The sequence below is a fragment of the Salvelinus fontinalis genome, chromosome 9 (assembly GCF_029448725.1).
Source record: "Salvelinus fontinalis isolate EN_2023a chromosome 9, ASM2944872v1, whole genome shotgun sequence".
In the NCBI taxonomy this organism is placed as follows: Eukaryota; Metazoa; Chordata; class Actinopteri; order Salmoniformes; family Salmonidae; genus Salvelinus; species Salvelinus fontinalis.
The window spans coordinates 11,295,807-11,366,993 of NC_074673.1; the positions used below are offsets into that span (position 1 = coordinate 11,295,807).

At 43.7% G+C, this 71,187-nt stretch overlaps 3 protein-coding genes across 6 annotated transcripts; 1 reads left to right on the forward strand and 2 right to left on the reverse strand.

Moving 5' to 3' along the window:
• Positions 1-10,998: 10,998 nt before the first annotated feature.
• On the forward strand, positions 10,999-45,902 carry LOC129862051 (cytoskeleton-associated protein 5-like). 3 transcript variants are annotated; one of them, XM_055933378.1, is made up of 44 exons: positions 10,999-11,140; positions 12,533-12,628; positions 13,176-13,369; positions 14,081-14,287; positions 14,429-14,600; positions 14,860-14,992; positions 15,464-15,564; positions 15,712-15,825; positions 15,949-16,053; positions 16,160-16,249; positions 16,674-16,838; positions 17,092-17,220; positions 20,561-20,725; positions 21,082-21,180; positions 21,419-21,529; positions 21,999-22,091; positions 22,311-22,496; positions 23,431-23,525; positions 23,699-23,882; positions 27,633-27,775; positions 27,973-28,147; positions 28,311-28,424; positions 28,651-28,779; positions 28,991-29,185; positions 30,342-30,474; positions 32,550-32,650; positions 33,441-33,563; positions 34,041-34,193; positions 34,927-35,130; positions 37,115-37,250; positions 37,593-37,786; positions 38,413-38,609; positions 39,122-39,145; positions 39,486-39,659; positions 40,759-40,879; positions 41,338-41,517; positions 41,750-41,937; positions 42,122-42,197; positions 42,819-43,007; positions 43,464-43,592; positions 43,708-43,791; positions 43,979-44,141; positions 44,450-44,574; positions 44,794-45,902. In XM_055933378.1, exons 2-44 carry the CDS (start codon positions 12,572-12,574, stop codon positions 45,046-45,048), a joined length of 6,105 nt encoding a protein of 2,034 aa, XP_055789353.1. In that variant the 5' UTR covers positions 10,999-11,140; positions 12,533-12,571; the 3' UTR covers positions 45,049-45,902. The 3 variants fall into 3 exon arrangements, with proteins under 3 accessions (XP_055789353.1, XP_055789355.1, XP_055789354.1); XM_055933379.1 differs by lacking the exon at positions 10,999-11,140 and adding an exon at positions 11,162-11,289; XM_055933380.1 differs by lacking the exon at positions 39,122-39,145.
• Positions 45,903-47,807: 1,905 nt separating this feature from the next.
• On the reverse strand, positions 47,808-57,787 carry LOC129862052 (sodium- and chloride-dependent glycine transporter 2-like). The gene is made up of 15 exons (XM_055933381.1): positions 57,560-57,787; positions 56,229-56,669; positions 55,621-55,765; positions 55,033-55,164; positions 54,729-54,902; positions 54,198-54,348; positions 53,902-54,034; positions 53,463-53,701; positions 53,153-53,277; positions 52,946-53,058; positions 51,849-51,980; positions 51,463-51,562; positions 51,147-51,247; positions 50,484-50,651; positions 47,808-49,581 (listed from the first exon to the last, which is right to left on the reverse strand). Exons 1-15 carry the CDS (start codon positions 57,560-57,562, stop codon positions 49,423-49,425), a joined length of 2,316 nt encoding a protein of 771 aa, XP_055789356.1. The 5' UTR covers positions 57,563-57,787; the 3' UTR covers positions 47,808-49,422.
• Positions 57,788-64,145: 6,358 nt separating this feature from the next.
• Positions 64,146-70,453, reverse strand: LOC129862055 (aurora kinase B-like). Of its 2 annotated transcripts, none has more exons than XM_055933387.1 (9): positions 70,349-70,453; positions 70,069-70,107; positions 66,904-66,955; positions 66,716-66,764; positions 66,378-66,566; positions 65,979-66,117; positions 65,571-65,719; positions 65,071-65,245; positions 64,146-64,872 (listed from the first exon to the last, which is right to left on the reverse strand). In XM_055933387.1, the coding sequence occupies exons 1-9, from the start codon at positions 70,355-70,357 to the stop codon at positions 64,699-64,701; spliced, it is 975 nt and encodes a 324-aa protein (XP_055789362.1). In that variant the 5' UTR covers positions 70,358-70,453; the 3' UTR covers positions 64,146-64,698. The 2 variants fall into 2 exon arrangements, with proteins under 2 accessions (XP_055789362.1, XP_055789361.1); XM_055933386.1 differs by having other exon boundaries at positions 66,904-66,988.
• Positions 70,454-71,187: the final 734 nt, after the last annotated feature.

A 71,187-nucleotide genomic window follows, 5' to 3' on the forward strand; every position in this document is an offset into this window, starting at 1 on the left:
TAGACTAGGCATATACTTGATGTTGTTTAGATATCGGAAAGTATTCAGACCCCTTGACTTTTTCCACATTTTGTTACATTACGCCCTTATTCTAAAATGGATTAAATAAATAAAAAATACTCACAATACCCAGAGCAAAAACCAAGCCATGAGGTCAAAGGAATTGTCTGTTGAACTCCGAGACAGGATTGTGTTGAGGCACAGATCTGGGGAAGGGTACCATAAACTTTCTGCAGCATTGAAGGTCCCCAAGAGCATAGTGGCTTCCATCATTCTTAAATGGAAGAAGTTTGGAACCACCAAGACTCTTCCTAGAACTGGCCGCTCTGCCAAACAGCAATCGGGGGAGAAGGGCTTTGGTCAGGGAGGTGACCAAGAACCCGATGATCACTCTGACAAAACTCCAGAGTTCCTCTATGGAGATGGGAGAAACTTCCAGAAGGACAACCATCTCTGCAGCACTCCACCAATCAGGCCTTTATGGTAGAGTGGCAAGACGGAAGCCACTCCTCAGTAAAAGGCACATGACAGCCCGCTTGTAGTTTGCCAAAAGGCACCTAAAGACTCTCAGTCCATGAGAAACAAGATTCTCTGGTCTGATGCAACCAAGATTGAACTCTTTGGCCTGAATGCCAAGCGTCACATCTGGAGGAAACCTGGCACCATCCCTACGGTGAAGCATAGTGGTAGCAACATCATGCTGTGGGGGATGTTTTTCAGCGGCAAGGACTGGGAGACTAGTCAGGATTGAGGCAAAGATGAACGGAGCAAAGTACAGAGAGATCCTTGATGAAAACCCGCTCCAGAGCGCTCAGGACCTCAGACTGGTGCGAAGGTTCACCTTCCAACAGGACAACGACTCTAAGCACACAGCCAAGACAACACAGGAGTGGCTTCGGTACAAGTCTCTGAATGTCCCTGAGTGGCCCAGCCAGAGGCCGGACTTGAACCCGATCGAACATCTCTGGAGAGACCTGAAAATAGCTGTGCAGCAACGCTCCCATCCAACCTGACAGAGCTTGAGAGGATCTGCAGAGAAGAATGGGAGAAACTCCCCAAATACAGGTGTGCCAAGCTTGTAGCGTCATACCCAAGAAGACTCAAGGCTATAATCGCTGCCTAAGGTGCTGTAACAAAGTACTGAGTAAAGGGTCTGAATACTTACGTAAATGTCATATTTCAGGTTTTTATTTTTAATAAATTGGCAGAAAATTCTAAAAACCTGTTTTTGTTTTGTCATTATGGGGTATTGTGTGTAGATTGATGAGGGGGGAAAAGCAATGTAATATATTTTAGAATAAGGCTGTAACGTAACTATGAGGAAAAAGTAAAGGGTTCTGAATACACTGTATATTATTGTGATGAGTCAGTGTGAATGTGCTCGTTGAGATGCTGCCTCTGCCGGAGAGGCACTGTCCAACTGGTGGTGCTGGTAGCATATGCTGTGCTCTCCGGTAACTCTCTGTGGTCCTGAATCAATAGTTAGAGTGCTCGGAGTCTGTTTTAATGCACATCTTGGGGTCACCACAGGTTAACATCAGTATTCCGGGGGCTTCTCCCTATAGTTAGCCTACAACATGTCCAAGTTGAAGAGCATTACGGTTGTATTTTCCATTAGGCTATTTTAATCTTCCTGCTTCTGAAATCATTTTAGCAAGGATGCTATTATAACTTGTGCAAACCGATGGTGAAATGAAATTTGCTAACTAACTTTAACTTGCGTTTGACCATGCTGTTTAGGTCATGTACCTGTTTGTTGCATGCAATATTTTCTTTTTGGACTTAAACGGGATAGATGTTGCTCTCTGTTTTTAACTGTGATGAAACACAAACATATGTGGTTGAATTTATTCTGCTTAGTAGTGTAAAGTACCTAAAGTAAAAATTGTTTTTTGGGGTATCTGTACTTTACTTTACTATTAATATTTTTTGACAACTTTTACTTCACTACATTCCTAAAGAAAGTATGTACTTTTTACTCCATACATTTTCCTTGACACCCAAAGTACTAGTTACATTTTGAATGCTTAGCAGGACAGGAAAATTGTCAGATACACACACTTAACAAGAGAAAATCCTTGGTCATCACTACTGCCTCTGATCTGGCGGACTAACTAAACACATGTTTAGTTTGTAAATGATGTCTGAGAGTTGGAGCGTGCCTTTGGCTATCCGTAAATGTAAAAATAAATAGAAAATGTGGTTTGTCTGCTTTCCTTAATATAAGGAATTTGAAATTGTTAGTATGTTTTAGCAATTACATTTTCTTTTGAAACTTAAGTATATTTCAAACTAAATAATTTTTGACTTCTACTTAAGTTGTATTTTACTGGGTGACTTTCACTTTTCCTTGACCAAAAAGATCATTAAGGACATCAACCACCCAAGCCACTGCCTGTTCACCACGTTATCATCCAGAAGGCGAGGTCAGTACAGGTGCATAAAAGCTGGGACCGAGAGACTGAAAAACAGCTTCTATCTCAATGCCATCAGACTGCTAAACAGCCATCACTAGCACATCAGACTGCCTATGGATATTGATTAGTAATCACTGGCCACTTTTAGAAATGGATCCCTAGCCACTTTAATAATGTTTCTGTATCTAGCGTTACTCATCTCATATGTATAAACTGCACTCCACACTATTCTACGTTATCTTAGTCACTTTTAAATTCTGTTTACATATTGCTTCACCCATTTCATATGTATATACTGTATTGTATTCTATACTACACCACTGACTGTTAAACAGCCATCTCCAGCACATCAGAGGCTGCTGTCTATAGACATAGATTAGGAATCACTGGCCACTTTAAGGAAATTAAACACTAGCCATTTTAATAATGTCTTTGTATCTTGCATTACTCATCTCATATGTATAAACTGTACTCTAAACTATTCTACGCTATCTTAGTCACTTTAATTTTGTGTAAATATTGCCTCACTCATCTCATGTGTACTGTATATACTGTACTCTATACTATGCCACTGTATCTTAGTCCAATGCCGCTCTGACATATATGTATATATATTCTTTATCCATTCCTTACTTATATTTACTTGTATTTTGGGTATATGTTGTGAAACTGTTAGATATCACTTGTTAGATATTACTGCACTGTCGGAGCTAGAAGCACAAGAATTTCGCTACACCTGCAATAACATCTGCTAAACATGTGTACGTGACCAATATTTTTTTTTACATTTTATAAAATGGATTTTAAAACCTGTCAAACTGATTTTGCACAGGACCAATCTTTCCACTGTTTTGGTGTTATTGCGTTTTCTCCCAGGTCCCTAATCGAAACAGACAAATGTAATGGTGTTAAATATAAATGCAATGTAAAGTTTTGGTCCCATGTTTAATGAGCTGAAATAAAAGATACCAGAAAGGCTTATTTCGAAAAGCTTATTTCTCTCAAATTTTGTGCACAAATTTGTTTACATCCCTGTTAGTGAGCATTTATGCTTTACCAAGATAATCCATCCACCTGACAGGTGTGGCATATCAAGAAGCTGATTAAACAGCATGATTCTTACTCAGGTGCACCTTGTGCTGGGGAAAATAACAGGCCATTCTAAATTGTGTAGTTTTGTCACACAACACAATGCCCACAGATGTCTCAAGTTTTGAGGGAGAGTGCAATTGGCATGCTGACTGCAATAATATCCACCAGAGCGGTTGCCAGAGAATTGAATGTTCATTTCTCTACGATAAGCCGCCTCCAACGTCCTTTTAGAGAGTTTGACAGTACGTTCAACCGGCCTCTCAACCGCAGACCACGCGTATGGCATCGTGTGGGCGACTGGTTTGCAAGTGCCCCATGGTGGAGGTGGGGTTATGGTATGGAAAGACATAAGCTACTGACAACGACCACAATTGCATTTTATCAATGGCAATTTGAATGCACAGAGATACCGTGACAAGATCCTGGGGCCCATTTGTCATGTCATTCATATGCAATCATCACCTCATGTTTTAGTATGATAATAGATGGCCCCATGTCGCAAGGATCTGTACACAATTCCTGGAAGTTGAAAATGTCCCAGTTCTTCAATGGCCTGCATTGACATTTCACCCATTGAGCATGTTTGAGATGCTCTAGATCGACATGTACGACAGTGTGTTCCAGTACCCACCAATATCCAGCTACTTTATACAGCCATTGAAGAGGAGTGGGACAACATTCCACAAGCCACAATCAACAGACTGATCAACTCTATGCAAAGGAGATGTGTTGCGCTGCATGAGGCAAATGGTGGACACTACAGGTAATGACTGGTTTTCTGATCCACGCCCTTACCTTTTTAGAAGGTACACTAGATATACAAAAGTATGTGGACACCAAGTAAAATTAAAGGATTCGGCTATTTCAGCCACACCCGTTGCTGACAGGTGTATCAAATTGAGCACACCGCCATGCAGTCTCCATAGACAAACACTGGCAGTAGAATGGCCTTACTGAAGAGCTCAGTGACTTTCAATGTGGCAACGTCATAGGATGCCACCTTTCCAACAAGTCAGATCATAAAAATGTCTGCCCTACTAGAGCTGTCACGGTCAACTGTAAGTACTGTTATTGTGAAGTGGAAACGTCTAGGAGCAACAACGGCTCAGCCGCTAAGTGGTAGGCCACACAAGCTGACAGAATGAGACCACCAAGTGCTGAAGCACGTAGTGCATAAAAATCATCTGTCCTAGCTTCCCGAGTGGCGCAGTGGTCTAAGCCACTGCATCGCAGTGCTAGCTGTGCCACTAGAGATCCTGGTTCACAGCCAGCCGTAACCGGGAGACCCATGGGGCGGCGCACAATTGGCCCAGCGTCGTTCGGGTTAGGGGAGGGTTTGACCGGCAGGGATGTTCTTGTCCCATCACGCACTAGTGACTCCTGTGGCGGGCCGGGCGCAATGCACGCTGGCACGGTCGTCAGGTGTAGGTGTTTCCTCCAACACATCAGTGCGGCTGGCTTCCAGGTTAAGCGGGCATTGTGTCAAGAAGCGGTGCATGGTTGGGTTGTGTTTCGGCGGACGCACGGCTCTCGACCTTCGCCTCTCCCGAGTCCATGGATACCACGAAATTGGGTAGAAAAAGGGGTAAAAAAATAAATATAATAATAACTAAAGAAATGTAAAAAATAAGATCTAAAAATAAGGAACAACGAATAAAATAAAGATCAAAAAATGTCATTCATATAAAAATAAATAAACAAAAAATAATTATCTGTCCTTGATTGCAACACTCACTACTGAGTTCCAAACTGCCTCTGGGAGCAACGTCAGCACAAGAACTGTTCCTCAGGAGCATCATGAAATGGGTTTCCATGGCCAAGCAGCTGCACACAAGCCTAAGTACAACATGCGCAATGCCAAGCGTTGGCTGGAGTGGTGTAAAGCTTGCCGCCATTGGACTCTGGAGCAGTGGAAATGCGTTATCTGGAGTGATGAATCACGCCATTCCAGTGAAGGGAAATCTTAATACTACAGCACAATGACATTCTAGACAATTCTGTGCTTCCAACTTTGTGACAACAGTTTGGGGGAAGGCCCTTTCATGTTTCAACATGACAATGCCCCTGTGCACAAAGTAAGGTCCATACGGAAATGTATTGTCGAGGTGTGGAAGAACTTGCCTGGCCTGCACAGAACCCTGAGCTAAACTCCATCGAACAACTTCGGGATGAACTGTAACACCGACTCCAAGCCAGGCATAATTGCCCAACATCAGTGCCCGACCTCACTAATGCTCTTGTGGCTGAATGGAAGCTAGTCCCTGCAGCAATGTTCCAACATCTAGTGGAAAGCCTTTACAGAAGAGTGGAGGCTGTTAAAGCAGCAAAGGGGGGGACCAACTCCATATTAATGCCCATGATTTTGGAATGAGATGTTCAACGAGCAGGTGTTCACATACTTTTAGTCATGTAGTGTATCTGTGACCAACAGATGCATATCTGCATTCCCAGTCATGTGAAATCCACTGATTAGGTCCTAATGAATTTATTTAAATGTAATGATTTCCTTATAGGAACTGTAACTCAGCAACATCTTTGAAATTGTTGCATGTTTGTTCAGTATTGTCACGACTCCGACCGAGGCAGGCTCTCCTTCCCGTTCGGGTGGCGCTCGGCGCTCGTCGTCACCGGCCTATTAGCTGCCACTGATCTTTTCCTCCCCCTCCTTATGTGTTCATTGGTTACACCTGTTTTGTGTTTGTTCATAATTAGTTGGGCTTTATCTGTCAGCCGGCCCTCCCGTTTCTTTGTGCGGGATTGTTTTATTGTAAGCTTGGTGTTTGTTAGTCTGACGTTACGTGTTGGTGTACATTTTCTGAACTGTTTTCGTTCCCCGTGTCTGGGGCAGTTTATTTGGAGCACCCAGTGTCAAGTGGGGTGGCCGTTGTTTGTCCGTGGTTCATTAAATGAACGTTATCATTGAATCCTCTGTCTTCCTGCGCCTGACTTCGCACTCCGACACCCAGTCCTTACAAGTATATACATTAATGGGTGCAATTAAGAAAACGGTTCCAATAGGATTCTGATAGAGGTGATTACAAAATCCTATAGAATTGCTAAAATCATATAGGGTCCAACAGTATTACTTTTTATTTCCAATAGGAAAAAATGGGTCTAATAGGATTCCAATAGGATTCTGATACAGGTGACACAAAATCCTATAGGACTGCGAGAATCCTACAGGAGATTTTAAATCCTCGCAAAGATCCTATGTGATTGGTTTTTGGAAACTACAGTACATCTGATGAGCCAATCTGTTCTTTCTGCAAAAAAAGTCCCATCTGTCTCTAAAAACACGCTCTCTGCGGAATGCAGCCTGTGCTAAATCTTCCAACAGGGCAAGATCAGCCATCTCTCATTCGAATTTTCCCATTATATTAGTATTTTATAGTATTTCAACAATGGTTTCACTTTCACACATGCCTCTAATTTAACACATTACTGTACTTTATGTGGATTATCTGAGGACGTGGAAACCGGCCAGTATATTTTACAATAGTTATCTTTTGTTTATTTTTAGTCCCATCCAGCTCCACTTAACCCCTCCAATCTATCTCTGAACACCATCCATATATTTTTCAACTGTGCTGTGTTGTTTCACTAATGTTCTGAACCTTTCTATTTTCATAGATTCTACATATTGTACATTTAAAAAAAAAAATTGCTGAGAGTATTATTATATTATTGATCGATTGACTATGACTTTTTAAATCACCCAGCAGTGCTATTTGCAGAAAGGGACATAACTTGGCAGGTTGTCTGGGGGTCCTCCCATTTTTGGGGGCATCTGAAGCACATTTCCTACATTTCTACACAATCTAATATGACCTTTGGCCCTTCTAGCCTTCTCTATTTAGAACAACAAAAAGTAAGCAAAAATGCCCACAGTCATCAAGCTAGGTAAGAGAATATTAAATATGTTGAAGTGATTGATAAGACTGAACTTGATCCATGATCATTCAATAATCAATATTGTGTTGCACCTTAAACCAATAGCCTGACAAATGAACAACTCTTACAAATAAAGTACAAGGACATCCTCTATATCAAATTTCAGCAAGGCAACCCAGCCAACCCAAGCCGCCTACACACCCGACCCCCACCAGTCTAGTCAATAACTCAACTCTCTCCCGAACCCAAGCCGCCTACACACCCGACCCCCACCAGTCTAGTCAATAACTCAACTCTCTCCCCAACCCAAGCCGCCTACACACCCGACCCCCACCAGTCTAGTCAATAACTCAACTCTCTCCCCAACCCAAGCCGCCTACACACCCGACCCCCACCAGTCTAGTCAATAACTCAACTCTCTCCCCAACCCAAGCCGCCTACACACCCGACCCCCACCAGTCTAGTCAATAACTCAACTCTCTCCCCAACCCAAGCCGCCTACACACCCGACCCCCACCAGTCTAGTCAATAACTCAACTCTCTCCCCAACCCAAGCCGCCTACACACCCGACCCCCACCAGTCTAGTCAATAACTCAACTCTCTCCCCAACCCAAGCCGCCTACACACCCGACCCCCACCAGTCTAGTCAATAACTCAACTCTCTCCCCAACCCAAGCCGCCTACACACCCGACCCCCACCAGTCTAGTCAATAACTCAACTCTCTCCCGAACCCAAGCCGCCTACACACCCGACCCCCACCAGTCTAGTCAATAACTCAACTCTCTCCCCAACCCAAGCCGCCTACACACCCGACCCCCACCAGTCTAGTCAATAACTCAACTCTCTCCCCAACCCAAGCCGCCTACACACCCGACCCCCACCAGTCTAGTCAATAACTCAACTCTCTCCCCAACCCAAGCCGCCTACACACCCGACCCCCACCAGTCTAGTCAATAACTCAACTCTCTCCCCAACCCAAGCCGCCTACACACCCGACCCCCACCAGTCTAGTCAATAACTCAACTCTCTCCCCAACACAACTGCCTTCCCATCTTTTTTTATGTCTCAAGGGAAAGGTTTGGAAAACAAAAGTTGAATGAAAACACACGTACACCTACACATTAACACACAGAAACAGTACACCTTCCATATAATTTATACCATAGGCCTAATAGTACTGTGGAGCTATTTTTACTTGCACACAATATAGCTGGGTCTCCCTGTCCTGCCCCTAGGGGTCCACTGCCCTGCAGCGCCTCAACCCAACACACCCCACTCAGCTTTAGGATCTTAGTGAAACATGTATTATTGGTTTCAGGTGTGTTAGGCCAAGGCCAGAGTGACAACAGTACAGCAGAGCCCCAGGGACAGGACTGAGCAACCCAGCAGCTAGGGATTGCCTAAATAGGAATCTTCCCTGACGTGGGCATGTTTTCAATACAGTCTCCTTTTGTCGTACAGTGTTCCATATAAGGCATCCAGACCTTATGAAAGTTTCACAGTTTACTCTTAATCTTAAAACGAATCTGGTGATACTGTACATAACTTGAAATTTCTTACATACATTGTGGGAGGATAACCAACCTTCCAGTTAATGGCAATGCCTTTATTAGCCATTATAAATGCTAGGTTACACAGTTTCTTCTGATAACAATCTCCAGTATCAACATTTCCAAGCAAACAAAAACAGGGAGAAGTGTGTGTGAGAGAGATGCTGAGATAAAATAACATACTCTTTGCCAGAATTCAGCCAACCTTCACAAGACCACAACATATGCAAATATCTTCCCCTTTACACCTCCAGCAAAATAATACCATTTCGGAGTGCATGATATTGAGTTTCATTGGCATATACAGTAGTGTGTTCTCTGGATGGTCTTAAACTGCCGTGATTTATGTCTGAGATGATATGAACATGACTGGGCATTCTAACATATCTGTATCCATTCATCATCATCAATAGCGTCTCCCAGGTCTTTCTCACATTTTTGTTTTATATGTTTTGTGTCATCGGGAAAAGCCTCTATCAACTCTTGATACAGTTTTGAAATCAACTTTAGAGGTTTGTCAGACTGCCTTAAAATAGCATCTGGCTTGTCCAGTGTTTGCAGGAAAAAATTCAACTCACCTCTGTCACAGACCGGTCTTCCCTGGCTGTCTAACCCTACTGGGACCCCTGTCACCATTTGAACCTGCTAAGACATGATGAGCATAGTGTTGTGTACTGACTGCACTAGAGGGCTGCATTCGCACAGGATGCCTGCGAGACCTGCGGGTCCCGGCAGAGATCATTGCGGCGTGGTCAGCATTTTTCATTCGGCAGGCGGAAGCGGTTGGTCATACAGACGACTTTGGGATTCAAATATTTTTGTCATCCCACAGATTCTTTTGAAACGGTCTTTGTTCTGCTTTGTATGCGCTAGCCTACTTATGGTATTAATAACACATATTTGTCCCATTATTCACACACTCACACACACACTTCAACTTCAGTAGCCTACCTCTTCTAGTTGGGCGTGAGAGTTCAAGTGCGCCTAGTATGTGTGGTCTCATTGAAATAGAGTAGGCTGCCTACATAGGCCGGAGAATCACGTGGCAGTTAACTTGAATATGAAATTAACTTAAAGATGATTAGACTGTAGTGTACTACAGTGTCTGTAAATAAATATTGCCACAGGGTGGGGTGCTGGCAGGAGCAGGATGAATCAATTGGTCCCGCGCAGACCTCTACTGTGCATCATGACAGTGAAGCCTGTAATGTTAAAGCTGTTTATTACTGTGTCAGTGTGAAAAGTAAGGAATTATCTTGGTAAACTGACAGATCAATAACGTTACATTAACATACTGACTAATACAACTCACAAGTAGAAAGAAACAAAGAAATAATGAAATAATATAATTAATGTTTCTCTCCATTGGCTCTAATGTGTCTGAGCATCCTGAACTTGATGGGTATGCTATTTCCATCCATCCATCCATTTGGTTCCTGCTGTTCTGACAACTACATGCATGTGTGCATTCCTTGTCTTTCGAAATCATACAATGAGGCAAAATCAGAACATGGAGGCAAGAAAAGCCATTGTCCTCTCAGTATTATCATAGATGCGCCAACGTGCAAGTACACAAACTGAAATGTGCATGTACAAGCTTACAGTATACTGTTACAGTATACCGTATAAATAGTTTATGTCTATGCTGTATACATCAGTCAATGAGTGAAATATATGTACTATAGGCAGAGATCAAGGCCAGGGCAAGCAGCAGAAGGCAGACAAGGCAGAGAAAGGAAGGAACAGGGGTGGACTGAAGACAATAGAGAGAGCACCAAGCTCACCTCGGGGCAGACAGTGGTATTAGTTTGAGGACTGATTCATTATCCCTCAAGCACTGGGGATGAAATAGAATAAACCATGATCATGCTGTCTGTCTGTACCTTTACAGTTTCAGGGCTCACATTATGTTAATGCCTATGCCTTGTGCTATATGCAGATATGCAATTTGCTCTATGAGCAGGAATTGGCATCAGAATACTTGTGATTGAATGTTGCCATGTTTAAATGTTTAACTGGCAATGACGTAGGGTGACTGCTTGAGGCGGTGCCCCTCTCTGTGGAGCTCCCTCTGACTCTCCGCCCTTGGAGGCGTTTCAAATCTCGCAGAGAGTAATGATCAAATATCGTCTCTATCTATATAACGTTAGCTAGCTAACGTCATTTTGCCTACCAGAAAGACCCCCAGGTAACCAAAAGGCCTTTATTCATTGTTTTGCGTGTTAGCTATTACATACTGAAAGGCTAGCCCGCGTTTTCCATCAGACTTCGACATTATTGTTCTGCGATTTCTGGGCCCTGTGGTGCGCGGATGGATTAGCTTTGTGGCAGACAATAGTGAGTCTTCTTGTGTGCATATGCCAGCTTAATACAATGTCATCATGCCTTATATTTTACTCCACGTTATACTGGTTGGTGAGAAAGTATCGTTGTAAATAGTAAAAATGGTTGGTTGTGTTTTGGGCGTGTTGACAGGCGCATCTAGCTAAGTTGCTAGCTACTGTTGCTAACCATTATTAGCTAACTTCTGTTGATGTTGTCAGCTGACGTTTGCAAGAACAGTCTTAGCTTAGCATCGTTAGTTAGCTAACTATCTGTGTATTGATGCTGAACTGTGCTCCTTGATTCTAAGTAGGTATATATATATATCGTTATTTGTTACCGAACATAGCTAGACTACATGCGGGCGAGGTTCTGTCAGGAATGTTTATCATTAGCCTAACGTTATTGAGATTGTGTTGAAGATGGAGCCTTTTCCAAGCCTTTTTCCATCATGCCATTCATGTGTTTATTGTATTATCATTGAACACACTATGTTTGGCATTACTTTGCTTACTAGTTAAATCGATGTTTGCTAGTGTCGCAGACTCGCAGTTAACTAATGTAGCTAACTTAGCTGGTTAGTTAGTGTAGCTAAGCCAGCTAACCTTACCCAGCCAAAAATATTTAACTCGCCCCAGCCAGCCAGTCTGCCATATCAAAGCTTGCCAGACTCTGTTGCCATGTATTTTGGCAAATCTTTACATATCGCTCAGCTATTTGCAAATAGAACCATATAGGTTATGTTTGCAAGTAACTAATTTGGCTAGCTAACGTTAGTTAGATAACTAGATGACTAACATATTGTTGATGAAATATGCACTTCATGTGTTAAAGCTGTTTACCCCAAACTGCATAGATCAATATGAAATCTGACAAGGCAGCCTCTCCTGAGAATGCATTAGGGGAGAATCGCATGGTTTGTCCTTTCAAATAGAGCTGTAGCACAGCCATTTTAACCACAACTAGCGGGGTATTGTAATGGCTACGTTTTGTCTTTAGATCTCTACTCAGACATTGTATTAGGCAAGCTAATGGTTCTACTGAATTATGTCTGCACTTTGTACACAAGTGCTATTAGTGTAGGCCAGAGTATCATACTGATGCTTTCATGAATACATTGCATGATGTTTTCTAATTTCACATTGGTATGATAACTATGGAAATGACTGCACTATTGACATACCAGCACTCATTCCAACTAAAAATAGATGTCACATAAAACATGGTGACTCACTTTGTTTTCATATTTCCATGACAGTTGAATTTGTAAGGCCTAAGGCAACACACAGAGGTCATCATGGGTGACGACAGTGAGTGGATGAAGTTGCCCATCGACCAGAAGTGTGAACACAAGGTGATTACCCCTTACACACACTATAAAACAAACCTGACTCTCCTCAGTGTTGAATCCTTGCTGGATGCGTTTCACCAGCTGTGGTTTTGTTTCAGAAAATGGTATTCAATAGCACACTCAGTATTCTCATTGTAAGATCATTTATAGAGCAGCTTTTATTGAACATGTTGTTTCCCACATAACATCTCATTTAGACTGGATTTCCAGCAGCATAGAGCTAGACTGGAGAAGGCTTATTGGCTTCTTCCAAAAGGATAACTTAAAACCCAGGAACGCTTATGATTTAGAGTTTCGAATCCCTCTTCAGAGTTTCTCTCAAATGATCGAAACCCCTTACTGACTGCTTCAATCACAATGTTTTATATGCTAGGCCAATCAACAGCCCAATATAACATCCAAAGAAGGCCCATTTTAAATTAGTTTCTCTACTCTGGCATTCCAACTAAAATCTGGATCACATCACCCTATCCCTTAGTTATAAACTCGAAATGACCTTGACTCCCTCTCCTCACAATGCTCACTATTCTCCTGCTTCATCCCAACCAAGGTATGGAAGGCCAGACTAAATGGCTATGAAGAAGCCCTGAAGCTCTTCCAGCGTATAGAGGACGAGAAGAGCCCAGAATGGGGCAAATACCTGGGCCTGCTTAAGAAGTTTGTGACAGACTCAAATGCTGTGGCCCAGCTCAAGGGCCTCGAGGCAGCACTTGCTTACGTTGAGAATGCTCATTTGGCTGGCAAGTAAGTATTAAAACTACATCTGTCATCTGACTACTAGACTGTACTGTGTAAAAATAAGTATTACCTAGATTGTTCTCATTCTTCAGGCTACTTGAATATGTCCTGATGTAAACACTATAAACACTGTTTAAATCATTAATGAATAGGCCTAATTTATAGCCTGTGTGTACAGGTTAGGTGATTTCATAGAATTATAATACATGACTCATCGTAATTCTATGGGTGAATATAACAACAGTCTCCCAGTGAAAGCTTTCTGTTTGTGTTATAAGTACTGCTCTCTGTGTGAGTATGGGCTTGTTGTGGAAAGCTTCAGTAAGATGCAACACAGTCAGGAGAAATGTGATGCCTGTCTGATATTTATTTATGGGGTGAGTCAGTCTGACATCATAGCCGTCTATTGTGTGCAGCCTATTGGGCAAGGATTACGCTATTGAATGACTGGTAGATACTGAGTTTAGCTAAAAGGTGGTATTTCCAGATGACCTCTTACACCTCCTGGACAGCGTCTGGTTATAAACACCATGGTATTATATTGTACAAAAACAAGCACTTGCATTCTACAATGGTATCTAATGTCAAATATTGTTTCCACAAACCCTTGTTATGATGTACACTCCACTGTATGTATTCCACATTTTACAGAATTTTAACGGCTTGTATTTGAATGGTTGGCTAAGTATTCTTCTCTGTATTGTGCTTGTGTTCCAGAACATCAGGCGAGGTGGTGTCTGGAGTGGTCAGTAAAGTGTTTAACCAGCCTAAAGCCAGGGCCAAAGAGCTGGGCTCTGACATCTGCCTCATGTACATAGAGATCGAGAGGGCTGAGGTGGTTCAGGACGAGCTCATCAAAGGCCTCGATAACAAAAACCCTAAGATTGTTGTCACCTGTATTGAAACTTTAAGGAAGGCACTTAGGTGAGTTGTTCAGTTTCTTAGTTTTCCTAGAGATTTCTCCAACCAATTAATTCTCTTTTTTTTTTTTTTTACCATCGCTATTTTCATTACATACATAGGCCTAAATTCTGAAATGTAACATGATTTTTCTTTTATTTCCAGTGAATTTGGCTCCAAGATTATTACCCTGAAGCCAGTGGTGAAAGTTTTGCCCAAACAGTTTGAGTCGAGAGAAAAGGCAGTCCGAGATGAGGCCAAACTACTCTCAATAGAGATCTATAAATGGATCCGGGATGCTCTGCGACCTCCTCTCCAGGGCATCAACTCTGTTCAGGTGTGATGACACTTCTGAACACTTTCATACACATCCCATCTCCTCTTTGCCTTCTCAAAATGCATAGGAGAAGAAGTTCTGAGGGGAGGGACGTTGGACCTTCTCCAATAATAGGATTATAGCATGGAATTGTGGAAAGACAAATTGAGATACAGCTAGAGTTTCCGTATGCTCATGTGCAGTATGGGTCTCCCTAAATGCCGGAACAACCGATGAATGGGATGTCTTACAGTTGGGTATCTTACTCTTTCTTCCACAGTTGAAAGAGCTGGAAGAGGAGTGGGTGAAGCTGCCAACAACGGCCCCTAAACAGAGTCGCTTCCTCCGCTCCCAGCAGGCCCTCAAGGCCAGGTTTGAACAGCAGCAAGCGGCTGGAGGAGACGAGGCAGACGGTAGGCTTTCTCATAAATAGTTTGGATGTTCACATTTAAGCCTTTTACAACCCCCCCCCCCCCCCCCCCCCCCTGTTTTCCTAGCCTGGGTGGCGGTGTGTTTGTGCTATCTTGCCCACTCCTTATGGAAATGTTGGCTAGATGGAACAATCAGATCTGTGACTAGGCTGCTTTTTACCCCCTGCAGCTTAATTCCATTTGTGGAACAATTGATCTTCATCGATGGCGTTTGAGAGTGAATTTGTGCAATGCTTTATAACTTTGTGAAAGTGAACTTTAAATGCCCAGGTGTTGTTGAAAGACAAGAAGATTGACGTATGATGGAAACTGAGAAAGGCCTTTGTGCTGAAGCGTCAACATCAAACCGTCTCCAATATATCCCCTCATCTTTTTTTCTTCTTCACTACTCTTACTAATGAGATGGGTCTAGGACAACAATATCAGATGGTCTCAGTCTGTAAACTCTTTCAGGAGATGACGATGACGAACCTGCACCTCAAGTTGATCCTTATGAGCTGCTGGAACCAGTGGAGATCCTCTCAAAACTACCTAAAGACTTCTATGACAAAATTGTAAGTTTGGGCCCCTGTCTTTTAGGAAAGGCCCTATTGGATCTTTGGATGTGATGTAATGCTGAATGTGTCTAAATTATTTTATATGATTAGTTTCACTGCAATTTTGTTTCTTGTAACAACTATCTGATTTTTATCTGACCATAGGAGGCCAAAAAATGGCAGGAGAGGAAAGAGGCCTTAGAAGCATTGGAGACCTTGGCTAAAAACCCTAAATTGGAGAACGGTGACTATGGGGACTTAGTCAGAGCACTAAAAAAGGTACAGTAACATGCATATCAGCTTAATGGAGATGCCAGGGATCCTGGGAAATGGAATGTGTCTCAAGGAAGTAGGTCGGTCGACAATGAAAAATCTACTGAACAACTCTGTCTTGTTTTCCAGGTTATTGGGAAAGATGCAAATGTTATGTTGGTGACCTTGGCAGCCAAGTGTTTGGCTGGACTAGCTGCTGGGCTCCGGAAGAAGTTTGGAACATATGCAGGACATGTAAGTTAACTAGCTAGCTATCCTCATGGCAGAGGGAACATCTCTTTATACATCTTGATTTCTGACGAGAAATAAGTACTTATATATTATGCGCAATGTTTTCAAGGTGGTGCCAACGATTTTAGAAAAGTTTAAAGAGAAGAAACCTCAAGTGGTCCAGGCCTTGCAAGAGGCTATTGATGCAGTCTTCCTTACTGTGAGTATGCTGTTTCATCTAGTGTAGATGCGTATAGATTGCATTTGGATTATTGTTACAGGGATATTTGTGTTGTTCATTCGATTAGTTCCTCAATTTCTTGATTAACCCGGATGCCAGCCGCACCAATGTGTCGGAGGAAACACCGTACAACTGGCGACCGTGTCAGTGCATGCTCCCGGCCCGCCACATGAGTCTCTAGAGCGCAATGGGACATCCCTACCAGCCAAACCCTTCCCTAACCCGGACGATGCTGGGCCAATTATACGCAGCCTCATGGGTCTCCCTGTCGCTGCCGGCTGCGACACAGCCCGGGATCGAACCCAGATCTGTAGTGACTCCGCTAGCACTGCCTTAGACTGCTGCGCCACTCGGGAGGCCTTCAATGTCTTGTTTTTGACACAATGCTATCCATGTTTTTCAGACAACTCTCCAGAATATCAGTGAGGATGTATTGGGGGTGATGGACAATAAGAACCCTTCCATCAAACAACAGGCCTCTCTGTTCCTGGCCAGAAGCTTCCGCCACTGTACCCAAGCCACATTGCCAAAGAGCATGCTCAAAGCTTTCTGCCCTGCATTTCTCAAGGTATCTGAACATTTTCCTATTTCTAAGCAGGCAAATTCAGGGCTGGTTTCCCAGAAACAGATTAAGTGTTGTCCTGAACTAAATAGCATGCTTAGTCAAGACTCTAACATTGTAAATGCTTTTTAGTCTAGGACTAGGCGTTATCTGTGTCTGGGAAAATGGCCTTCTGTTCAAATTATGCTCTGTGCTCAAATTTGTGATTGAGTGTATGGAGTAATGCTCCTACTCCTGATCTCTTGATTAACCCTCTCAGCAAGTGAATGATTCGGCCCCAGAGGTGAGAGATGCTGCGTATGAAGCTTTGGGTACAGCCATGAAGGTGGTGGGTGAGAAGGCTGTCAACCCATTCCTGACTGATCTGGATAAACTTAAGCTTGACAAGGTGAGGCTAGGGCTGTTGCGATGACCGTATTACCGCCACACCGGCGGTCACGAGTCATGAAGGCAGTCAAATTCCACGTCACCGTTTAGTCACGGTAATGATGATTCTCCAAGTTCTTATGCTGCTGATGGTCATTAGTAGCCAACCAAACTTGCTAACTGCCTGGTACTCAGCACTCTATTGTCCCTCTAATCACTCTGACATCAATGCAAATGTGTTCGAAAATCTAATCAAACACTTCATGAGAGCCCATGAGCTCATGTTGTGCAACATTTCTATAGGTTATGGAATTGTGCGAGAAAACAGAGTGATGGCCTCTATTAAAAAGAGGAGGATCCCATCAGCTTTCTATAGGCTTGCCCTACTATATTTATTTCTCAACTTTCCTAATGTTAAGCACATTGCTTATCTTTACAACAGGAGTATAGCCTACCTGGCTGGCATGAAAATGAACCACAGGAAAAGTGTCCTCCATTCACTATTTAAGTGCATAGATGACATGATTTTTTCCCCCGCTACCTCTGTTTGGAGACTGGTTCATTGTCATGCACCTGTCTAAATCCAAACTTCACACATATATGTTGATGGATTCTGGGTGCTAAACATCTAAACTTGGGATAAGGTTAATTATCATGTATCCTATTGAAATATTGAGTGCTATGGTTTAGAGGGTCTACACCAGAAGTTCATTGTTATCTGTAGGAGGAAGGTATATAGTTTGTGCAACTAAGCTTGGAATGTACTGAGTGCAGGGAAAGCGATCACGTGGCAGGCATTGATAAGGGGGGAGAGCCATGGATTACTGATGAAGGGGGTCTAGGTCAGGTCACGTTAAGGGAGAAATAAACATTTATGGCCCGTATCACTTAGTGTCCTGCCTTGCAGTAAAGATACAATGTCTGTACAGATGTGTAGGAGGAGACTCCGCCTAGGAGGAAGGGTTAAATATCAGTGCTTTTGTGAAAAGGTTTTTGTCTAATGCAGCTGTATTGATCCTCTGGGAAGAATAAACTTGGTTAAGCTTTCATAGTGTCACTGAAATTAGAACCTGACAAGATTAAATCAAGGATAGTCTGATGGGTGACAATATTAGCCTATCACTTGTGAATTATAAATTATCACTTGGAAATGATGCCCAGCATAAGAAACAATGCCTTTTTTTGCGTGACTTTTTCGAATCAGTCGCACACCTCATGTAGCTTAGTCCATAGTCCTTTAGTTGGGATACAAACCTTATCAAAACACAAAGTGGCCAAATAACATCTTAGAATTAAGCACATTAATCCGCTTTACAAGGGGTGTAGAGCCGAACTGGCATATATAAGCAGCCCATGAGTTTCAAGTTTGGGGAAGATAATTTTCCCCATAAAAATGCACCTTTTATAATAAAAGCATTGCATGCATAATCGCATTTGCGGTCACTTTTGATAATGGTGTTTTCCCGCTAATGGAACATTCATGCTTATAGCTTCCTGCTGTGTGTGCATTGCTGCGCTTATAATGTGAATAAATAGCTTAATAGTTTATTAACATATTTTAAGCTAAACGTTCTGATCTGTTGCATCAGCCACAATTCGTTTAAAAAAAATAAAAAAAATGGTGCTAGTAGTTGTATTCATTTGGGATCTATCGCATCCCACAACTGTCCCAGACTATGTTTGGAATATTTATTTCTCACACAGAATAGAATAGGTGAACTTTTGTACTATGGGGGATAGTAGATTGACATAGGCTAGTGCTTTTGCTGTTCCTTTAGGCCTACTCATCTTGTTGGCTGACGAAAAGTAAATATGGGCCGTTCTTCCAATATGCATCTCGGAATTGGATAAGGACGCACGCAGTTGCATCCCTGATGTCTGTCTTCACTTGTAGCCAATGAGTAACACCTGATCACGTGATGGAGAACCATGTGAGTGAGAGGTGCTTTAGAGCGCGCAGCACTCTGGGAGAACGGCACAATGCAGCACTCTGGGAGAAGGGCACAATGCAGCACTCTGGGAGAAGGGCACAATGCAGCACTCTGGGAGAAGGGCACAATGCAGCACTCTGGGAGAAGGGCACAATGCAGCACTCTGGGAGAAGGGCACAATGCAGCACTCTGGGAGAACGGCACAATGCAGCACTCTGGGAGAACGGCACAATGCAGCACTCTGGGAGAAGGGCACAATGCAGCACTCTGGGAGAAGGGCACAATGCAGCACTCTGGGAGAAGGGCACAATGCAGCACTCTGGGAGAAGGGCACAATGCAGCACTCTGGGAGAAGGGCACAATGCAGCACTCTGGGAGAAGGGCACAATGCAGCACTCTGGGAGAAGGGCACAATGCAGCACTCTGAGCCAAGGGCACAACAGCCACTGGCCGCAAAAGGCATACATTTTTTTTTAGGGTGCGTTATGGCCATACAAAGGGATGCCGTTGGGAAATTCGAGGCGTTATCAAGTGCTTGTCAAATTGTGAATAAGACGGATGAAGTGCGACTTTTCAAGTCATCATTAGTCGCATCATGCAGCCTTACAATGTATTAAATCAAAACATAAAGCCCAACGTTTGTAGAACTAAAGTTAAATTACTAACTCTAAATTAAGCATATAGAAGTACATCTTTTTTTGTTAAACGCTCAACACAGAAATGTGCGCACACCCTCAAATCATTTAGAGAAAATATCCTTTCTATTTTATTTCAGCTTTGTTCAATTGTATTCTTCAAACTATAAAATAATGCCACAGAATTCTAAGCAAATCTTGTCTGCTAAATAAACAAGTGTAGCCACAGCCATTTGTCATAGCCATATCGGGACCTAACATGAGCACAACTCAAAGTATGCTATTCTGTTCTTCTGAAATAGACTACATTTTCTTCATATCATGTTTCTTTAGATCTAAAATAAATAATGGATTAGTGATGGTGTAGGCTATATTAAATGGATTTAAAATATAGATGTTCCAAAGGTCTGCATCAGTGGCTTGTATGGAAGCCAGGAGATGCTAAATGTGTTTATGTCAATTACCGTGAGACCGACAGTTATTTGCTTGACAATCACCGGCTGACAATTTCGTGACCGTCACAGCCCTAAGCAAGTCCATATAAAAGATTTATCAGTCTATTCTTTTCTATATATATATATTCCTTATCAGTATCCTTATTATTGTTATCTTGTGTTGCTTATCCTGTGAAAAACTAGTTTACCCCTTCAGACTAGTTGAGGCCAATGTAGATGAGTTCTTTATTGGATAAGGGTTATATTATGAGTGAGTGAGTGAGGTTGTACCCTTTTGAAGTTTAGCCGTTAAAGAGTTGATAACAAATGAAATGACCTGACCTCCATCTCTAAATGAACAGATTAAAGAAAGTGCTGATAAAGTGGAACTGCTGGGAAAGAAAGGAGGTGGAGGAGCGGAGAAGAAGGCACCTGCTGCAAAGGTTGCACCGCCTGCAAAGGTTGCACCGCCTGCTGAGAATCCAGCTAGATCCTCTGGACCACCCAAGAAGGCCTCAGCAGCTAAGGTGTGATTGGGTGATTGATTATACAATTATAATGCATATAAAGCCACTCCGGCCTGAGACAACATTACAAAGTGAATCCCAGGCTACCAGTTTTGTTTACCAGGCTCACTACACTGCCCCTAATGAGACACAGGAACCATAGTAGTAGTAATAATAATAGATTGCATCTATATAGCGCCTTTCCACCTAAAGTAGGTGCTCAAAGCGCCTTGCATAGTAAAGTGGGGAAAGTCACTACTTCCACCACCAATGTGTGGCAACCAGTTGGGTGATGCACAGCAATGATTCGGGCAATGATTAGGTGGCCAACTACTATTAAAAAGTTATATTTTTTGTGTTTTTCATTATTTTTGCAGTCTGGTGGACCTCCTAAGAAAGGGAAATCTGCTTCTGCTCTGGGTGCCAAAGGAAAGAAAGTTACTGAAACAAAGGAATTCATAGAGACAGAAATATCGGTAAGTTGGCTCATAACGTTTCACGGTTGTTTCGCAAATTGTAATGTGCAGCCATTTCACCGTAGGAATACTCAGTTGTGTTTTGATGCTTTAGTGATCTGTTTTGACATGAGTGAAGCAGTCGTCTTTATGGTTGGCTCTGGCCCCCTGACCCCGGTTCCTCTCTAGGTTTCTTCTTTCTAGGGAGTTTTTCCTCTTTTCATTAACTTGAGTGCGTTCTTCTGTGTGTGTTCTCTAGATTGAGGTATGTGAGGAGAAGTCGGCCGCGGTGCTCCCTGCCTCCTGCATGCAGCTGCTGGACTCTGCTAACTGGAAGGAGAGACTGGCCAGCATGGAGGAGTTTCAGAAGGTAACTAGTTTTGACCTTGTATAGCTTGACTTAGTTTTTGCTCATACAGTGCATTCAGAAAGTATTCAGACCTCTTCCCCTTTTCCACATGTTGTTACGTTACAGCCTTATTCTAAAATGGATTAAATAGTTTTGGCTTTTTCATTATGAGGTATTGTGTGTAGATTGGGGGGAACGATTTGGTCCATTTTACAATAAGGCTGTAACGTAACAAAATGTGGATAAAGTCATACTTTCCAAGTGCGCTGTACCTTATAATAAGATACATTTGTGTTCTATTTAATTTGGTGCTTTTGCTCATGTCATGAACATGCTCCTTACAACATAATGGTATTGTCATCTGAATTCCAATGTATTTTTAGCATCTACAACTGGCATATAAACATGTGTAAATAGGTTAGACATATTTTAAGTGGCGGCGTCATGTACTGTTATCTTATGCTATGTTCTTTCATGTGATTGTCATCAGGCTGTGGAGCAGATGGACAAGAATGAGATGCCGTGCCAGGCTCTGGTCAGGATGCTGGCCAAGAAACCAGGCTGGAAAGAGACTAACTTCCAGGTACAGTATTCACACTTTAAACACTTACCGATAAAATGGAAGTATCACCAACAAGTATATATTTTAGTGGACAGTCCCTTTTTTTGGTATTGGACCTTGTTTTTGTCCAGCTCCTGTCATTATTTTGGATGCGTGTAGAAAGAAAAACGTATTCACTAGATGGATCCACCCACATGGCTCTGTCTTCATAACTGACTTTTGGCTCTTGGGTTTGTTCAGGTGATGCAGATGAAGCTCCACATTGTGGGTCTGATAGCCCAGAAGGGCTCCTTCTCCAAGACGTCTGCCTTCGTGGTGCTGGACGGCTTGGTTGATAAAATAGGAGATGTGAAGTGTGGGGGTAAAGCTAAGGAGGGCCTGACTGCTACTGCCGAGGCCTGCTCCCTCCCCTGGACTGCTGAACAGGTCTGTTGTCACTATTTGTTTATGACACTGCTGTTCTGGTAGTCTGTTTTTGAATGAAAAGAACAAGACTAAGAAATATGAGAACACAAGTAAGATATATATCACAGCGGTCCCAGGACTAGTTTGGAGATTAGTATGTCATATGTCTGTTCTACAATATATATATTCCCAAATATTACATTTTTCTGTTACAATGTGTGCACTGAACTGACATGCAGGATTGTTGATGACGCTCCGATGTTCTGATCAATGTCATTAAATAGTCTATAATGGACATCACAGCGGTGCTCAACTCAGACAGCAGTGTGTAGGCTACTGTAGTTGCTGGCAAAGTCATTCAAAGCCGATACTTTAGAACTTTCCAGTGCTACTATCTTTGCCATGTAACGGTGTTAATGAAACTAAATCAGAGACCACGTTTCCCCTCTTATGGCTCTCGCGACTTGAACCTTGAGAGGAATATTTACCTTGCATAGAACACACTGCAACTAGCAGACTAGGTCATAGGTCAACTATGGGGCTCATGTACATGTACAAAATGATAATTTTTCCTTAAAAGCATGATGATGGTCATGACTTTCTTACATGAAAGGGAGTTTAACTTGGCCCCAACCAATCAAACTGAGATCCTCTTAAGTTTCAGTCATGGGCCTTATTTTTTTTTTTTTCAACCGGTCCCTGGTCTGTAATGGTTTGACTGGGATAGGGTCCAAGGCAGGCAACATGAAAGAGGGTTACTGGTTTATAGATATGATTCCACTTTCTCTAAGAACGTCGCCTGATGGTCCTAAGGGAACATTCTCTGTGGGATCTTTGTCTAGTTCCCTGTACGTTCCCAGGACATCACTGAGGACCATGTCAGGACCTTTTTAGGACGTTCCCAGGACTTTCATGGACATCGTGTAGTTTTTCACTAATGTGCTTCATCCCTCAGGTGGTCTCCATGGTTTTTGCACAGAAGAATCCAAAAAATCAAGCTGAAACCCTCAACTGGTTGTCTAATGCCATGAAGGAATTTGGATTTACTGGGTTAGTCTTACTTTCCATTATTGGAGGTGTATTCATCTACCAATAACAGTATCAACGCCTTCACTGTCCTATGATTTTAGATATTTTAATTCACCAAATCATTGTGGTAACACAAGTCTGCAGGTAAAATGCTTTGTGTTATAAACATTTCTGATAATGTGTATCCCCTGCAGCATCAATGTGAAGGGTTTCATCAACAATGTCAAGACGGCGTTGGGGGCAACCAACCCTGCGGTGCGGACCGCGGCCATCACCCTCCTAGGAGTCATGTACCTGTACATGGGAGCTCCTCTACGTATGTTCTTCGAGGATGAGAAACCTGCCCTGCTGAAACAGATAGACGATGAGTTTGAAAAGGTAGGAAAAACGTGTGAGCAGCATGTTGAGTGAAGTAAACAATATAGTATTTGATGGATGTCTTTTTTCCCTTCTTCCTAATGACTGGCCTCTCTTTGAAATTGGTAGCTAGAGGTTTATTTAAACTTTGATCTGTTCGGTCTACATAAGATGAATCTCTTGTGAACAGACTACTTAAACATTCTGGTACCGTCGACCTGTCATCAGGCTTTAGGCTGCATGAGATAACGAGCAGAATTAGTTCAGTGTTAGGGTTTTCGTCACAGGTTATTTCGACGAATCGGGTTTGGGCGAAGGCAGTCGTCCAACTGGGGGTGGGGATATCCAGCCTGAATAAAAACAGCCGGTATTATCAGTGGGGTGGGGCTGTTTTCATTTGCAAGGGTGGAGACTAGTGATGTTAATCGGTTAGCTGCCGAAAATACATGCCTAATGCTCTATAGGTTATTTTCATAATTTAGTGGAATTGAATTTGTGCGTATGTATTTTTGTTTGTCGTCATGCATTTAATTTATCACAGCATACAGACCCTAGTTTGAGGAGCTGAATAGCCTACCACCTGTCAGTCAGCACGAGAGTAGCTCCTTAAAAAGCCTGTAGGTTACTGGAATGAAACCTGCATTTATAAGCCCAGTCATTGGCAACAAATAACAATTCTAAATGCATTTGCGTGTTAACTTTGGTCGCCACGATATCAAAAAAGTTGCATTTTTTTTTTTGGTGAAGTGCAATCCCATCTGCCTTTTAGGGTGCATAGGCTAACTGTTGACTATCAGCACATCACCTACTTTTCAATGTGAGCTGGAGGCAGGGTAGTGTAATGCGAGCTGGAGGCAGGGTAGTGTAATGCGAGCTGGAGGCAGGGTAGTGTAATGCGAGCTGGAGGCAGGGTAGTGTAATGCGAGCTGGAGGCAGGGTAGGGTAATGCGAGCTGGAGGCAGGGTAGGGTAATGCGAGCTGGAGGCAGGGTAGGGTAATGCGAGCTGGAGGCAGGGTAGTGTAATGCGAGCTGGAGGCAGGGTAGGGTAATGCGAGCTGGAGGCAGGGTAGGGTAATGCGAGCTGGAGGCAGGGTAGGGTAATGCGAGCTGGGGGCAGGGTAGGGTAATGCGAGCTGGGGGCAGGGTAGGGTAATGCGAGCTGGGGGCAGGGTAGGGTAATGCGAGCTGGGGGCAGGGTAGGGTAATGCGAGCTGGAGGCAGGGTAGGGTAATGCGAGCTGGAGGCAGGGTAGGGTGATGCGAGCTGGAGGCAGGGTAGGGTGATGCGAGCTGGAGGCAGGGTGGGGTGATGCGAGCTGGAGGCAGGGTGGGGTGATGCGAGCTGGAGGCAGGGTGGGGTGATGCGAGCTGGAGGCAGGGTGGGGTGATGCGAGCTGGAGGCAGGGTGGGGTGATGCGAGCTGGAGGCAGGGTGGGGTGATGCGAGCTGGAGGCAGGGTGGGGTGATGCGAGCTGGAGGCAGGGTGGGGTGATGCGAGCTGGAGGCAGGGTGGGGTGATGCGAGCTGGAGGCAGGGTGGGGTGATGCGAGCTGGAGGCAGGGTGGGGTGATGCGAGCTGGAGGCAGGGTGGGGTGATGCGAGCTGGAGGCAGGGTGGGGTGATGCGAGCTGGAGGCAGGGTGGGGTGATGCGAGCTGGAGGCAGGGTGGGGTGATGCGAGCTGGAGGCAGGGTGGGGTGATGCGAGCTGGAGGCAGGGTGGGGTGATGCGAGCTGGAGGCAGGGTGGGGTGATGCGAGCTGGAGGCAGGGTGGGGTGATGCGAGCTGGAGGCAGGGTGGGGTGATGCGAGCTGGAGGCAGGGTGGGGTGATGCGAGCTGGGGGCAGGGTGGGGTGATGCGAGCTGGGGGCAGGGTGGGGTGATGCGAGCTGGGGGCAGGGTGGGGTGATGCGAGCTGGGGGCAGGGTGGGGTGATGCGAGCTGGGGGCAGGGTGGGGTGATGCGAGCTGGGGGCAGGGTAGGGTAGTGTAATGCGAGCTGGACGTCTTACTTTGAAGTAAAGTAGCCTTGTGAAAATCCATCCATAGAAGCGTTCAGGCAGTTATTTTCTAAAGACTTCCTTATGCCATTAAAACCTCTTCGGGCTAAGTGGGATGCTAGCGCCCCACCTCGACAACATCCGGTGAAATTGCAGAGTGCGAAATTCAAAATACAAAAATCGTAATATTAAACATTCATGAAAATACAAGTGTCTTACATCGTTTAAAAGCTTAACTCCTTGTTAATCCAACCGCTTTGTCAGATTTCAAAAAGCCTTTTTGATTTAAAAAAAAATCAGAAATAGCGATAAAATAAATCACTTACCTTTGAAGATCTTCCTCTGTTTGCAATCCCAAGGGTCCCAGCTACACAACAAATGGTCGTTTTGTTCGATGAAGTCCTTCTTTATATCCCAATAAAGTCAGTTTAGTTGGCGCGTTTGATTGTGTTCCACTCGTTCAACATGCAAACAAAGGAATCCCAAAAGTTACCAGTAAACTTCGTCCAAACAAGTCAAACAATGTTTCTAATCAATCCTCAGGTACCCTAATATGTAAATAAATGATCAAATTTAAGACGGAATGTAGTATGTTCGATACCGGTGATAAATAACGAAGTGCGCGCCATCATCCACGCGCGCCACAAGACTACAGTCCAAATGAGAGCCACCTTGAAAAATGACAACTACTAACTCATTTTTCAAAAAACAAGCCTGTAACCCTTTCTAAAGACTGTTGACATCTAGTGGAAGCCGTAGGAACTGCAATCCGGGAGGAATTCCTTTGAATATCCCATAGACAAGCATTGGAATGGCCAGTGACCTCAAAAACAAAGAATCAGGGTTTTCGCCTGCCATATCAGTTCTGTTATACTCACTGACATTATTTTAGCAGTTTTAGAAACTTCAGAGTTTTCTATCTAATGCTACCAATTATATTCATATCCTAGCTTCTGGGCCTGAGTAACAGGCAGTTTACTTTGGGCACGTCAGTCATCCGAACTTCCGAATACTGCCCCCTAGCCTTGAGAAGTTTTTAACCAGCATTTCTCTCCTGTTCTATTGGATTTCATATTCACTTACTTTTGTTGTCCAGAAGCCACAGGCACTATCCTAGTCATATTAGCAACCCATTATAGTAGTTGCTATTAGATTCCCCCTTTTTCTATGTTTCTAACGGAGATTTCCGTATCTGTCACATGAAACTGCTCAATAACAGGCTATAGCTTTTTTGACTGTAAGACGATAGACTTGCTATTCATGAAAAATATCCAGTCCTTGTATGCATGCAAAGTGTCAGGGAGCAAGAAGCGAAGCGAGAGGTTTCACTCTTGCCAAAATAAGCCCAATGCGATATCTATGGGCTTATTTTGGGCATACACTTGTCACCTGCCTTCCCGCCTTGCCATTGTTAGGGTGGAAACATAAACATCTTGTCATTATATGCAGATCTCTGATACTATTTTCTGTTGGTCACGTCATTTTACTTATTTTTTTTAAATGTAACTGTTTGTTGAGGGTCAGTTAGTCAGCAGCAAAATTGACTGAAATTTGCATCCCTAGTGGAGACTTCGCAAGACCAGATATCTACATTTCTAACACCACCATCCCCCCCAAAACCTAATTGATGATTGGACCAAATAACGCAATATTTTCTTTATGGTTTAACTGAGATTAACATAAGATTGATGTCAGGAAGGCATATAAGATATGTTTATATGCACAGGTAAATATTTTTCAATGTGACTGAGATTGCTGCTTTTGCCTCTTCAGATGCAAGGCCAGTCTCCTCCGGCTGCGTTCAGAGGAACCAAGAAAGGAGGAGCAGAGGAGGACGGTGAGGAGGCAGACGAACAAGAGGAGGATGGAGGAGGAGCACATGACATCATGGATCTGCTACCTAGAACTGACATCAGGTTTGAATTCACACACTACCTCTCCGCTCCTTCTCAGCACTTTTCCATATTTTCACCAAGTATGGTGGTCCTGCTTGGATTGGTTTGGCTCATCTGGCTCAGTGTGAAAGTCCTATACTACTTGGACTATTTTGGTTTTGATGTTAAATGGTTTAGTTATTTCACCTTATGAATCTATGTTCTTCATCTCCTGTCAGTGATAAGATCACACAAGACATGGTGGATAAGATGGCTGATAAGAACTGGAAAATCCGTAAGGAAGGTCTGGATGAGGTGGCAGCGGTCATCTCTGAGGCCAAGTTCATCCAGCCCAGTATAGGAGAGCTGCCCATGGCACTGAAGGGCCGACTCAACGACTCCAACAAGATCCTGGTAAGAAATGGACTCTGCTCTGACAGATACCATGACATTAAAAAAATCTACGTTTTAAGCGATCTGTTTTTCTCCAGGATATTGGAGTATCAGTGCAAACATCATTTATAGATGTCCTGCCATATTGTAGGTATTTCTGACAGTGAATTATCTCTCTCCCCAGTGCCAGCAAACCCTGACTATTCTTCAACAAATAGCCGTAGCGATGGGCCCAGCTTTGAAACAACATGTTAAGAGCCTGGGCATGCCCATCATCACTGTACTGGGAGACAGTAAGGTAAACACTATCCTACTCTAAAATACCTACACAAAGGCATAGGTAGGCATTAGGATTAATGTGAGAGAGAGTATTATACTGTATTATATAGTGCATACATATTACAAGCATAACAATCTCATACCATTGATAGACTAGTGTAGAGTTGTCAGAATCACTTGTCACTCTCTGTATTAGATTGAGTGAATAATGGCGTTGGCGCTCTGTGTCCCCTCCTCCCCTGTAGACCAATGTGCGTGCTGCTGCCATGACAACCCTGCAGGCCTGGGTAGAACAGACCGGCATGAAGGACTGGCTGGAGGGAGAGGACCTTTCTGAAGAGCTCAAGAGGGAGAACCCTTTCCTCAGGCAGGAGGTACAAACACAGCCCTTCAGGTCATCTCTTAGAATCTCTGTTAAAGCCTACCTCTTGTAGCTGGCAGTAATGTGTACTGACAATGTGGTTAGATGGCTGTGTCATGGGTATTGTGTGGATTCACTGGGGGCATTTGGACTGTTAAAAAAAGGGGAAACATAATACCTCCAACCATGTTTGAGAAAGACCCATGTAACCCCCCTCTCCCTAGGTGCTGGGCTGGCTGGCAGAGAAGCTCCCCACCATGCGTACGGTGCCCTCTGACCTGATGCTGTGTGTGCCCTACCTGTTCATTTGTCTGGAGGACCGCAACGGAGACGTGAGGAAGAAGGCCCAGGACGCCCTGCCCACCTTCATGATGCACTTGGGCTATGAGAAGATGTTGAAGGCCACTGGCAAACTGAAGGTACATTATGACTTAGACGCACTAACTCAAGGTGTGTTATGGATGGAAGAGATGACTAGGACAGGCTATATTAAAGATGGCTAAAATATATCTACCAGAGATGGGTAAGGGGCAAGTTCATTGGATAGCTTTTGAAAACATTTGAATGACTAACTCATAGAGGAAAACCGAGCTGAATTCAGTCTGGATTCCTAGTGGAAAACAGAGATGAATTCAGTCTGGATTTTGAGGCTAGAGTACATGGTCTTAGGTCAGATGGTGCAGTGGTTTATGGCAACACTCGCGTTAGAATGACGCCATCTGTGTGAACACAATGGGCTGGAGTATTGTTATTGGGTAGTAACTCGGAAGACAGTGGGCTGGGGTATTGTTATTGTGTAGTGACTCGGAAGACAGTGGGCTGGGGTATTGTTATTGTGTAGTGACTCGGAAGACAGTGGGCTGGGCTATTGTTATTGTGTAGTGACTCGGACGACAATGGGCTGGGGTATTGTTATTGGGTAGTGACTCGGAAGACAATGGGCTGGGGTATTGTTATTGGGTAGTGACTCGGAAGACAGTGGGCTGGGGTATTGTTATTGGGTAGTGACTCGGAAGACAATGGGCTGGGGTATTGTTATTGGGTAGTGACTCGGAAGACAATGGGCTGGGGTATTGTTATTGGGTAGTGACTCGGAAGACAGTGGGCTGGGGTATTGTTATTGGGTAGTGACTCGGAAGACAGTGGGCTGGGGTATTGTTATTGGGTAGTGACTCGGAAGACAGTGGGCTGGGGTATTGTTATTGGGTAGTGACTCGGAAGACAGTGGGCTGGGGTATTGTTATTGGGTAGTGACTCGGAAGACAGTGGGCTGGGGTATTGTTATTGGGTGGTGACTCGGAAGACAATGGGCTGGGGTATTGTTATTGGGTAGTGACTCGGAAGACAATGGGCTGGGGTATTGTTATTGTGTAGTGACTCGGAAGACAATGGACTGGGGTATTGTTATTGTGTAGTGACTTGGAAGACAATGGGCTGGGGTATTGTTATTGGGTAGTGACTTGGAAGACAGTGGACTGGTGTATTGTTATTGTGTAGTGACTCGGAAGACAATGGGCTGGGGTATTGTTGTTCTGTCATCTGACTCTGTGTGTCCATGTCTTCCTCTCCCTGCAGCCGGCCTCCAAGGAGCCAGTGTCTGCCCTGCTGGAGAAGGCCCGGGCAGTGATGCCAGCCAAGCCTGCTCCACCACCTGGCAAAGCTGGCGCATCCAAGTCTATCAGCGGCGGCGCCCCCGCTGCAAAGTCAGGTTGGCTTGCCTCTCCGTTACTGTCTGAATGATGAAGGAGAGTTCATCCCCAATTGCACCCTATTAAGTGCACTACTTTTGATCAGAGCTCTATGTAGGGAATAGGGTGCCATTTGGGACACTATCTACCACCAGTACCTTCCTTATCATGTGCTACATCAACTAAGATCCCGTCCTGGCTGACGTTACTGTCTTTACAATGTTCTAATCTTGAGCAATAATCCAATCATGGTATTTGTAACATGCGTGTTGACTTTACCGTGAAATGCTTACTTACGAGCCCTTTCCCAACAATGCAGAATTAAAAAGTAAGGAAATAAACATTTTTGGCAAAGAAGAAGGAAAAAAGAAGATAGTCACGCAATAAAATAGTAAGGCTATATACAAGGAGTACTGAGTCAATGTGCAGGGTTACGAGGTAATTGAGGGAACATGTAGGTAGGGGTAAAAGTGACTAGGCAATCAGGGTAGATAATAAACAAAGTAGCAGTGTGTGTGCACTACAGCTCAAAAGTTTGGTCACTTAGAAATGTCCTTGTTTTTGAAAGAAAAGCACTTGTTTTTTTTGTCCTTATAAAATTGATCAGAAATAAACTGGAGACATTGTTAATGTTGTAAATGACTATTGTAGCTGGAATCGGCTGATTTGTTTTCATGGAATATCTACATAGGCGTACAGAGGCCCATTATCAGCAACCATCACTCCTGTTTTCCAAAGGCACGTTGTGTTAGCTAATCCAAGTTGATCATTATAAAAGGCTAATTGATCATTAGAAAACCCTTTTGCAATTATGTTAGCACAGCTGAAAACTGTTGTCTGATTAAAGAAGCAATAAATCTGTCTGCCTTTAGACTAGTTGAGTATCTGGAGCATCAGCATTTGTGGGTTTGATTACAGGCTCAAAATAGCCAGAAACAAAGAACTTTCTTCTGAAACTTGTCAGTCTATTCTAGTTCTGAGAAATTAAGGCTATTCCATACGAGAAATTGCCAAGAAACTGAATATCTCGTACAACACTGTGTACTACTCCCTTCACAGAACAGTGCAAACTGGCTATAACCAGAATAGAAAGAGTGGGAGGCCCCGGTGCACAACTGAGCAAGAGGACAAGTACATTAGAATGTCTAGTTTGAGAAACAGATGCCTCACAAGTCCTCAACTGGCAGCTTCATTAAATAGTACCCGCAAAACACCAGTCTCAATATTGAAGAGGCGACTCTGGGAGGCTGGCCTTCTAGGCAGAGTTGCAAAGAAAAAGCTGTATCTCAGACTGGCCAATAAAAATAAAAGATTAAGATGGACAAAAGAACACAGACACTGGACAGAGACTGGTGAGACTGGTGTTTTGTGGGTACTGTTTAATGAGGCTGCCAGTTGAGGACTTGTGAGGCTGTGCTAACATAATTGCAAAAGAGTTTTCTAATGATCAATTACCCTTTTTAAAATGATAAACTTTGATGCTAACACTGTGCCATTGGACGCAGGAGTGATGGTTGCTGATAATGGGCCTCTGTATGCCTATGTAGATATTCCATTAAAAAAATTACAAATCTGCCGTTTCCAGCTACAATAGTTATTTACAACATTAACAATGTCTACACTGTATTTCTGATCAATTTGGTGTTATTTTAATGAACAATTTTTTTTGCTTTTCTTTCAAAAACAAGGACATTTCTAAGTGACCCAAAACTTTTGAACATGTGTGTGGGTAGAGTCCAGTGAGTGTGCACAGAGCCAGTGCCAAAAAAAAGGGGTGGAGGGGCAATGCAAATAGTCTGGGTAGCCATTTGATTAACTTTTCAGCAGTCTTGTGGCTTGGGGGTAGAAGCTGTTCAGGAGCTTTTTGGTCCCAGACTTGGTGCTCCTGTACCGCTTGCCGTGCTGTGGTAGAGAGGACAGTCTATGACTTGGGTGGCTGTAGTTGTTGACAATTTCTTGGGGCTTTCCTCTGACACCGCCTGGCTCCCTTGGACTCATAACCTGTCTTGTAAGATGTAGGTTTAGTCTGCTTTATTTAGATATATATTAGTGTGGACAGAGAGAACTTCCTGACCACTGTTGTTTTTTTATACAGGTCCGTCTAAACCTAAACCTGTCATTGATGACTATGATGATGACGATCCTGAGCCTGACACTAAGTCTAAGAAAGTGGTCAAGCCTGGAGCAGCCAAAAAGGTATGTATTTATTCAGCTTTTCTTTTGTATTAAGTTTAGTTTATTTGTCAGGGACCATGTAGTTACATTTGATGCATTGTTCCACATATAGTTGGACTGATAATGTACGTCTCCAGTCCCTGGGAATCTTACTTGCCAATGTCATGAAAATCTAATTTCAGTCCCATCTCATTCAGCTCTCGGCACACAACTCCTACAGTGTGCCAGCTTTTCTCTCTGTGAAGTTGATATTTCATTTAGCATTTAATAGAACGCCCCCCCCAGGAATCTGTTGCGAGCTCATATAAAGATAGTCAGTAGTCCTAAAAGACTTACAAAGGGGAAGCCTAGCAGCCAGCAGGTACATGTTCGGATTCAAGCACCTCTGTGTTACTAATGTGTGACTCAGGAATGACTAACTGGGTGGAGCCTTGCGTCGGGTGTTGAGGCTCTGCGCTCTGGCCAAGGCGTTGCACAAAATCTAAGAATTTTAAATCTAGCTTTATATTCATCTTTGTAATTTTGGTGAAAAATATGGTTAGTGTGTGGCGCTTTTTCATTTACAGGCTGAAATCACAAAGCTCTTTACATTATGAAGAGGATTGTGTTTTGGTGTTGTCTTAACCTTTGTCTTTGTCTAACCACGCTATACATGAGTTTTACAGCTTTTATATATAGCTTTAAATGTAGTAATGTTTCTCTTTTAAACCTCTACCACATTCTGAGCACATTTTAGCTTTTATCTACCTTTGGCTCTTGTAATGATGATATTTCTGTGCCTCCCCATCTCTCTCCCCCGTCCCGTTTTCAGGGTGTGCTTGGGAAGAAGGCCCCGGTCACGAAGGCCAAGGATGAGGAGGACCGGTCTGGTGTCATCTTCATCCTGGTCCCCAATGGCAAGGAGCAGAGGATAAAGGAAGAGAAAGGGCTGAAGGCACGTCACCTTTGACCTTTTCACTTTTGATAAAAGGAGTGTGGGAGATGTCTCTTTGTAATCACTTGAATAAGAGATGTACAGCTCAATGTGACTTCTCTGGTTAAATAAAAAATCTAAATAAATTGTGCAGTGGAGATGGAAGCTAGAGGTTGCTATAAAGGACAGTCATGTTTCATCTGCTCCCTGACAGTGTTTTCTGGATGCCCAGGATAAGACTGTTTTCTGAGCAAGACATTTTATTTAAGCTTGAAGTCCCATTGAGAGCAAAGTCTCTTTTGCAAGGGAGCCCTGCAAAAGTGTAAAGGAAAATATTGTTTTATTTTATTCTTTTATTTAACTCGGCAAATAATTTAAGAACAAATTCTTATTTACTTTGAAAATCTTTCTTGCTGAACAAGAAATAACTTGTCATGTGAATAAGAATGCTGATTTTATAATTCTTGACTAATGATAATCATCTAACTTGTGATGCAGGTGTTGAAGTGGAACTTCCAGACCCCGCGGGATGAGTACGTGGATCAGCTAAAGACTCAGATGTCCAGCTGCTTCGCCAGATGGCTCCAGGACGAGCTCTTCCATGCTTCTGACTTCCAACGCCAGGTCAAGGCTATCGGGGTCATGGGAGAGGTGAGAACCTGTAGGAGACAGTGAAACGCACTAATGATTAGATGGAGCCCTTGGTTGAGTGTGTTCTTTTTTTCTTGAACCTTTATTTATACAGGTGTGTGTTAGTGAGATAATCTCTTTAGCAATAGGGACCTGCACTCTGTACATAACCGCTTTTGTTGTTTGAGTCTGAAGAGTGTAAAAGGCTTCAAAAATCGAATCTTGCCTCCCGGGTGGCGCAGTGGTCTAAGGCCGCAGCCGGCCGCGACCGGGAGGTCCATGGGGCGACGCACAATTGGCCTAGCGTCGTCCAGGTTAGGGAGGGTTTGGCCGGTAGGGATATCCTTGTCTCATCGTGCACTAGCGACTCCTGTGGCGGGCCGGGCGCAGTGCGCGCTGACCAGGTCGCCAGGTGCACAGTGTTTCCTCCGACACATTGGTGTGGCTGGCTTCCGGGTTGGAGGCGCGCTGTGTTAAGAAGCAGTGCGGTTGGGTTGTGTTTCGGCGGACGCGTGGCTCTCGACCTTCGTCTCTCCCGAGCCCGTACGGGAGTTGTAGCGATGAGACAAGATAGTAACTACTAACAATTGGATACCACGAAATTGGGGAGGAAATTTTTATATTATAATTTTATTTTATTTTATTAGTCTTGTTTTTTAGTTTCTCTTAGACCAAAACCATTAGTGTTTCTTAGAAACCTAAGGGAGTTGCTTGTTTACTTGACTGACTACAATCTTATGTTTCCACTCTGTAGCGAATGGAGGATGAGCTTGAGGGCACACTCAGCTGCTTGGACCTGATCCTGAAGTGGTTCACGCTGCGTTTCTTTGAGACCAACAGCACTGTACTGATGAAGGTGCTGGAGTACCTCAAGCAGCTCTTCCCCACACTGAGTAGAGAGAACTACCACCTCAATGAATACGAGGCCTCCTCCTTCATTCCCTACCTCATCCTCAAAGTAAGTCATTCCCCTACCACCTCCTCAAAGTAAGTCATTCCCCTACCTCAGTGGTCACCAACTGGTCGATCACCAAACATTTCTGTAAAAAAACAAATAACGATAAAGCCTTGCGTTCCTTTTTTGGGGGGGTTTGCGCTGTTGGCGGTTGGTGTACTTGATTCAGCAGCCCTAGTGCCTGGAAAGAAAGGTATTCCCATTATGAACCATTTCATGTGCCTGAAAGTAGAACTCTGCATACCCGGCAGGCCAAGGGTGCAAATCAAGTGCACCTACCGCTGGCCAATCCGATAGCTCAGATCACCGTGTCTGTACAGTTTCCTCAAGTCGTAGGCTGTGAAAAGAAGCCTCGAACACACAGCAAAGTTGATACTGTGAGTTTTCTAAACTTTTAAAACCATAACTAGTGACTCAATGAATACAGCAAATATATGCTGTTTTTATGAGTAAGTTCATGTTTAAGTTGTTATTCAGCACTGTCAACACGTGTGTATTCTTCCTACTTCCACTCACGCTACAACCAGCACTGCAGCTGTAATGAATGAGTACAACCAGCACTGCAGCTGTAATGAATGAGTACAACCAGCATTGCAGCTGTAATGAATGAGTACAACCAGCATTGCAGCTGTAATGAATGAGTACAAGCAGCAGTGCAGCTGTAATGAATGAGGACAAGCAGCAGTGCAGCTGTAATGAATGAGGACAAGCAGCAGTGCAGCTGTAATGAATGAGGACAAGCAGCAGTGCAGCTGTAATGAATGAGGACAAGCAGCAGTGCAGCTGTAATGAATGAGGACAACCAGCACTGCAGCTGTAATGAATGAGGACAACCAGCACTGCAGCTGTAATGAATGAGGACAACCAGCACCTCGTCCTCCAAGTAGGGCGTCCCCCTACCTCGTCCTCCAAGTAGGGCGTCCCCCTACCTCGTCCTCCAAGTAGGGCGTCCCCCTACCTCGTCCTCCAAGTAGGGCGTCCCCCTACCTCGTCCTCCAAGTAGGGCGTCCCCCTACCTCGTCCTCCAAGTAGGGCGTCCCCCTACCTCGTCCTCCAAGTAGGGCGTCCCCCTACCTCGTCCTCCAAGTAGGGCGTCCCCCTACCTCGTCCTCCAAGTAGGGCGTCCCCCTACCTCGTCCTCCAAGTAGGGCGTCCCCCTACCTCGTCCTCCAAGTAGGGCGTCCCCCTACCTCGTCCTCCAAGTAGGGCGTCCCCCTACCTCGTCCTCCAAGTAGGGCGTCCCCCTACCTCGTCCTCCAAGTAGGGCGTCCCCCTACCTCGTCCTCCAAGTAGGGCGTCCCCCTACCTCGTCCTCCAAGTAGGGCGTCCCCCTACCTCGTCCTCCAAGTAGGGCGTCCCCCTACCTCGTCCTCCAAGTAGGGCGTCCCCCTACCTCGTCCTCCAAGTAGGGCGTCCCCCTACCTCGTCCTCCAAGTAGGGCGTCCCCCTACCGCGTCCTCCAAGTAGGGCGTCCCCCTACCGCGTCCTCCAAGTAGGGCGTCCCCCTACCGCGTCCTCCAAGTAGGGCGTCCCCCCTACCGCGTCCTCCAAGTAGGGCGTCCCCCCTACCGCGTCCTCCAAGAAGGGCCCTCCCTTCTACCGCGTCCCCCCTACCGCGTCCTCCAAGTAGGGCGTCCCCCCTACCGCGTCCTCCAAGTAGGGCGTCCTCTAGGGCGTCCCCTGTGAATTGTGCCGTAAAAGTTGTTTTCATGTATGATTTTGGGTGGCAGGTAGCCTAGTGGTTAGAGCGTTGGGCCAGTAACCGAAAGGTTGCTAGATCGAAACCCTGAGCTGACAAGGTAAAAATCTGTAGTTCTGCCCCCTGAACAAGGCAGTTAACCCACTGTTCCCCAGTAGGCCGTCATTGTAAATATGAATTTGTTCTTAACGAACTCGCCTAGTTAAATAAAGGTTCAATTAAAAACAACACGTCTTAACAAAAAAGGAACTATTGAGTAGCCATCTGTAACCCTCTTTCACCTGACAGGTTGGAGAATCGAAGGATGTGGTGCGTAAAGATGTGCGTGCCATCCTCACCATGTTGTGTAAGGTCTACCCTGCCAGCAAAGTCTTCCCATTCCTCATGGACGGGACCAAGTCCAAGAACTCCAAACAGAGAGCTGGTAAGAAAGAGATTTTAGTTGTGACTGCGGTTGACCAAGGCTATAAGGACTAAAACAGGTTATAGAATTCATTACAGTAAGTGATTGTGTCAGAAATGTTGTAATTCATTGTAAGAACTTCAGGTTCTTAATAAATACTCCATGGGGCTAGTTTCCCAGACACAGATTATGCTTAGTCCTGGATAAAAGCTATTCCATTTTATGGGGGGAATATTAAAAGATGTTTTTGTCTAAGACTAAGCTTAATCTGTGTTTGGGGAAACTGTCTGAATACCTGAAATGTGGCGTTCCTGTCTGAAAAGCTCCAGATCTTACCATCCATCTCTCCCTGTATTTCCCCAGAATGTCTTGAGGAGCTGGGCTGTCTGATAGAAAACTATGGCATGAACGTGTGTCAGCCAACACCGGCCAAGTCCCTGAAAGAGATCGCTGTTCACATCGGAGACAGGGACAACTCAGTACGCAACGCTGCCCTTAACACAGTGGTGACTGTGTACAACGTCTGTGGCGACCAAGTCTACAAACTCATTGGCAATGTAAGCTACTCGCTAGTACAATGTACAAAACATTAGGAACACCTGCTCTTTCCATGACACAGACTGACCAGGTGAATCCAGGTGAAAACTATGATCCCTTATTGATGTCACTTGTTAAATCCACTTCAATCAGTGTAGATGAAGGGAAGGAGACAGGTTAAAGAAGGAGTTTCAATCTTTGAGACATGGATTGTGTATGTGTGCACTTCAGAGGGTGAATGGGCAAGACAAAAACTGGAAGTGACTTTGAATGGGGTATTGTAGTAGGTGCCAAGCGCACCAGTTTGAGTGTCAAGAACTGCAAGGCGCAACTCAATATTAGGAAGGTGTTCATAAGTTTTGTACACAGTGTAATCTTCAGTACAATAGAGGGTATGTCACAACGCAAGATCAATGAGTTAACCAGCTAACTTGCTTAAATCTTCTGGAATGAATACATTTTAAGATGTAGATATGATTGAAATGGGCATGGACTGTTTCAACCAACAACCATTTAATATATTAATGAACCATTAATATCTGAATGTTTATCAAAGTTGGCCAATTTACTATCCTGCTTTGGACTAGACCCCTCTGGATATATCATCTCCGGTGTTAATCTCAAACATCCTGTCTTTCTCCTGCAGTTGTCTGAGAAGGAGATGAGTATGTTAGAGGAGAGGGTCAAGCGCTCGGCTAAGAAGACCCCGGCAGCTGCCCCACCACCCAACAGACAGGCTGCAGAGAGGGAGAGGCTCCAGAGAGAGCACTCCTCCAACCCCAACGCTACCTTCATGCGGAAGCCTGCTCAGCAACCTCAGGAGGATGTGCCCAACAAGCTCAAGTATGGGAAGGGTCAAGTCCCTGGCCTAGTGCCTCCTCAACTACCTGCCACAGCATGTCTCTCTCTCCTAACAAACCTGCCTATGAACCTTTACTATACTTAAGTCTGGTGATCTACTAGATAGTACCACTTTTACCATTACTAACATTCATGGTAAAGAAATTCTGTCCATGTCTTAAGACCTATCTACAAACCCTCGTAAAAATATCTTAATGCTCTTCCTCAATGTTTCTTGAATGTCTTTCCTCTTGCTCTAACCTATGTTTCATTGGGTACAACTAAACGCATGTGACTGGCCTGCAACTCATTGACAGTCCAATGTGGGCGAACCTAACCTTGAACAAACCCCTGACGCAAACCTAACTTGAACCAATTAGAAAATTCCACATGTTTGCTGGTCAGTCACCCTTTAGTTTTCCCAGTATCGTTGCATGGTGTGGTCTCTTAATCCAGACCTCTCTTCTCCTTTATATTTGCTCTTTTCTTATCGCTGCTCTGCTCTCCATGGACAGAATAATGTATCGCACATATAGGATGTGAGTACCGCCGAGCCTCTCCCAGACAGTGTGCCCTCTGCTCTCCTCCAGAAGCACTCAGAATGGGGCTGTAATGTAACACTCACCAGTCTAAACTAAGTAGTTAATTTACTGTGTCCTCCCCTCCTCGTTTGTTGTAACTGTCTTAATGTGTCCATGGTAACCTTCCAGTGTCCATACTAGCAAACCGCAATGTTTTGGGCATGCATTCTAAGTAGTAGGCTTGTGGGGGATATTGGAACAGAGCTATTGTGTGCTGACTGCCTACCTCTCTGTCCGTGTTGGTTTCCATGACATGGTTCTGATTCTGAATAATCCTCTTCTGTCCTCCCTCCACCAGCCAAGCGCGGGCTCAGAACGCAGAACGGGAACACTCACACCCCTCTATCCCCAAGGAGTTTCAGCTGGATCTAGACATGATTGAGAACGACCACACGCGGGTCAGTGAGCTACCTGACCTGGTCCAACACAAACTGGAGGAACTGCTGGAGCCCATCATGATGCCAGAGCCCAAGTAAGTGTCCAGCTGCCCTGAGCAGCCCTGATACTCTACCCGGCTGCCCTGAGCAGCCCTGATACTCTACCCGGCTGCCCTGAGCAGCCCTGATACTCTACCCGGCTGCCCTGAGCAGCCCTGATACTCTACCCTGGCTGCCCTGAGCAGCCCTGATACTCTACCCTGGCTGCCCTGAGCAGCCCTGATACTCTCCCCTGGCTGCCCTGAGCAGCCCTGATACTCTACCCGGCTGCCCTGAGCAGCCCTGATACTCTCCCCTGGCTGCCCTGAGCAGCCCTGATACTCTACCCGGCTGCCCTGATACTCTACCCGGCTGCCCTGAGCAGCCCTGATACTCTACCCGGCTGCCCTGAGCAGCCCTGATACTCTACCCGGCTGCCCTGAGCAGCCCTGATACTCTACCCGGCTGCCCTGAGCAGCCCTGATACTCTCCCCTGGCTGCCCTGAGCAGCCCTGATACTCTCCCCTGGCTGCCCTGAGCAGCCCTGATACTCTACCCGGCTGCCCTGATACTCTACCCGGCTGCCCTGAGCAGCCCTGATACTCTACCCTGGCTGCCCTGAGCAGCCCTGATACTCTACCCGGCTGCCCTGAGCAGCCCTGATACTCTACCCGGCTGCCCTGAGCAGCCCTGATACTCTACCCTGGCTGCCCTGAGCAGCCCTGATACTCTACCCGGCTGCCCTGATACTCTACCCGGCTGCCCTGAGCAGCCCTGATACTCTACCCGGCTGCCCTGATACTCTACCCTGGCTGCCCTGAGCAGCCCTGATACTCTACCCGGCTGCCCTGATACTCTACCCGGCTGCCCTGAGCTGCCCTGATACTCTACCCGGCTGCCCTGGTACTCTCCCCCGGCTGCCCGGATACTCTCCCCTGGCTGCCCTGAGCCCTAATACGCTACCAACACAGGTTGGGAGATCTGCCTGCCAACTTTATTACTTTGTTCTGAAATAGCTGTGGGTTTAGCTGGCTGGGAGAGATGTGTGTTGATGGATCTTAAGTGCAAGAGACTTAACGACCCCGTCATCATAAGACTAATCATCACGAGAAATCTCATGGTTATATAAGGTGTGAGTTGCTTGTGTTCCCTCAGGATCCGCTCTGTGTCGCCCCACTTTGACGACCTCCACAACAGTACTGCATCCACCATCAACTTTGTCATCTCCCAGGTGGCCAGTGGCGACATCAACACCAGCATCCAGGCTCTTGCCCAGGTACATCATTGACTCTAGTGTAGGCACAGGAGGTTGGTGGCACCTTAGTTGGGGAGAATCAGTGGAATGGTATCAAACGCATGGTGTCCAGGTGTTTGATGCCATTCCATTTGCTCCGTTCTAGACATTATGAGCCGTTCTCCCCTCAGCCGCCTCCACTGAAGCATAGAAACATCACTCAGTGGGGAAATACCAGGCTTTACTCTTCAACTTTAAATCTCAGCTCTTTTTTTTTTTTTTTGCAATGTGTAATGAATACATTAGAAATCCTATTCAACCAAGCTCTCACAATAACAACCACATAAGAGGTTACCTTACTTCCATTTTAACACCCATCTATTTACCTGAGGTACTCTGCTCTGGTTAGGAGAGAGTAAATGGTTGATAACGACAGTACCAAAGTGTGTGTGGTGTGGGATTCTCTGTCTCTCTGTCTGTAACCCTTGTGCCTCCCCCAGATTGACGAGGTGTTGAGGCAGGAGGACAAAGCAGATGCCATGTCAGGTCACATTGACCAGTTCCTCATCGCTACCTTCATGCAGCTGCGCCTCATCTACAACACACACATGGCTGACGACCGCCTCGACAAGAAGGACATCTTCAAGCTCTACAGCTGCATCATCGGCAATATGCTCTCAGTGAGTGTGACTACACATGAACACCACTAGGGGGTTCTGTTTGACCATTTAAGGCCTGAGGATTGTCTGTGTATCCTGGCAGATCTTTCTAGAGAGAAATTATAAAGGAATTGTTCTTTGTCATTGTATTTATTAAAACATTTTACCAAACGTTTTTAGCCAAGCACACCTGAGTAGGCTTAGTCGACTGGTGTTGACATCTGTGTCCCTGTCCTGGGTCTGTCTCCTGTAGCTGTTCTCTATGGAGAGCCTTGCACGGGAGGCATCGATGGGCGTGCTGAAGGACCTCATGCACGGTCTGATCACCCTGATGCTGGATGCTCGGGTGGAGGACATCGAGGACGGACAGCAGCTCATCCGCTCTGTCAACCTGCTGGTGGTCAGAGTACTGGAGAAGTCTGACCAGACCAACATCCTCAGGTCAGATTCCACTCACTCTCTGAGACTGATGGGGATGTCATTTTTCTTCCTGGTTTAATAAGGAATTTCTACTTTTCTCATCTTCTATTCATATTGAAATATACGTACCCCCAAACAAACATACTACGTTTCCTGATTGTATATGTTGGAGTTTCCAGTGAGTCTCTGTTCTATGTCTCTGCAGCGCTCTTCTGGTGCTGCTACAGGACAGTCTTACCACTTCTTCAGGGTCACCTATGTTCTCTGAACTGGTCATGAAGGTAATATCACTGTTTCACTATATTTTCTTGTGGGAGAGTTTACTTTTGTCGTTGTACATACTATTAGGGTTGAGAATTGTTAGGGACCTCACAATATATTATCACGATACTCAGGTGCTGATACGATGTGTATTGTGGTTCTCATGATTCTATGTATTGCGATTTATTGCGATTTGATGTTACAAACATTGCTCACTATGTGTCTGCTGCAGAGAGACAAGAGAGCATGAGAAAATGAGTGCTGAAAACATGTTGGCTCACTATTTAAAAAGAAAATGGAGAACAAAGCTATAGAATGAAAAATACCTGAGTTTTGGCACAGGTACAGCCGACTAGAAATTATTATTTATATTTTTTACAAATTAATATTTGCCGTCAAAGGATCGATATAATATTGCAATTGGAACTGTCTATTTTTTCCCCCCCATCACTGCATATTGTGTATATTGTCACGTGATTTTCTCAGACAAACTTCCTGTTCTTTGTATTCCCAACTAACACATAAATGGAGGATACTAAATTTGACTTTAAAAAGTGGTGAATTTCTCCCTTTATACTGCCTGTACAATCTCAAACTGATGATTGGCATTAAATGGAATTTATTTTGTTCTGTGTCTGCAGTGCCTCTGGCGTATGATCCGGTTCCTGCCAGAGACCATCAACAGCATCAATCTAGACCGCATCCTACTGGATGTTCACAACTTCATGAAGGTGTTCCCCAAAGAGAAGCTCAAGCAGCTGAAGAGTGACGTACCCCACAGGACCCTCAAGACCCTACTGCACACACTGTGTAAACTCACTGGAGCCAAGGTACAATACATACACGTCATTCACAACCAATGGCTCAGTGATTTGTTCTGTTTTATGTACACAGATGAATTTCCCCCTTGACAAACAATTAAGTTGTATTGAATTGAAACACCTTACTATTTATTAGTGCATTATTCAGGGGTACTGCTGTCTTTTCACTGGTTTTCATTACTCAGGGGTACTGCTGTCTATTTTCACTGGTTTTCATTACTCAGGGGTACTGCTGTCTATTTTCACTGGTTTTCATTACTCAGGGGTACTGCTGTCTATTTTCACTGGTTTTCATTACTCAGGGGTACTGCTGTCTATTTTCACTGGTTTTCATTACTCAGGGGTACTGCTGTCTATTTTCACTGGTTTTCATTACTCAGGGGTACTGCTGTCTATTTTCACTGGTTTTCATTAAGTAGGTAGGCTGTTGTGGTTGTTTTGACCATGTTGTTTTGTGGTGGCTAGATCCTAGACCACATGTCCATGATCGATAACAGGAATGAGTCTGAGCTGGAGGCCCACCTGAGACGTGTGGTTAAACACTCTGGAAACTTCTCTGGCATGAAGTCTGACAGGGGCACAGAGAAAGGACAGGTATGTTCACTTAACCCAACCTCTATTAGATTTATTGAACACCAAGTGAATACACTGAATTTAAAAATAATTCAGTCCGCTTCCATGAAGCCTAATCTCTTCTTCCTGCTTCCAGGATGACAGGATGTCAAAAGCTAAAGTGAGCGACATCCTCTCTGAGATCTTCAAGAAGATTGGTTCCAAGGAAAACACAAAAGAGGTGATTTTCTTTTCTTTATTATTCCTATTCATGTATTCATACCTTAGTTTTACTGTTTTCATCCCCCTGCTCAGTTCCTAATTGTAAAAGATCATGTGTTCTCAATAACTGGTTGAATGAATTTCCAGTCCCACCCCAGAATTGTTTGAAGTTGGCTGTGTGTGTTGTGACGTTGTGTTCTCTCCAGGGTCTGACGGAGCTGTATGAGTATAAACAGAAGTACTCAGACGCTGACCTGGAGCCCTTCCTGAGGAACACGTCTCAGTTCTTCCAGAGTTATGTGGAGAGAGGCCTGCGCATGATTGAGTCTGAGAGAGAGGGCAAAGGCAGGATCCAGCCTTCTAGCACAGGTAATAACCCTGCAGGATTAAAAGGGAATTACTGGTCTTTACCTTTTTGATACTTTATCTGATATGACTAGTGTCTACCATGGCCAACCCACAAACTTTAGTCCCAACCCTTTACCTGAGCAGTAGAGAATGTAATCCTATAACATTGGCTCCAGTGTTCTGGTATAAGGAGTGTTATTACTGTTGTGGTTTACTAGTAGCTAGCTACTGTATGTCAATGTATTGATATTATATGCATCTGCTGGACTGGTTAAAAAGCAGCTCAGTAGCTGTGAAGAGTTGAAGTGTGATGTGTCTCTCTGTTCCAGTGATTCCCCAACATGGCCTAGACTCTGGCTCAGTGCCTCTGAATGGAGAGGAGATGAAACCTGCAGTGTACTATGAGAGACTGAAGATACTGAGACAGAGACAGGGACTGGAGAACAACTCCAGGGTTAGTTTAATATCGATCACATTGATGCCACTGGGCTTACCAATTTCACATTTAGATTTATATATTTATATTACGATTTAGATTTGTAATACTTGCTGTATTGATGAGTGTCCCCATTATACTATAGCTAATGTCACAATTTTAAACCTTATCACCTGTTCTCTCCTTCTACCTTTTTTTCTATATATTCTCTCCCCCTCCTTCTCTCTGTCATAACAGCAGGCTCAGCTATTGCAGCAGGTGGAGGGGGACAGTGGACCGCCGCGTCCCATCACGTCCCTGCTGTCCAAGCCCTCAGTGGCCTCCTCCACAGACATGCTCCAAAGCAAACTGTCTCAGCTCAAGGAGTCCCGTGAGTCCCACTTCCAGCAGGAGCAGTCCCACTCCCACAGCCCCACACGCTCCTCGTCCCCCGCCGCCAACCTCGACGACCTCAAGAAGAGGCTGGAGCGGATAAAGAGCAACCGCCAATGAGTGACCCCTGACCCCACCTCTATACCCAATGTGTTAGCCAGACTCCACCCTAAAACCCACCAAGCATTGGCTTTACCCGCCCCAAAACCCATCTCTTATCCTGGCCTTATTATTCAGGGCAATCCCCTCTTCTGTGTATAAATTGAAAAAAATAACCTGTCATTGTATAATATTCTATAAGTGGACTAGTTTCTGTTTAGTATCGTGGCACAATTGTTTGTATATACTCATGTGTGCTAACCACTCAATGCTTTTATGTGTCAAGTTAGGGTTATAGTGTACAGTTTCCATGTGCAAAATTCTGTAATATGTGTAACTTAACCTATCCTTTTTTAGGTTTTAGAATTCCATGGTCAAACCATAACATTTCTCTGAGCCTCCAGCAGGGTTGGAGTGTGTTCCATTTCAATTCATGAAGTAAACTGACATTCCATATATTTTTTTTTTATTGTTATACAGAAGTATTGAGGAAAATCAGAATTGTTATGTCAGTTTACTTCTGAAATTGAAATGGAATTGACTCCAAACCTGTTTCCAGGCCTTGTTAGTTTATACCACTGTTTGCTGAACTTGCTAATGAGCTTTTTCTTCAATGAAGTTAAGACTCATAAAACCTGAAGGATTCTGTTCTCAAAGTGAAGGAAGGAGCATGGCATGAAGGAATTAATGTTTTGTAAATAAAGTTTGCATTACTCAAATCTGCTGGTTTAATGATGTGCCCATCTTGTGTACTGTAGCAGAATCCGACTCATTGTTTTTATTTAATTCAAATGGAAGTAGTCTTAAATTGTTGCTCTTATGAGTGTTTAATCTGTAGTGAAAATGGCAATAAAGCAAGTTTGTTTTTGAACAAACTATGTTTTGCATTTTATTCTTGATCATGACACAGGTGCACCTTGATCATGACACAGGTGCACAGACAATAAAAGGGCACTCTAAAATGTGCAGTTTTGTCACAACACAATGCCACAGATAGCTCAAGTTTTGAGGGCATGTGCAGTTGGCATGCTGACTGCAGGCATGTCTGCCAGATAATTAAATGTTAATTTCTCTACCATAAGCCGCCTTCAATGTCATTTTGGAGAATTTGGCAGTACGTACAACTGGTGACCACTCGTAACCACGCCAGCCCAGGACCTCCACATCCGGCTTCTTCACCTGTGGGATCATCTAAGCCACCCGTACAGCTGATGAAATTGAGGAGTATTTCTGTGGGGAAAAACTCATTCCGATTGGCTGGGCCTGGCTCCCCAGTGGGCGGGCCTATGCCAACCTAAGGCTGTGCCCCTTTTGAAAGAATATGCCAAAAACAATCAGATTCCGACAGAAATATGGCTGAGACAAAGAAAATTAGAGGGGATAAATTGTCAGATTAATACTGCCATTGAGAAAATCTAAAACAAATCGAAACATATCTTTCAAGGACAGTCTCGCAAAAAAATAAGCATTCTTGCGTTTTTACTATTACTATTCAAAATGCTCTGAACAAATTAACATTTACATTTACATTTAAGTCATTTAGCAGACGCTCTTATCCAGAGCGATTTACAAATTAAGGGAATCGTTTACAAACATTGGCACATTCTATGATCCGATAACAGTATCGGTAATGTGTTTTTGGACCCTCTCTTGGTCGTATTCTCATGGGGCAGAAATCTCAGAGATCAATTAGTAAACTCCGATTTACCGCCCCAAAATACCCCTGCACAAAGTCTATTTGTGCCTCTACTGGATGGAAACTACAAATGTAATGGCTGCGCTCAAGGCAATGGCACTTACAAATGTAGATCCTTCAAACACCCCCAAACAGGGAAACAAATCCCAATTAAATGTGTTATCACATGCTCCAATAAGGCAGTTATTTATCTTATAACTTGTTCTTGTGGTAAAAAAAAAAGGAGAGGCGTTGACCTCGACAATTTATTGTTAAAACGAGAGGCTGCCTGGATCTTTAATTTAAAGAACCTTGCTCCCTTCGGTCTCAACGTAGACTTTGATCTGAAGCCATTTTTGTGGTTATTGTAATTTTGCTATTCATTGAAAATGTTTGTAGGTCTATGTAGCCAAATTGTATCTATGATCATATGCTATTCATTTGTGTTTTTTTATATGTTCTATTTATATCTGTTAATTAGTCAATGATATCAAACCACACCCGGCCATGATTACAGACACCTGTGTATGTTCTTTGACACTATATTGTAATGAAACAGCAGGGAGCAGGTCTCGAACCCTCGACCTCCTAGCCCGAGGTCCGGCGCCGTGCCGGACCCGCGCTTATAAACACAGGGTCGTTACACTACTCCCTCCTTTCAAAGAGCGCGTCCTCGCGCTAGCTTGCGACTTTACGTCTTACAGGAACGCGCTCACCGGCCAAGCACACGCACTGTCGTGGATGCGAGGTCCGATCCCACTTCTGACACCAATGTAATGAAACAGGCAGGGAGCAGGTCTCGAACCCTCGACCTCCTAGCCCGAGGTCCGGCGCGCTATCGACTGTGCCGCAAAAGCATGCTCGAGCGGAAGAGTCGATTTCCGCGCTTATAAACCCAGGGTCGTTACAATATTAACTAATGACCCGCAGTGTTCGTCATTATATAAAGACAGTTTGTCAGTCAAAACGTTGGTTATTAAGTTGTTGCATCTGAGCTATCTCCTAGACTGTGTGACTTTCCTTTTCTTTTTCAAGTGTTTTACTCCGCTAGCCAGCACCTCGCCTTAACAGGTGTGCGTTTCTCTCGCCTCTGCAGTCATGTGGAATCCGTAGAAATTAGGGTCTAATGGATTTATTTCAACTGACTGATTTCCTTATACGAACTGTAACTCAGTAAAATCATTGAAATTGTTGCATGTTGAGTTTATATTTTTGTTCAGTATACACAAAATGTATATTAATAAAGGTATTTCAGGATTTCATCAGGTTTAGGCCAAGATTTAATCCGAGCATGGTTTATAATGCTACTGCGCTAGACAGCTGACAATTTGCCTGTTAAAGGCTACTTCCCAGCCGTTTGCGGAGTTCACATTCATGGTAATCGCTTTGAATGTCGGCTCAAGTGTAAATTACCTTTTCAAAGGCAAAATGTCCCCTATACCGCAGCTGCGCTATAGCATGCGTCAGATTTAATCCAAGTCTTAAAGTTGTATTTACAATAAATGCAAATATACATATCGCAATTGTGTAGATAAATACAAAATCTGAGGTAATGCCTCAAATATCCACAAAGTGCTGAAAAAGCACACTATTTTAAACAATCTAATAACTTAATTATTTTTCAATCCATACAATCTTTTAAAATTCGAGTACATCTCAAAGGCCAAAGGTTACCTGAAGATGTGGCATAAACATGCTGGAAAACATTTGTGATCAAATTGAAATTGACTGGCAGTATATTCAACTTCGCATAGATGTTCCTGTCTCCAAATCTTTCACTAAGCACTCCATCTTTGGTTTTGTATATCCTAAATTGATGTAAAAGAATGGCAAACACAGTAGATTCAACAGTACAGCCTCCAAGCATGCTTTGTGACTACATGCAAGGGAAGAGGAGGGCTGTATTCAAACAAGTGCAAGCATACAATACATTTAGAAACACTCTCAGCAGCCAAAGACAAATAGAAGCATGACATACAAGAACGGCATGATCAACATTACGTGTAAAGTGCCAAATTCTTGACAAATGACAATGTTTTCTGATTCAGTTGTAGGCACATGCAACACAAATTATTTGACATACAAGTTACACGTTGCTTATACAAAAGGCAGTGTCATTTTAGAACAGGAGAAGTTTGAGGTTGATTCATTCATTGTAGCCACAGTTTTTCTCTGTTGGGATGTGCTTATTAGTTCATTGAGCATCTAACATGGAATGTTTACATATAACTATGCTACAGTACACGCAAACAGATAGGGGTGGCAATATGTCTTTCATCAACATGTTTCCTATTGCAGATTTCCTGACAATGACATGCATCACAACAAACCTCATTCTTTTTTCAAATCTATTTAGTAACAGTGTTGAGAAGCGACCTGTTTCTGTGCTGGGAGGACATGTCTATAACCATTCTCCTATTCAGTGGGCTCAGAATAGTTCTTTTAACACATAAAATAAACAGCATTGTGGAAGACTGGAGATTAAGCACAGTAGGCACCAAATCAGCCCTGTTTACTGTAAAGATCGATCATAGGACTACTGCTGTATTAAAGGGACAGTCTTTGTCAGAAGACAACATGCATAAACTTGGACTTTGACTTTCAATTTCCCTTTGTGTAATTTATAGAAAAGTGTGCATCTATAGAAAAGGGTGAATAGAGCGAACAACAGATGACTACTGCAGAGTTGGTGAACTTTATCACTTGTCCAGGAACAGACATTAGCACTGGGTCTGGCCCAGCTGAAGGCCTTTAGGAGGGAGTTTGAGCCCCAGGGAGTTGGTTCCTAGCGGGTCCATCATGTTCTTGTATCGTTCTCCTCTGTGCTTCATCAGGAAGGGACCCCAGTCCGGCTGAGGGGAGCACACTAGCTTCAGACGCTGAAACATCATTAAATTCATTACCATAACATGTCGTAATACCAGGGTACACATCAGGAAAACATTAGAACACTGTTGTATAAAAACCATTGTCCCTTGAGCCAGATGTTCTGGAACAAGTGTAGTAACATAGCATCAGAAAAATATTCCAATTATTTTCACTCTTTTGTAGGATGATCTTACCAAGCATCTCAATTTCACTATCAAGCTACATTAAGCATTATTAGGCTACATTATTGGACCACTACATAACATGGAAAATGAGAGAGACAGTAAATGTCTTTAGCAGGGGGAGGGGGAAGCTACCTTAAATGTCTTAAGCAGGGGAGGGGGGAGTTACATTAAATGTCTTTAGCAGGGGGAGGGGGAGCTACATTAAAGGTCTTTAGCAGAGGGAGGGAGGAGCTACAGTAAATGTCTTTAGCAGCGGGAAGGGGGAGCTACAGTAAATGTCTTTAGCAGGAGGGGGAGCTACATTAAATGTCTTTAGCAGGGGGAGGGGGGAGCTACATTAAATGTCATTAGCGGGGGAGGGGGGAGTTACATTAAATGTCTTTAGCAGGGGGAGGGGGGAGCTACATTAAATGTCTTTAGCAGGGGGAGGGGGAAATACATTAAAGGTCTTTAGCAGAGGGAGGGAGGAGCTACGGTAAATGTCTTTAGCAGCGGGAAGGGGGAGCTACAGTAAATGTCTTTAGCAGTGGGAGGGGGGAGCTACAGTAAATGTCTTTAGCGGGGGGAGGGGGAGCTACGGTAAATGTCTTTAGCGGGGGGAGGGGGGAGCTACATTAAATGTCTTTAGCGGGGGAAGGGGGAGCTACAGTAAATGTCTTTAGTGGGGGGGGTAAGCTAGAGTAAATGTCTTTAGCGGGGGGGGATAGCTACAGTAAATCATCTCATACCTGGATGAAGGTGCCGGGGGCCAGGTGCATCTTGATGCAAAACATGATGGGGATCCAGATAACAGAACACACCACCATGAGCCAGCCCATCACCATGGACCAGGTGGGGTAGGTGTAGGTCTCATAGGTCATCACCTTCCAGTGGTACAGACTCAGACCCAGGATAAACTGTAGTACAGGCAGAAGACAGGGACAACCAAGACATTAAAGGATACTGAGCATTAGGTGAACTATAGAAATATAATTATTAGAAGGGATAAAGCTCCTGCATAAGGCTAGAACAGGATGCACGTTTTTTGGTCCTGGGGCCCCCCCTGGGTGCACGTTTTGGTTTTTACCCTAGCACTACACAGATGATTTAATAATCAAAGCTTGATGATGAGTTGGTTATTTGAATCAGCTGTGTAGTGCTAGGGCAAAAACCAAAATGTGCACCTAGGGTGGGCCCCAGGACTGACTTTGGGAAACCCTGGACTAGAACACTCATGGAAACACTCAATATGACTGACATGGTATAGTGATGCACAATGTCCATGTAATTCGATTTTTATGCAGTTATCACTGTTTCTTATGCTGAAAGTAACATGTTCTATATAAAATCACACAGAGCAACATGGGAATACAGAATATACTTAATCTTGGCCTGGGGATGGTAGCACCTACTGTGAGAATGGTGGGGGTCACAAAGGCCCAGCAGACCCTCCAGAACATGTTTGGCTGGAACCCGATCATCATTTCAATGTCTTCACAGAACCTCTTCAGACCTAGAACACAACAACCAGTTAGTTTGAGTCCTTTCACACACAGTACCAAGCTTGATAATGTCACTCAACCACAATTAGTAAAGCATATCTTGAAAACATTTACAGGAAGGCTTATGCCAAATAAGGTCTTTGTCGAATAAGGTTTCTTTTGAATACGGTCTGAAAAAACTGTACTAACACTGGACCAGTGCCTGTCAAGACCATACATGACTCACCATAAATGTATGAAACTCCCACAAGTTCAAAGATGGCGATGATGATCAGAGAGTATGAGGCTGCGTATGTGTCCACCAGCTGAAGCATATACATTCCATTCTGCCAGGATGGGATACAAGACCCATCAGAGCACTGAAAACGTAGCAGTCCGCTATACAGCCTCACTGACTCTCAATGTCATTCTATTAGTTTGACTGTGTATCCTTAGTGTTTGAGACGTGCCACTCAGACACCTAAACTGTATAATACATTTGCGTTATTGACAAAATGACTAGGGCCGGGATCTAGTTGTTGCAGAGCAGCGCACTACACAGCGCCTTCACAAGGCATTCGCCATGTATGGTAAACGCTACAGATGAATGTTGAGGATCAGATTAGGCCTTACCTCTGTGATCATGGGGTACCCCAGGATGTAGAAAGAGGTGCAGCACCCCAGGGTGAAGAGGGCCTTGTACTTCCTCAGATATCTGGGGAACTCATCTGACACAGACGTCACTATGGTCTCAATGGTGGCAAACTGAGACAGGGACAGTAGATACTTAATTAATATCATAGATTCTGTCGAGCAACAGAAAGCAAAATTACATAATCTTGGTACTACACATACTTACAATGAACCACTAAGACCTTGTGGAGGTCTTATCAACCACTAGGACCTTGTGGAGGTCTTATCAACCACTAAGACCTATTGTGAAGGTCTTATCAACCACTAAGACCTTGTGACGGTTTTATAAACCACTAAGACCTTGTGGAGGTCTTATCACCCACTAAGACCTTGTGGAGGTCTTATCAACCACTAAGACCTTGTGGAGGTCTTATAAACCACTAAGACCTTGTGGAGGTTTTATAAACCACTAAGACCTATTGTGGAGGTCTTATCAACCACTAAGACCTTGTGGAGGTCTTATCAACCACTAAGACCTTGTGGAGGTCTTATCAACCACTAAGACCTTGTGAAAGTCTTATAAACCACTAAGACCTATTATAAACCACTAAGACCTATTGTGAAGGTCTTATCAACCACTAAGACCTTGTGGAGGTCTTATCAACAACAAAGACCTTGTGGAGGTCTTATCAACCACAAAGACCTTGTGGAGGTCTTATCAACTACTAAGACCTTGTGGAGGTCTTAATAACCACTAAGACCTTGTGAAAGTCTTATAAACCACTAAGACCTTGTGAAGGTCTTATCAACCACTAAGACCTTGTGGAGGTCTTATCAACCACTAAGACCTTGTGGAGGTCTTATCAACCACTAAGACCTTGTGGAGGTCTTATCAACCATTAGGGCAGCGCACAATTGACCCAGCATTGTCCGGGTTAGGGGAGGGTTTGGTCGGGGTAGGCCGTCATTTTAAAATAAAAATTTGTTCTTAACTGACTTGCCTAGTTAAATAAAGATCAAATAAAAATAAAAAAACACCAAGTAATTAAATACAAACACTTACATCCCCACAAAACAGAAAGCAGAACAATAGTTACCATGGTATCCAGTCCCAGGGTGAGTAGCATAAGGAAGAAGATGATGGCCCAGAAAGGAGAGAGAGGAAGTCTGGTGAGGGCCTCTGGATACACTACGAAGGCTATGCCAGGACCTGCAGAATCACAACAAGACAAGAGAACTGTCTGGTTACACTAATGTTACTTCAAAAAGTTATTTTAATAGAATAGAATAACGGTTTTCTTTACCCTCATCAGCCACCTGTTCGATGGGCACTTTCAGCTCATGAGCCATAAACCCGATGACAGAGAAGATGACAAACCCTGCAAAGATGCTGGTGGCACTGTTGGTGCAGGTCACAATGATGGTGTCCCTAAAAGATCAAAGACAGTCTGAAACTGAGGAAAGGAACTGTCTGAAACAAGTTGTTGCATCTACAGTATAGTTTGCATGTAGTGCATGTTTCCTGGACCCTTAAGACTAGTCCTGGAGTAAGAAGCATACTCAATAGAGAACCTGTGTCCGGGAAACCGTCCCATAAGGTTTAACCCTGCTCACCTGTAGCAGTTGTTATGGAACTTGTTGTAGGAGGACAGAGTGATAAGTCCACCCCAGCCTGCTGACAAGGAGAAGAAGATCTGGGTTGCAGCATCCTTCCACACCTTGGCATCATAGAGTTTCTCCCACTTGGGAGTGATGAAGTAGAGGATGCCATCCCCAGCTCCAGGCAGAGTAACTCCTCTGACCAGCAGAATCACCAGCACCACGTAGGGGAACGTAGCCGTGAAATACACCACCTATAGAACAGAATCCAACAGAATCCAATCCAATCCAATAAAACAGAAAACCTTTAATGATCCTATAATCCTATTGTCAATCAGTGCAGCAACGTAGACACAAAGACAACCATCCAAAAACAGACACCAATAACTACAACATATATCTTTTCAGAAAAGCCTCAAAAGAAGTATGTTGGCTGGAAAGTGACAATGATTACCTTCCCAGATGATTTGATTCCTTTAGCCAGTGAGGCGTAGACAATAACCCAGGCCAAGAGAAGACAGAGGGCCAGAGGCCAGCGGATTTCCCCTGGGTATTCTATTCCTTTGGAGATGTTCAGTACATTATATCTGCATGGAGAGAGGGAGTGAGACACATCAGGCTATAACGCAATGTCTTCAAATCAATAAGATATTATTTTCACTGAAAAATCTAACTTCAGTCACACACACACAAAGCAGACATATTTTATTTCATTTTATTACATAGCCTAACATAATAAACAATACTTACTTAAAATACTCTTCACTTGGGCTGACATAGGTTTTGTTGATCTCAGATGTGATGTTAGTGAGTTTGCTCAGATTCCCAATGACATCAGCAGACAAACATAGTGTAGTATTCCTTATAGAGGTGGCGTTCCCATCCCACAGAATGCATGAATCTGATAGGAGAACAAAAGCGAAGAAAGTGGGTGGTAGCATGTGTGAGTAGTTAAATTCACGTGGTGGCTAAAATTGAGGTGGTATGAATAAATCCACTATGCAGCGCAAGAAGAACAGATGGACGCTAGAGGGCGTCACAGTAGCCTGCCCTCCAGCAAGAATTGTGTCAAGTGAGCATTTGTACAGTACCTGACATTAATGCTTTGCCATAGTATTCGATTGTGGCCTATTTATATGACTTACAATCGAAATACAATGTATTTTGATTTTATATACCTGAATAAATGAAATACACAGTATTTTCCCACAATAAACATTTCTAACAACAATTAATCCTTGCATTCCAAATTGGAAGGAGTTCGGCCTTCTGAATACTTACCAAGAAGAAGCATGTCTTTGTCCTTGCAGTGTTGAGTGTTCCATTTATTCTTGCAGTTCGCCCAGGGGAGTGAGCCCTTCAACGAAGCGAACAGGTAGTACAATGTCCAGCACATTATTATGTTATAGTATATGGCTATCAAGACTGATATTATCAACATGGCAATCCCGCAACCTAAAATAACGAATGAGACGAAATATAGAAATTACTCTTTTGCACCTGAAATGTATAGGTTATAATAAAAATAATAAAAATAGACTATGTTTACGTACTGTTCAAGTATGATCGCTGTTGTTTAGCTTACCTTGAAGAGCAGGGATTGCTTTCCATACGGACACGGGTCCTTGGCTTGCAAACTGCCCCAAGGACACCTCCAATAAGAATATGGGGATTCCAGCAAGGCCCAACATGATTAGATAAGGAATCAAGAAAGCACCTACAGGAAGAAAGTGGAAACGGAGTTGAATGTCAGGCAGCTCAATCCGATTACAGTTTTACATGAAACAGGCTGAATGGTGAAATTATTGGACAAGAAATATGTAATTTCACAACATATAAATGTAAATTGTAGTCGGATCACAATTATTATTCGTTTTATTTAATAATATGAACTGCATTAGTATCAATATTAAACGAATCACATAATTATTATTGTAATTATTAAGAGTATTATTATTTTATGTAAATTGTTGATTTATTATTATTTAATTTATTAAAATAGTCCATTTAAATAATAGTCAAACGCTAAAACGAATAAAGTTTCCAAAATAAATAAACAGATAGGGTTTTAATTATTTTTATACATTCTGATTTCTTTGCTGAGATAAGCAGATGCAGTTGATGAAGTGTGCAAACGAATAAAATTGTTTTGCAACATAAATGTGTCCTTTACCTCCTCCATTTTGGAAGGCTAGGTATGGGAATCTCCAGACATTCCCCAAACCAACAGCATATCCAACCATTGATAGAATGAAGTCCATTTTATTGGACCAGTTTCCCCTCGCTTTATTCTCATCTCCTCCTTCATCATCATCATCCTGAAGAAAACAATTAACGTTTAACGGTTATTTAAAAACACAAATATAAATGATTGATGTCGAAAAGTCTTAAATTATCACCGATCAATTTGATCTATTCCTGCACATTTCACCGTTTTTGTATTTATAAATGTGGGACTATTCATTCTAATGATTCTGTTTCGATTAGGCTACAATCATGATGCGTTCCATCACTTCCACACAAAGGGCGCTATTTGGTTTGATATGTCCCCAGGGAATAGAACAATGGAGAGGGCCTGCAGCGCTACAGATTACTCCGCAACACCCGGCTCTGCAGTAAGTAATGCATTGGGACCGAACACCAGCAAAATGCTCCCAGGAAAGTGAATTCGTTTAGGCAGCACACCAGTTTACACTTGTCAGATGAAATCAGCCACTGGCTATGTTCTGGGCTTGCTTTTTACTCGCGTCATGCCTGAGTAATAAAATAACGGACTCTTACCCCGTTCCCGGTCACTGTGCCAGGTAGAACCGAAATGTTTCCATCTGTCCCCAGTATCACAGTGGAGGGACTAATCTCCGTCCCCGTGCCATTTTGCTCTACTGGGCTCGTTGTAACACTTTGATTGGGACAGGAAGCTGTGCCATGACAGTGTATCGTAAAATGATCCACAGAGGCACATTCGGCTCCATCGACGTCGGTATTATGCGTTGCAGGTGCGTCGGTTTTAAACGTTCCATTTCTTGTGTTAGGCCTATCCACCGGATGAGAAAAAGTTTGTTCCTCGGTTTTTGAGGGATGCTGCCAGTTTGAAGAGGGTAGATCTGGGACATTCTCTTGTTTGTTGATTACTACTGCTACCGCTCCATTATCTGATTGTGGTAACGACACCTGAGTGGGAGGATCAGATACCTGCCGGTTGTTCATCTCTTCAGAACAATCCTACAAAAGGTGGAATTAAAATTCGTTACAATACAGGCATATACATACAACTGTACAAAATAAATGGTCAAATAGACTGGAAAATCAAGTGGCTTAATTGGTGGCAATTCACATATTGGATAACATATATACAGTTAGGCCAAGTGCATGTGTTTTTTTAGTTCAATACTATTATTCCATATTTGTGGCAATTCCTTGGTGGAGCATTGGTCGACTCTGGATTGGTTATGTATTCATTATTGCAGAGATTCTTTAATTTTACGGCTCATTTGCTCTCGGTCATTCCGTGCAGCAGCAGCAGCAGCAGCGGCCCCTCTCTCTGATTGAACAGGCAATAGACAAGCTGTTGAGCCCCCTCTCCCCCAGTCCCAGCCCAGCAAGCATTCTCCACAGCAGTGAAACGTAAACACACCAAACAGATAAAATTATTACCCGCGAAGAACCAATAATCGTTATTGTTTTAAAATTGAGATACATAAAACTACTTTGCCAAAGTAAAAACACACAAACACAGGCACATATGCTATAAAAATGACTAAGCTACTGACAATAGAAGAGAATATTGCAAAAAAAAAAAAAAAAGATGCTAGAATAAGATTAGCCAATAAAATGGCAGATTAAACTGAACAGAAGATGTCGAGTAAGGAATGTTTCGCTGCCTGTAGTAGAGGGAATGAGCTGTAAATAGACGCATCATAGTTTCAGCACAATGCATTTCAGCACCATGGACGGCGACAGTGGGTCGACTACTGTACAGTCTACAGTAGTCCACTCAGTGTTGACTGAATAAGTGCCACCCGTGATTTTTCATCAATTTTAGTCTAAAATAACTGTACTTAGCCACAATCATTGTTTAGATTAGGAATTGAGGATCAATGAACGCATCTCACCATGTTTGTAGTAAATTCCAGGACAGCCGGAAGCTGAGAAGAGAAGTCCGGACTGCAGCGAGATTGAAAGAAACTGCAAATGCAAAGCTCAGTCGGTGGGAGTTTCTTTAGCCTACGTCAGAGTATTGCAAGGTGCCCTTCGAAGAACGTTTTACTGCTAATATATATTCAATGCATCTTCAGTTGGAGATTCACAATTCTTCCAGGAACAACTATGCATGCCTAATGCAGTGTGCACGCTTTGTCACTCGTCGTTCGCTGCCAGCTCTGGTGTTTGGCTGGACAAATTAATGGACAAAGAATACACGAGGGAATACACAAAACAATAAAAACCGACATGAATCTCGTCACATAAAGAGAAATGCGACCTAACCATGGACTTCACAGGTTCGTTTCAGGCCAATGACCTGAATAATTGAATTACTGTATATTGAAATACAATTATAATTATTTTATAGTTTCCATATTATGATTAGTAAACCTACAATGTCAGAGTGCATCCAGATCTGACAATTTTCTGTTTTCATCACCACCCATGCCAGGTAGCGATACAGCACATTTTAGCCATTCAGCAGGAATGAACGCCTCAGCAGCGCGAGGCGAGCTAAACATCTGTGCTTGGCTGGCCAGTGCCCAATACGGGTTTAATTACTTTCTCAACCAAGATTAATTGTAATTGATTTATTTCTACACGTCTTTTCGTCTCCCCTTACACCATACCTTGTTTCTCAGACCAAGACCATTCTGAGAAGAAATACATTGTTGTAAAAAATAATTGTTATCACATTTTTATTGAGTGGATTGGAAATATTTGCTATTGGATATCGTGCTTATCATATTTGCTAAAAACAAACAGGAAAACATGTTCAGTGAAAAATAACGACTATTTATTGCATGTAATTAATCAATATAGGCCCATATAAAACACATCTGATTTAAGGAAAGATAAACTAATTATGGCTGAAATGAATAATCAACACCATAATAACCTCATACTGATTAATAATAATTTATTATTTCAGTAAATTTATTTGAATGTGTATCTGGAGGTGAGAGTTTCTGTGTGTTATTTCCTAACAGCTTCTGTTGATCTATGTGTTGAGGGTGCTTGTAGGGGCCAATGACGCAGAACTAATGGCTTTTAGTCCTGAAACAGCTCCCTGCTCCCAACAGCAGAGAAAAACCCAAAGCTCTGGGTCCAGTTCGTTGTGTGTGTGTGTGTGTGTGTGTGTGTGTGTGTGTGTGTGTGTGTGTGTGTGTGTGTGTGTGTGTGTGTGTGTGTGTGTGTGTGTGTGTGTGTGTGTGTGTGTGTGTGTGTGTGTGTGTGTGTGTGTGTGTGTGTGTGTGTGTGTGTGTGTGTGTGTCAGAGGATAGTCCTTTAATGAACTCTGGCATCCCACTAAAGGACTACTCAAGATGCCATCTCCTAAACAAACTGTTTGCAGCCAAGAGGTCTAAGGCACTGCATTTCAGTGCTAGAGGCGTAACTACAGACCCTGGTTTGATTCCAGGCTGTATCACAACTGGTCGTGATTGAGTGTCCCAATTGGCCCAGCCTCGTCTGGGTTTAGCCAGAGTAGGCAGTCATTGTAAATAAGAATTTGTTTCTTAACTGACTTGCCTGGTAAAATAAAGAAGAGGGGGAGGGAGAGAGACAGAACACTGTTATCTCTCCCTATGCAGGGTGAAATAGATACTTATCAGGACCAACCTCAAAAGGTACAGGGAGTAATTCATTTTTCCTTTAGTGGTATCATGTGGGAACAGCGTGTGTCTGATACACGTCAGTAGCATGTCTTAGGAACAGCCAGATAATGGGGTTGTATGGGGTTTAGTGAAGCGTGAGCTCCTCACACTCACCAGAATAAGGCACAGGGATGGTTGGCTTACTAAACTACTCTAGAATAGCGGCGCATGCATAAGGTCCTAACCCTAGCTTCATGTCCACAACCCGGCTCATCCCTAACCCTAGCTTCAATTACAACCCGGCTCATCCCTAACCCTAGCTTCAACCACAACCCGGCTCAACCCTGACCCTAGCTTCAATTACAATCTGGCTCAACCCAACCCTAACCCTAGCTTCAGTTATAACCCGGCTCAACCATAACCCTAGCTTCATGTCCACAACCCGGCTCAACCCTAACCCCAGCTTCAATCACAACCCGGCTCAACCCTAACCTTAACCCAAGCTTCAGTTACAACCCGGCTCAACCCTAACCCCAGCTTCAATCACAACCCGGCTCAACCCTAACCTTAACCCAAGCTTCAGTTACAATCCGGCTCAACCATAACCCTAGCTTCAATCGCAACCCGGCTCAACACTAACCCTAGCTTCAATCGCAACCCGGCTCAACCCTAACCCTAACCCTAACTTCAGTTACAACCCGGCTCAACCCTAACCCTAGCTTCATGTCCACAACCCGGCTGAACCCTAACCCTAGCTTCAACTACAACCCTATTCATAGCTATATGTCCCCAAAGCAGATTAACCATAACCCTAGCGTTATGTCCACACCCCGGCTCAACCATAACCCTAGCTTTATGTCCACACCCCGGCTCAACCATAACCCTAGCTTTATGTCCACACCCCGGCTCAACCATAACCCTAGCTTTATGTCCACACCCCGGCTCAACCATAACCCTAGCTTTATGTCCACACCCCGGCTAAACCATAACCCTAGCTTTATGTCCACACCCCGGCTCAACCATAACCCTAGCTTTATGTCCACACCCCGGCTCAACCATAACCCTAGCTTTATGTCCACACCCCGGCTCAACCATAACCCTAGCTTTATGTCCACACCCCGGCTCAACCATAACCCTAGCCATAACGCTAACCATAACCCTAGCTTAATGTCCACACCCCGGCTCAACCATAACTCTAGCCATAACACTAACCATAACCCTAGCTTAATGTCCACACCCCGGCTCAACCATAACCCTAGCTTAATGTCCACACCCCGGCTCAACCATAACCCTAGCCATAACGCTAACCATAACCCTAGCTTAATGTCCACACCCCGGCTCAACCATAACCCTAGCTTAATGTCCACACCCCGGCTCAACCATAACCCTAGCCATAACGCTAACCATAACCCTAGCTTAATGTCCACACCCCGGCTCAACCATAACCCTAGCCATAACGCTAACCATAACCCTAGCTTTATGTCCACACCCCGGCTCAACCATAACCCTAGCCATAACGCTAACCATAACCTTAGCTTTATGTCCACACCCCGGCTCAACCATAACCCTAGCTTTATGTCCACACCATCCAATACAAAACATTTGACAAAGGAACATGAATATTCCAGATCCCTTCATCTCTCTGAGCCATTTTCAAATGTTTGTCCCCCCATGATGTGGCTCAGTTGCTGTATTAGGCAGGACATCAAGTCCCCCATCAGTTCCACTCAGTCATCAACAGACTGAAAGGCCCATCTCAGCCTGTCTTCTATGCATCTGTCTCTCTATGTCTAGGCACCTGTAATGGATCTTCTCCCCTGACAGTCCTGATTAGGTGAACCAGCTTGTTTAATGTCTGTGGACTGGGTGCTGACTGTCTATCAGTGCCCTTTACTAAGCATTCTGCCACACACTCAAACCCTGCAGATGCTAACCAGAAGAAGAAGTGAACACAAATACAGACAGGCCAATGGATATTATGGGGATTGTCAGTTATTAATGTGTGGTATCAACAAAGAACACATAGCATATCAGTCATCTGTAAGACGTGAACCCAACTACAGAGCCAATGGATATTACAGGCTGTGTCAATTCACTTTTAATGTGTGGTATCAACAAAAAACAACATTATTTTCCTCTTTCAGTGATAAACACCTACTGGTCAATATTCAGTAGAGATGATGAAACAAATAACTCTCTCATACACCTAGAGACATTTAAGACTGAAGGGAGGTTCATGATGTGAGAGGACACTGTCATGATTTCCACAGCAGTCAGGCATACGTTCGTAAAGGACAGGAGGTGGCTGGTGTGGTGCTTCCAGTCTATATAACTCAGCAGGGCACCTCCATAACATCATGGAGTTCTCCTCAGAATGCTATTGACCCCTGTGTGACCACATGTTCTGCTTCAGTGGGCGCCATATTAATCCTGATAGCATTCCATCACTGCCAGTAGCAGATGTAGGGTTTTGTCAACCTTATAGGACAAGCTCTAGACAACAAGCTTTATTACTGAGAGCTCAGATTGTGGTGTCCAATTCACAGAACTAGAATAAGATTATATTTCTATGGTCCAACCCCCCCCCCCCCCCCCTCCGAAACACATTTAGTTGCTTATTTGTTTACCAACAACCCCGCAATCTTCTCCAAATCTCTCCTTTCCCCTGTCACCAATGGTTGACCTCCACTGTGGAATCTCCTGTATCCACTCAGCCACAGCGAATACACCCATAAACATACATGTTTATATGCATCATTGGAATACACCCTGGAGGTCTATCTACCCTTGGGCCAGGCAATGGTTTCCTTTATTACCCCCATCAGAGCAATGTGGCCTCTGTGCATTGACTGCACGGCCCAGCAGAGTACAGCCCTCATCTGTAATTTAAAATGTAATTTCACAGTCCGCTGCTGCCTCACTTCACCTGTAGCAGAGACATCTGTAGGGAGAATTACATCTGACATCATCTCCCACCATGTAGTCTCCTCGCTACAATGCTGCAGCCACAGCTCAGCTCAAGGACCAATTCCTCCTGTTTTGTTACTGTTCTTTTTACTCGATGGCTGAATGACTGTGAAGGTGTAGCTGTGATAAGTGACTGTGATAGTGACAGTGTGTGTGACTGTGATGGTGTAGCCATGTGACTGTGAGAGTGATGGTGTAGCTGTGTGACTGCGATAGTGATGGTGTGTGACTGTGAGCTTCAGACCCACTGACAGGATGAGTGATTACTGTGTACGTCCTCAGAGTCTCTAAAGCTCCCAGCAGAGATAATGAGACCCAGGAGGCAATGGGACTTCATTTATCTTCTATTTCCCCCTCTCCTCACAGAAACCGAGCAAACGGTCTTGCTGAAAACTGGGACACACACACACGACTAGACTTATTGAGGTCAGTAATCATTGGATAAAAGGTAGCAGATTTGACTTTGTCTAATAATTTGGGCCACTCCCATTGTAGTAAAAGAGAGCAAATACATTAGGGTACTCCTAAAGCACAGGTGTCAAACTCATTCCACGGAGGGCCGAGTGTCTGCGGGTTTTCGCTACTCCCTTGTACTTGATTGATGAATTAACATCACTAATTAGTTAGGAACTCCCCACACCTGGTTGTCTAGGGCTTTATTGAAAGGAAAAAACAAAAACCTGCAGACACTAGGCCCTCCGTGGAATGAGTTTGACACCCCTGTCCTAAAGCAAAAGGTATAAATGGTCAATGTATATGTTAACTTCATATTCAAGCATGTAATACAAATGGGAGTTCTTATAACATTTTTTTTTTTTTTAAAACAGATCTGCATACATTTCTATTGAGCTTATAAGACCGGTCATTCTCTCTAGATCAAATTCTGGTTTCCAGGTGTAGCCCATTTGTCATTTTTTTAGTTTCACACTGTATCACGGCTCATTTACAGATGCCTGTATGATGCATTGCCACACTTTCAGCTAGTCAAAGACTGAGGCTGTGGTCATTCAACCAATGTGGTACTATTCATTTCATTGAAATTTAGGCAGAAATACTGTACCTCAGATGGAAAATGTAAAGTAATATCAAGTTTTATGAAAGCCTTGGATTTAAAGTGAAGTGCCTCGTTTGAGAGCTGCGAGTCATCCTGAAGAATGGATGGGAAAAGACAACAGAAGTCTTTCCTCCAGCTATAGAAAAATAACTTGCACACCCATTAGATTACCTGGTTCATGGAGAGAACTGATATTTCCTAGACATACAATAACAGAATGGGGTTATAGGTCAAGCTAAAAGAGGGTTTAAACATGGGTCCATTCACACGGTATAGAACATGCCAGTTGCACTCTGGGGTTGCTTTGAACGGAATCTCCCAAATGGCCTTTTCTTTAACATATGACCTCTCACTGAATACTGACTTGGGGATGAAGTGTATGTGTGTGTGCGCTTTGGTTGGGCCCAGGGTCTGAATAAAATAAAGGCTCTTTCAATGAGCATCGCATTCACTTCATAGCCTCCGTATTCAATCTCTGCATTATCCTGTTATCGCAATAGACAGACCGTGTTACCAGACAGTAGAACTACTTAGTGCATTTATTAGTCACAGCCATGCTTTAATGTATTAAGAGTTATCCTTATCTTCCTCTGTCAGTGTCCCAGGCTGTGTAACAAATCTATTGACTATAGAGATCACTCCTTTTGACCAGGGCTATGGCCATCTCAGATACACAGTCATGGCAGTACCCAGACAAAAACTGTCACCCCATGACAGGAATCATTTGCAGGACTATGGATAATGATAGTCCCAGTGGACCACAGAGCAACACTGACATCAACTGGAACAAGGGAGGTAAGACTTGGAATTTCACCCGCTACTACATTCATAACCTTAATTGATACTTGCCACTCTTTTCCATATATCAACTTGGCATCATCCTGTGAAGCATCCAATGCCATTTTATTTCAAAACAGTTGCAAAAGGAACACATAAAGAATAAGCTTTGTAGAGGATGTTTCATGCAAGCTGTATACAAAGGTATGTTGAAAAGAGCAAAGAAAAGGAGAAAGGAAACCAAAGACAAAGTAAATACATTTATAAAATCTATTTAAGAAACGCAATAAATAATCTCTCACAGTAGAGGGCGCCCTTGAATTGTTCTAGGACTTAATGTAAATTAAAATGAGAGTAATCTATAGGCGTTTGGTTGTCCCAGCTTAACAGATCCATCTGTATCTGCAAGTGAAACTAAAAGTTTGTGGATGAAGATTGTCCGGGTAAGTAAAAAAAGAAGAACAAAAGAGTGAAACCCCTGAAAGTTGGAAAGTTCCAATCAGCAGGGTAAGAGTCAGTCCTCTACCCAGGTAGAAGGCAGGCTGGAACGTACTGGGTGATGTTCAATTATTTATAAACATGAATATTCAATTATTTATAAACATATGAATATGTAGGTTTCTTGTCAGTGTAGACAGGCTGGGACATTGGACAGTTAGGGTTTCTTTGGAGCAAAGACGACAGGTAGGACCCGTCGGGAGTTGCTTTTCACCCAGGGGTGGGTGATGACGCTCTGCAGGGGGAGCCGCATAGAGGGACTGTGGCGGAGCAGCTTAGAGACCAGGTCCCGAGCACCATCAGACACCACCTTGGGGAACTGCAGGTCAACCTGAGAGATGGGAGGTCATTCATCACCGTTTAAAAGCGGTGCCTTGGGTGAATATCTAACTACTACATGTATGTCTCTTCTATGTAAACAGATGTTAGTCAGAAATCACAATGGAACTACTCAAGCGATTACAATTGAATTAGGGATAATATTACTACTGGATATACAAGTCATTGACGATTAAAAAAAAAAGCAAACCTTTGTGATGCGCTTGTATGTGTCGGAGTGGCTGGCCGTTTCAAACGGGGGGTTTCCAACAAGGCACTCATAGCAGAGCACTCCGATGGACCAGAGGTCCACCTTCTCATCGTGGATCTTCCCCTCAATCATCTCTGGGGGCAGGTAGTCCAGCGTTCCACACATTGTGCGGCGCCTAGAGGGGGTAAGACAGCAGCTAGATAAGTGACAAGGTTTTCTAATGGCAACATCTCAACAAATAGACAGCCATGATGAAGAAAAACCCAGTGAATTCATGACATTCAGTGGATTTGAGGAGATCCGTTTGAGCTAGGCAGGGTGCAGAATCTCCAATCTTGTCGACATAAACAAGTAGTTATTTGGGATGCAACAAGGTGATTTGTAGATCAGAGATTCTGTACAATCTGACAGTAATGTAGTCTCAAACATACAAATTGACAGTATTTAGTTGTGAAGCAAACATATGAGGCTATAGAGGGTTCAGTTCAGGGTTCGCTCACCTTAAGGATGGGGCATGGACAGACCAGCCGAAGTCTGCTATCTTCAGCTCCCCACGGAGCCCCAGCAACAGGTTCTCAGGCTTGATGTCACGGTGTATCACCTTCCTCTCATGGCAGTACTGGAGCGCATCAGCCAACTCCTCCATGTACTAACAAAGGACATACAGATATTAGACATGACTCATTTCCACATTGCAATTCAAATGCAAATAAAGTAATGCCAACTTAAATCAATGCCAAAATGTAGCTACCATTATCAGACCAAAATATGACTTAATTATTAGAAATATACTATCTAACAACCAAATGCTATGACTGGAGGTATTGGGTGAAAGAAGCAACGGATACTGATTATTCAGAATATATTAATTAGCTTGTCTATGCAACAATAAAATGCCAACTTCTTACCGTAGCAGTGCGCTGGTCATCGAAGCGACCACATTTCTGCAGCTCTTTGTACATCTCACCCCGTGGGGCATACTCCAGGATCAGGAAGACCCTTGAGCTGTCATGGAAGTAGTTGTAGAAGCGCAGGATGTTGGGGTGTCTAAAGGAACAGGAGGAAGGAATTATTTAAATCTACCTTCCCCAACCTGAGAAAATAATACACCCTGAACTATAAAGGGAATACTGGTCAGTTTCAAAACGCCAGCTGAAATCCACTCACTGAAGTATATTTCATGATGTTAACCAGCAAGTCAAAACATTTCCCGCAGAGAAATCATTATATTTAGGCAACATCAACCTATACCCCCCACTAGGCTAGATTCAAAAAGTTAAGAAATTCAAAATCAGGGTACTACTGACCTAAGATGGGACTGAATCTCAATCTCTCTTCGGAGCTGGTGCTCCACGCCTTCCTTCTCCATCTGAGACTTGAAGAGCACTTTCAGTGCCACAATGAAATTCAGCTTCTTATCCCGTGCAACGTACACGTTCCCAAACTTGCCCTTGCCCAGGGGCCGCCCGATGTCAAAGTCATGGATGGTGAATTTCCTGAGGAGAGACGAAGGTGTGGTTTTACAACCTCTACATGACACATCTAGTTGATAAAACCTAAAAATACTAAGGTGAATTGACCCTTCTTAAATTCCAAATGCACAACATCAGGGTGAGGTGACGATATTACTGGACAGAAGACTTACTTTGCCGGAGCGGCACCAGAGGAAGAGGTGACAGGCTCTCTCCCAGGACCTGTAGTGACATCGTGGGGATTCAGAATAGAGCAAAAAACATATTGGGGTACATGGTTAGCACCATTAAAAGTGGTGTGATGTGTTTCTATACAGTTTCAGATGGCACATCAGGCAGAATGGTGGCTATAGAAATGTACCTGTAATTGCGTTTTTGTCTGTAGTCTCTGGGGCAGAGGGTACTTGAACTCTCTGTGGACCCACAGAAACCATTGAAGTTGCCATCTATCAGGTAGAAAAACATCCTGGATTAAACCTAATTGCCTCCAGCTCCCCAGTACTGGTTCAAAGTTATGAATTCAAAATGGTAGCCAGCCAAATGGGCAACTTAATTTTATGGCAACTAGCTAGCCAGAAATGGAGTAGATGGGGTTCCCAACTCCACGATGTACATCACGGTAAAGTCGGGTTGCGATGACTGTTGGCAGAGTGTACCTCCGACTAGATCAAGTCGCTCTCAGTCGATACGAGGAAACAGTTGGTGGTTGTATTTGATTAACATTTTATTAAAAAAGGATGGATTTTATCATCAAAAAAAGAAGCTACTGAGCTACAAAAAAGCTACAAAAATTATGTACACAGTAAGGGTTTCAGAATTTACATTTTAGAAGTATCGACCGACAGCGATACGATGTAGTCAAAGCTACAGGGCTGTCACTAGTTACCACAAAGTCATAATTATGGCTAAACCTCATCTTCTTCTACAATGTTTCTCCTTAAAAGGGAAATGTAAATGTTTAAACTCCATATTCATCATCTCCAGCACCACCCCAACACATACAAACTAGGTGGACACCACTTCAAAATTAGTGGATTCGGCTATTTCAGCCACAGACGTGGCTGACTGGTGTATAAAAACGAACACACCGCCATGCAATCTCCATAGACAAACATTGGCAGTAGAAGGACATGTACTTAAGAGCTCACTGACGTTCAACGCGGCACCGTCATAGGATGCCACCTTTCCAACAAGTCAGTTCAAATTTTTGCTAGAGCTGTCCTGGTCAACTATAAGTGCTGTTATTGTGAAGTGGAAACGTCTAGGAGCAACAACGGATCAGCAGTGAAGTGGTAGGCCACACAAGCACACGGAACAGGACCGCCGAGTACTGAAGCGTGTAAAAATCGTCGGTCCTTGGTTGCAACACCCAATACAGAGTTCCAAATTGCCTCCGGAAACAACATCAGCACAATAACTGTTCATTCGGGAAATGGGTTTCCATGGCCGAGATACGGCACACACGCCTAGGATCACCATGCGCAATGCTAAGCGTCGGCTGGAGTGGTGTAAAGCCTGGACTCTGGAGGAGTGGAAACGGGTTATCTGGAGTGATGATTCAAGTTTCACCATCTGGCAGTCCAACAGACGAATCTGGGTTTGGCGGATGCCACGGCTACTTGCCCCAATGCATAGTGCAAACTGTAAAGTTAGGTGGAGGAGGAATAGTGGTCTGGGGCTGTTTTCATGGTTCGGACTAGGCCCTTTTGTTCCAGTGAAGGGAAATCTTAATGCTACAGAGCACAATGACATTCTAGACGATTCTGTGCTTCCAACTTCGTGGCAACAGTTTGGGGAAGGCCCTTTACTGTTGTTTCAGCATGACAATGCCCTGTGCACAAAGCGAGGTCCATACAGAAATGGAATTGAATGAAATTGTCGAGATCGGTGTGGAAGAACTTGACTGGCCTGCACAGAGCCCTGACCTCGACCCCATCTCACACCTTTGGGATGAATTGGAACGCCAACTGCGAGCCAGGCCCAATCGCCCAACCTCACTAATGCTCTTGTGGCTGAATGGGAGCAAGTCCCTGCAGCAACGTTCTAACATCTAGTGGTAAACCTTCCAAGAAGAGTAGAGGCTGTTAAAGCAGCAAAGGGGGGGGGGGGGGACCAACTCCAGATTACCCATGATTTTGTTCGAGGAGCAGGTGTCTACACGCTACATGACCAAAAGTATGTTGATGTTGGGGTGGTGTTAGAGATTATGAATATCACACAAAAACATTTTGAATTTAAACCTAACCACACTGCTAGCCTTATGCCTAACCCTGCCCTAGCTTGTGGGTTAGAGATCTGACGCCAAGGAAGCTCCAATTCCAACATAGAGCTCTGCAGGTGTATTAATTTCAAAATACATTTGTTACTCACAAAATAATAAAAGTGTGTTAAGCACAGGCTTAGGAGATCTTATACGTTTTGTTCTATGAAAATCTTTAACAGAAGCATTTATAAAACTTTTTTATTTTAAATAAGCACATAAATGCTTTAAAATTCAGAGGTTAACTGACTGATATCTCAGAACAAAACATATAATATCTCCTAAGCCTGTGTTAACAAATAATCAGAAAATAAAATCATAAATAAATAAATAATATTTTAAATATAAATATATTTATTTTTTTAAATATAAAATATATATTTTACATATAAATCATATTTTCTGACATCCGTCGCCATCATCTCATGTTTCAGCATGATAATACGATAATACTCATGTTTCACCATGTCGTAAGGATCTGTACAATTCTTGGAAGCTAAAAATGTCCCAGTTCTTCCATGGCCTGCATACTCAGATATGTCACCCACTGAGCATGCTTGGGATGCTCTGGATCGACATGTACAACATGGTGTTCCAGTTCCTGCCAATATCCAGCAACTTCATACAACCATTTAAAGAGTGGGATAACATTCTACTGGCCACAATCAGTGTGATCAACTGTTATGCTACATGAGGCAAATGGTTATCACACCAGATACTGACTGGTTTTCTGAACTATGCCCCCTACTTAAAAAAAAGAAGAAATATGGTATCTGTTACCAATAGAGGCATATCTGTATTCCCAGTCATGTGAAATCCATAGATTAGGTCGAATGAATTTATTTGAATATGAACATTAACTCGTTAAAATCTTTGAAATTGTTGCATTTATATTTTTGGTCAGTATACATACCGGCCATAACGGGAGTAAATGAATATAGTTGCTCAGCGAAACTCCATACTTTGTGAGTAACGTACGTATTTTGACATAACGATTGCAGAGCTGTCTAATGGGAGTTTGGTTTGTTGCTTCCAGGGCGTTAGTTAGGAGAACCGTAAAACCCATTATATCTAACGCACAGATACTGGGGCAGACTAACCTTAAATTAAGACCAACAAGTTAGTTCACACGATATAGCCATTTTGACTGATTGTGTTAACTAGTAACACTCAATTCCATTGTTGTAGTTACATCGTGGAGTTGAGAACTCGGCTAGGAAAGGAGGGAATCATAAAGGTAAACGGGACCAGTGTGGCGAAACTTACCGGTCTTTGTAGGCCTTTAGGATCACAATTCTCCTTATTCTGCAAAGAGATTGAGTAGTTTAACAAGCTAAGTTGGCTAACGTCATCATTGGCACTGCCCAGAAGTTGACGTTAGCCATAGATAATGTTTTAGCTAACTAGCTAGTACCCTGGCTAATGTTAGCTAGCCAAAGCCATTTTTCAGACAACGCTAACGCAAGCTATTAGCTACAGGGTTAGCTAGAGACAACAGTAATGTAGGAAGAAACTTTAGTAATTTAATTGACAATTAAACTCTTACCTGCATCATACTGACGCATTTAGCTATATGTGAAGTACAATAACTTTAAAACCAAACGGCACCCTATTCTTCGGGCTTCGACCGCCAATCTTTCAAAGCCACTGTCGTTGTGTGTGATTGGCTAGATCAAATGTACAACTCCTCGTCGATTGGTCAGCCCAGCAGTGACGCGCTTCCGTTTTACTTCCTATTCGCGTGTGTTTTTCTGTTGTTGATGTTTGTTTTGTCGAGGTAGCTAGCTAGTTGTGAGTTCCACACAGAAAAGGCGAATATGATGACCATAGTCAGACGATCCCTCGCGTCGTTGTTATCTAAATATTGTTTTTACATTGGCAAATATATTTACACAATATTTAGTTAATAATGACGTGAGGGATCGAGCACACAGCCATGTAATCTCCATAGACAAAAATGGCCGTAGAATGGCCTTACTGAAGAGCTCAGTAATCTTCAACGTGGCCACCTTTCCAACAAGTCAGTTCGTAAAATGTCTGCCATGCTAGAGCTGCCCCGGTCCACCATAAGTGCTGTTATTGTGAAGTGGAAACATCTAGGAGCAACAATGGCTCAGCCACTAAGTGGTAGGTCACACAAGCTCACAGAACGGGACCAAAATTGTCTGTCCTCAATTTGTGACAACCCTCCCACCCTCCACTCACTGCTGTATTCTTTCTCTTTGCTCTTGTTTTCCTTAATAGGATGTCGGTGGGCGGAGCTGGGAGTGTCGTCAGCGACATGTGTAACGGATGTGAAATGGCTAGCTAGTTAGCGGGTACGCGCTAGTAGCGTTTCAATCAGTTACGTCACTTGCTCTGAAACCTAGATGTAGGGTTTCCCCT

Coding starts and splice junctions, on each gene's coding strand:
- LOC129862051 (XM_055933378.1), top strand. CDS start 12,572: ATGGGTGACGACAGTGAGTGGATGAAGTTGCCCATCGACCAGAAGTGT. Junction 16,839..17,091: donor TCTGCCCTGCATTTCTCAAG/GTATCTGAACAT, acceptor TAACCCTCTCAG/CAAGTGAATGATTCGGCCCC. Junction 37,787..38,412: donor TCTACAAACTCATTGGCAAT/GTAAGCTACTCG, acceptor TTTCTCCTGCAG/TTGTCTGAGAAGGAGATGAG.
- LOC129862052 (XM_055933381.1), bottom strand. Junction 54,349..54,728: donor CAAAGACATGCTTCTTCTTG/GTAAGTATTCAG, acceptor TTCTCCTATCAG/ATTCATGCATTCTGTGGGAT. Junction 54,035..54,197: donor CCAAGTGAAGAGTATTTTAA/GTAAGTATTGTT, acceptor CTCTCCATGCAG/ATATAATGTACTGAACATCT.
- LOC129862055 (XM_055933386.1), bottom strand. Junction 66,989..70,068: donor CTAAAGGCCTACAAAGACCG/GTAAGTTTCGCC, acceptor TCTACCTGATAG/ATGGCAACTTCAATGGTTTC. Junction 66,765..66,903: donor AGACAAAAACGCAATTACAG/GTACATTTCTAT, acceptor ATGTCACTACAG/GTCCTGGGAGAGAGCCTGTC.